This window comes from Lotus japonicus, chromosome 1 (genome assembly GCF_012489685.1).
Source record: "Lotus japonicus ecotype B-129 chromosome 1, LjGifu_v1.2".
In the NCBI taxonomy this organism is placed as follows: domain Eukaryota; kingdom Viridiplantae; phylum Streptophyta; class Magnoliopsida; order Fabales; family Fabaceae; genus Lotus; species Lotus japonicus.
The window spans coordinates 21,519,151-21,590,797 of record NC_080041.1 but is presented as its reverse complement, the minus strand read 5'-3'; the positions used below and the strand labels follow the sequence as shown (position 1 = coordinate 21,590,797).

Here is a 71,647-nt window from a genome sequence, read left to right as displayed (position 1 = left end):
TCGGGGTTGAAAGTCAAATTTTCTAAGAGTAGTCTGATTGGTATTGCGGTTGAGGAGAGGGACTTACAGGTTCTATCTGCAATTTTGAATTTCAAATTGATGAAGCTACCCTTTCTTTATTTGGGATTGCAAGTTGGTGGCAACCCCCGAAGGATTGATTTCTGGAATTCCATTCTTACTAAAATCAGGAAGAGATTATCAAAGTGGAGGAGCAGATCTCTTTCCTTCGGTGGTCGCATTTGTCTGATTAATAGTACACTTTCTTCCATTCCCCTCTTTTACCTCTCTTTTTATAAACTCCCAGTGGGTGTTGAAAATGAATGTAACCGGTTAATGAGAAATTTTTTGTGGGGTGGCTTTGAGGGAGAGCAGTCCAAAATAGCGTGGGTTAAGGTGACCCCATTGCACCATTCTTGTTCTTGATTATTGCTGAGGGACTTAATGGTTTAATGAGACAGGCAGTCGATCTCCATAAATTTAGAGGGTATAGTTTTGGGAGTCAAGCAAATGAGGAGGTTTCCATTCTTCAATTTGCTGATGACACCTTATTTATAGGGGATGCTTCTAGGAAGAATGCATTTACACTGAAATGTATACTTCACTGTTTTGAGTTGGCTTCGGGGTTGAAAGTCAAATTTTCTAAGAGTAGTCTGATTGGTATTGCGGTTGAGGAGAGGGACTTACAGGTTCTATCTGCAATTTTGAATTTCAAATTGATGAAGCTACCCTTTCTTTATTTGGGATTGCAAGTTGGTGGCAACCCCCGAAGGATTGATTTCTGGAATTCCATTCTTACTAAAATCAGGAAGAGATTATCAAAGTGGAGGAGCAGATCTCTTTCCTTCGGTGGTCGCATTTGTCTGATTAATAGTACACTTTCTTCCATTCCCCTCTTTTACCTCTCTTTTTATAAACTCCCAGTGGGTGTTGAAAATGAATGTAACCGGTTAATGAGAAATTTTTTGTGGGGTGGCTTTGAGGGAGAGCAGTCCAAAATAGCGTGGGTTAAGTGGGATACTGTATGTAGACCTAAAGATTTGGGTGGTTTAGGGATAAAACGCTGGGGGGATTTCAATAAAGCATTGCTTGCTAAATGGAGGTGGAGAGTGTGTTCCGGAGATCAAAGCTTATGGGCTCGCATTGTCCGCTCTAAATATAACGTGCTTAATGGGATGCCCAGTGATGCTCCTTTGTCTTCTGCTTCTACTTGGTGGAAAGACCTTTTAAAGACTTGCTTTGAGCCCCCGGCTGGTAATTGGTTTGGTGAGTCTATTGCGAGGAAAATTGGTGATGGCTCTTCGATTCGATTCTGGCAGGATTCCTGGGTTGGTAATGGCCCTCTCGCAGTGCAGTTTGATAGGCTCTTCAGGCTTTCTACCCAACAGCTCTGTATGATATCAGATATGGGACTTTGGGAGGACAATAAGTGGGTTTGGAGCTTGTCTTGGCGCAGGGATCTGCGGGAATGGGAGCAAGCCTGGGTTTCTGAAATCTTAATTGCTGTCAACCAGGTCCCTTTGTGCCGTGATTCTGTGGATAAATGGTTTTGGAAGGATGATGTTTGTGGTGGCTACTCGGTTAGATCAGCATATTCTCTAATCACCGGGACAGCAAGTTTTGATCAGACTCCAGCATTTAAGCATCTATGGAAAATATCTGTCCCTTCAACAGTGAAAGCTTTTATTTGGAAGTTGCTTTGGGGAAGGATTCAAACTAAACAAAACCTTATTCGGAGGGGGATCCAATTAAATGATTCTGATTCAGCATGCCCTTTTTGTGATGACTCACTGGAGGATGTAGAACACCTCATGTTTTGCTGCAGGAAAATTTCACCTATTTGGTACTCAGTTTTCCACTGGCTTGGATTCAATTCTGTTTTACCTTGTGATCCTCAATTGCATTTTCTGCAATTTGTCCATGGCAGTTGGAATATGAAGCAGTGTCGGGCTTGGTGGGCTATTTGGGGGTCAGTGGTTTGGTCCGTGTGGTGTCTGAGAAATAGGGTGGTGTTCTCCAATGAGGTTCCTGATTGGAACAATTTGTTAGGTATTATCCAGTGGAAGGCTTGGCTCTGGCTGTCATCTATGGTAAAGGATTTCAGAAGTTCATTATTTGAATGGATTATGGACCCATGTTCTTGTATTACCCAACTTTAGTGGGATTGGATTTGTGAATTGTCAATTGGTTGGTATGCAATCTGTCTACTGGATCCGTCATTGCCGTAGTGAGAAAGTGACTTGTTTGCTTTGAATTATTTAGGAGCCGGCTGTTTGCTTATTTTCTGCTTTGAATTGGAGGCTACTTGGGTGTGTTGGTGATTTTTTTCTTCTCGGTGGCAGCTTGATTGGAATGGACTTCTAATTTATTATTGGCAATTGGCATGGCTGGTATTTGGTTTTGGGGTGGTTTTAGGTTGGGGTTTATTACTTTTTTTTAAACTTCCTTGGATTTTCCTCTTGACTTTATAAATTGGGTACTCTTTTTCCTTTCTTGGTTTTCCCAAGGGGGTTTTATCCAAGTAAGGTTTTAATGAGGCCCTCTTTATATTGTCTAATCTCAAGGAAGTGGGGGTGGGTAGTATTCGTCTTTGTAGGGCTGTTGTCTTGTATTTTTTCTTTTATCTAGCTTGATGTTTTCTTTTCTGTTTTTCTTGTATTGGGTTGGAGTACCCCTTGTACTCCCATTCAATAAATCTCATTGCTTATCAAAAAAAAAAAAAACAACACTCCACCTCTCTCTTAAATTTTTCTTTCTAACTTCAAAAATTAAAACAGATGAAAATGTTTTTCCAAAGTATCCCACATCCACAGTCATGAGACTAATCCTTGCAAAACTCGTGGGTATGCCTCTCATAACAAATCATTCTCCATACGCACTGCCTAGAAATTGAATTATATATTAGATGTTTAAGGAGGTCAACTATCTAGCAATTTTTTTAAATCCCAACCCAACACTAATAATAAGCTTTGATTTTAAAATTGAACAAAAAACGTCCCCGTAGGATAGCTCAAGTGGTAGGAGCTGGGGGGGACATATGGGTTGGGTATGGGGAGGTCAAGTGATCGATTCTTGTCGGGTGCAATTTAATTTTCCGATCTAAAAAAAATTGAACAAAAACAAAAATATGTTGCCATAAAAATCCAGAAAAGTACAAATATCTTTTCAATTTTGAAAATTTGTTAAATAAAAAAACCTTTAATTTAAAAAGGAAGATGCAATAATTTAAATGATGATTAACTAGTAGTGGATACTAGTTTTAATCTCATTTAAATCATAAGGATTTTCTTATAACGACGTGAATTTTTTTCTTTTACAGGAGGAAAAAGTATAACGACATGAATCTTGTGCTAGTAACTTCTTTTCATGAAAAATTACAAAATAAAAACTCTTTTTTTTGTTACAAATGAAAAACTCTTTTAAATCCCATTTTTTGAAAGAAAATCGATTCAAAAAGTAACAAATCTTCTCAAATCAAGCTTCAAATCCAGAACTATGTATGCATTGAGAGAATGGATCCTCTGCAGCCCAAACTCTCTACATCTCTCTACAGCAGTGTTTTCAACCATTGGATGAAACCAATGTTTCAGATTTGTCTAATAATTAAAGATAATTTAATGAAGTGTTAAAGCCATTGCCACTGTTAGAGGCTAGAGCAGAGGGCAACAACGGATCTCAGATATTACAATACGTACACGACAAGCACCTTTGTCTCCGTCCAGCTTCTGGTCAGCCGTCGGCCACCGCTGTTTTTTCCGTTGGTAACTCGGGTCACACAGCAACCTCCTTTTTTCAACATCAAGTTAATTAGCAGTTTAATTACCACACGGATTGCATACACCAATGACTTTGCCATTTTTTATCTCACAAACATTGTTTGCCCAAAAAAAAAATTGTTTGCCCCCAACAGAGAAGACGATGACACTTATGAGGGGAGGAGCAAACGCTGCAGATGGCTTGCGATGTTCTAAACGGAGAAGTTAGACCCTCAATTTGCTCATTTTTTAATTATTTAATTTTGATAAATTTGAATCGTTAGATTTATCCAATGGTGGACAACACTGTTGTAGAGAGATGTAGAGAGTTTGGGCTGCAGAGGATCCATATCGATGCATTGAGTTCTTTCACGGAGATACGTAAGAGTTGGTATCCAATTTGACACCCAAAAATAAAAAGTGTCTTTGGGATATTTCTAAAAACAAGTTTCAAGCTTACAACTATCAACTATGTATGCGTTGATTTCTTTGTACTTTTGTAAGCTGAAGTAGTAAGAGTTAGGAGACATAAATGATTGAAGGGTGAAGATCCAGGGTACGCAATTTATTTTGATTTTATTGGTGATGTGGTTTTTTTTTTTTTTTGAACGAAGATGTAGTCAAATCTACTTACATAAAAATATTGAAAAATGTATACCCTCATCAGTCAAGCTTATCTAAAAAAAAACCTTCATCAGTCAACAACTCAACCTTTGACCAAATAAAAGTCAACAAATATAACTATAAAAACCAACAACCCAATACATATACCTAGGCCATCATAATATAGGAAGTTTCGATAGAAGACTAAGTCAATATATAACCAGAACATACTTTAGTTTATATTTTTCAAATATGTGATCTAATCTAATCCATGACAAAGAGTATACGCGTTGCATATGCAGTTTCAAGTTTTCAATTTAGACTTTTTTATATGTTCTAACTTCTAAGTTCTAACATGGCGGTTGATACTTGATACAGCAAGACAAGGAAATAAGAAGGGAAACTCATGAAACTCAACACTTAAACAGAACCCTGGTGGCTAAGTTTATCCAAATTTTTTGTTAGGTATCACTGAGCTGATCAATTGTTTCCTACAGAGTTATGCAGAGTTAGTTATGATCATGATATTAGATTTTTTATTTAGATCATGTGGATTAGCATTAATCATAAAATTAATTATCCCTTTCAACCACTTGATGGATATTGCATGCTTTTGTTATGAATAACCTGTGATGGGTTGTGATTCATTCACTTTTCTTGATTGCTCTTCAGGATTTCTAAAGGGGTTTCTTCTTCATTCTCAACTAGAAGAAGGTACGAGGCAGCAATAATGAAGACAAAACAAGAGTTTGAGTGGGTTGAAGCCCAGAATCTTGTCTTGAGTAAGGACCTCATAGGTACCGCAAAACAGCAGCTTCTGTTTCTTGCAGAGATTGATAGGAATCGCTGTCTTTATGATGGCCCTGTTTTACACAGAGCCATTTACAGGTATGTAGATAGATACTCTTACAAAGTTATAACTATAATCCTAGGATGTGTGTAAGTTCACCTTTATTTCAAACAATACCACTATTTGATGAGAAGAAAGTTAGTATGGAAGAGTCAAAGAAGGTGGGATTGATAAATTATTGTGAAAGTTAATAGGATTGATTTGCAATTGCATTTCTTTTTGGTATGAAGAAGTTATTATTAAAGGGAGTAGGAATACTGGGAATGCGTAAGAGTACGCGGTGGGTTGGGCATTGCTTTGGTACCTTCTAAAATCGGAGGGTTTTGGTCTCCTTCATGCTATTTAGGGTTTGCAAATTACAAAAATTAACTGCAGAAGAAACATGGCTTAATAAGACAATAGGTTCAGTCAAAAGGGATCCATAGCCCCTCTACTTTAATTGATTCCAAGAGAAAATCCTATAAAAACACGCCAATTTGTTCACTTCCTGCAAAATTAATTAGTACCACTTATCATTTTTTTATTCCATAAGATTTATTTTATAGTTATTTATTTGTGTTTATGCATGCTTTTGTTGATCAATGTAGGTACAAATTCTGTTGGCTTCCTCTACTAGCCAAAGATGCTGAGTCACCTTTGACAGAAGACCCTTTGCTTGTGCCTCTTGATTGTGAATGGATTTGGCACTGTCATAGGCTTAATCCGGTACACTTCACTTGAGCATTGAAATCAGAAGTCACAATTATTATTTTTTAATTAGTGATTCCATAATTTTTGTAGCAGTTGTGGAATTAACCTTCAATCTCTGTGTACTTATTTGTCAGGTGCGCTACAAGAATGACTGCATGGAACTGTATGGGAGAATACTTGACAATTTGAATGTGGTGTCTTCAATTCAAGGAACCAGCAAAAAAGGAACTGAAAAAATCTGGGAGACAATGTATCCAAGTGAGCCATATGAACTTGATCTGACCAATGACTCAGTGCTTGATTTTGGTGAAAGTTTATTGGGAGCCACTGAAAATACCACCAGCTATGATCTGATTTCAGCTGTCAAAAGACAAACTACTTTGTTCTACCAGGTATTTACTATTTAAGAAATTCAGAATGCCATGTCTTTTTAAGACCTATCTTCAAACTATATCATAAACAAAATTGCTAATGTCAGATTCTTAGAATTTTAATTAGACTTAACTCGATCTAAAAGATAGTTTCAGGGGTGAGAATTGCTCTGCCCTTTATAAGTAAGGCTGGACATTTAGGACATGAAGTTTACCGGACTGGACATCTGTGGATGGTCCATTTACCAGAGTGAGCCAATAAATAGATCTAGGATATGATAGACTCTGATATCATTTTAGAATTGGGTTAGGTCTAACTCTACCTCAAAAGCTAGTTTAGGGGTTAGGACTGCTCTACTCTTTATAAGGACATCTTAATCAGTAATCAATATTAGACCTTAACTTGGAGTAAAACCAATAAAAATATGATTGTATTCATGTCTGCTCTATCAATAAAATGGCTCAAAACCTATGAACTTATGTTTATCCTTTAATTAGTTTAAAACTTAGATAAGTGTTCATCTTGACCTATGTAGAATATCTACATGTGGTAATGTTGGATGCTGATATTATATGACAGGTTTCCAGACCTTACTGGAATGACGATGTGTTTCTAGAAGGAGCCGTGGCCCGATACAAGGGTTTTCTGCACTTGATCAAGAGGAACATAGAGAGGTCTATAAACTGCTTCTGTGTTCCAACTTATGACATTGATCTCATTTGGCACTCTCACCAATTGCACCCTGCTTCTTACTGTGAAGATCTAGTGGCAATTATGGGCAAAGTATTAGAACATGATGACACAGATTCTGATCGGACCAAGGGACAAAAGCTGGATGTTGGCTTTTCTGAAACCACAACACAGTGGGAAGAGACATTTGGTTCAAGATACTGGAAAGCAGGAGCAATGCACAGAGGTCACCCTCCATCTCCTCTTACTGTGGATAAGTACAAAATAGATGCAATGCACAATATTTCAGCTTCATCCAATACAAACCAAAATCTGATTCAGCAGTTTCCACAGAAAATGCTTGTGGAGGTAGTCCCAAATTGTAACTTGTCCCAATGTTCTTTTTTTGGACATCCACAGTTGTATTGTAACTTCTTGAGTTCATGATTCTTGTGCAGGTGATGCTTGAGATTGTTGATGTGAGAGACTTACCAATTGAGAATAAGGGCAAGCTAGTTGTATCCTTCAACAAGAAACAAGAAGATATAATTTTCAATGCCAAGAAACAATTAAGCATTTCATCAGTGTCGAAAAGGAAACAAGTTGCTGTTTTCCAATGTGAAAGTAGTGGAGAGCTGGTCTTTGAACTTATTTACCACCCAAGTTTCAACTTCGGATTAGTGAGGCCGGCGAAAGTATTGGGAAAAACTTCGATCAATTTGGAGGATATGCAAAATGTGGCATCTAAACTGCCAACAGAGATGTGGTTAGATTTGGAATCCACCGTCAAATGGTCAAAACCGATTAGTATCCGCATTGGTTTCTCTTTAACCCCTCCATTTCCAGCACCATATGTGTTGCACATGATTTCCACAAGTCCATTCATGGGACGTTATTTTTCCTTCATGCTTCCCAGAAAGTTCCGGCAAGTAAGCAATTGGACAAATATTGTAGATGATGCTGGCAATGAGGTCATCAACATCCAAACAAGGTAAGATAAACTGAGTTGATTAGCAGTTTAAGAATGTTGAACCAGGGGTTCATGTTTTACCACATGATATATAGATTAAGAAGGTGGTTCTATCACCATCGTGTCGTGACTTGTGAGAATGAGCTTTTCTTACATCCTGCTAGCTACTTCTCATTCCGATAGACCATTCTTAACATAGGAAGGATACATTATTGATATTCCAATTGCACATGTTAGAATTAGGCATTAAGTTTTGATGTTGCCTTTCTGTTTTTGTCCTAATAGGAACTTGGCAAGTGAGAAGATAAGGAACCAAAATATCAATGAAGAAGTGATTGGAAGGACTGCATCTGGTGAAACACATCTTCTTGCAGAGTTAAAGGGAACAATGTGGTCTATCATGAACTCTGGCTGGATGTTACAGATAAAGAAGACCCCTGATGAAGATAAACATTATTTTGAGCTCACAGGCACTCGGAAGGTTTCCTTCCTCTTCATAGTAGACATAGAATTTGTGCAAGAGATGCATCCATTTGAGGTTCAATATTTTATGTTAATCCGAAGTTCTAACTCTTATGTGTTTATGCTCTTTTGCAGGTGATTATTTTTCCAGGTAGGAAATTGGAGTTTGAAACTAGATACTATGGAAATGTAGAGGAAAGCTGCTTCATGACGGCAGTAGAATTCTCTCAGAAAGATCCTTATGGAAAAGCAGTCGCTTTGATGGATTTGGCATATGGATTTCTAGAGGTATTTTATCTTTTGAAAAAAAGGCATTGCATCTTGATCACTTCCACTCAATCAAACTTTACCTGTTTGTGACTGTTCTAAAATTTGATGAACAGATCAGTGAAGAGTGGCTAGTATTGCCTGCGATAGTATCTGCATTTGTTCTCTCCAACTTTCCTGATTACAGCAATCAAAGTGTGAGAGTGAATGAGACTAAAGCTTAAAAAGAAAATAAAAGAAGCTGCGCGCGGAAAATACAAATGTGGAATCTTGACAAATGTTATGTACATATGTTCCTTAACTCTAGAAAGATTCCCAGGAATTCTGCTGGTCCATAAAAGCCACTGTCTCTTCATGGGCTGCAACATTTTTGTATTCAGTTTCAGCTTGACATAGTTGACTGCACCATGTCAGGCTCAGCCTATATGTTAGTTTATTTGAGAACAATTCGAGCTACATGTTGGCGGTGATAGTTTTTTTTTTTCTTTTCTTCCATTTTGGTTTTAAATTTAGTTTAGTGATTTAGAGCAAGCAAGTTGGAATTCTATTGAGCATTTGTGGTACTTCGCTATTGATCTCTTCAGGGTTTGGATACCCTTGATTTGTAAATGCACTTGGGCTTAACCCTTAACCTATTCTTCCTTGACAAGAAACAAAAATTTGATTAGGCTATAATTGCCTACCTTACTCACTTAGTTATCTACCCAAATATTATGATTTCATTTGCCGAAGACGGACGTGGCCAGCCTAATAGGACACCTCCGTCTTGTGCTATTTTGATCATATATTTTGCTATTTTGATCTAACATTACATTCACACCTCATTTTCTGATGCGATATTATTTTCACACATTTTCTCTTTCAATGCTATTGTACGTGTGGGTTGCTCTGAGAATTGTAGAACTGAGGAGGGTTCATCGCGAATTTAAGGCTTATAAGTATGAAATGCTTAGACTTCGGATCTTTCCCTTGTGCCTTCCTTTACTGTCCTTGATGTTTTTTTTCTTTTGGATCTCTGACAAATAGTATGTTAAGGAAAAGAAGAAAATCCGCTATGTTGTTGAACTTCAAGAAGACCTTGATAATTGATATTGATGTCTTTGTACACAGGGAGCCAACGGTTAGCTCTCATAGTGTCATAGTGACAAAAGTTTAATCGCTGAAATGTCTGGTTGCCACAATTGCAATAGAGTGCATCAAATAATTCCTTTCTATCTTTGTTTACTAACTTTCAAGATTCTTTCATGGATGTATAAAATCATTCCTTGCTATTTGACTGAGCAATTATGTTCACTAATCTAATAACAAACGTTTACTTTTATCACTCTAATATAGAATAGTTATCTACATCTCCTGTGTCTGTCTGTGTGTGTATTGGAGTGGTCTTTGAATAGCTTGACTTCATCTCCTATTTCATTGTTCTCAACACCTGTGGGATTTGATGACATGTTAAATATAATTATTCAATGTATTATTTACCCAACAGCTCAAGCTTTTGGGTTAATTGGTTCTTAACATGATATCATAGCCTCTATGACTAAGTTATCAAGAATTCAATCCTTGCATCCCCTAATTCTTCTAGTAAAAAAAAAGAAGTTGAATTTCAGCGCATGCATTGCTCACACTTTAAGCCTAAGTGAACATCTGCGTAAAGAAACGTGTTAGAAATATAATCATTTATGTGTCATTTACTCAACAACATTGAGTTAATTGGTTCTTGACAATTCCATAACTAGAGAAAGAGTTCAGCTTAGGCAAGAGGATTCTCATTTTAGTGCCGTGCCCTGAAGAATCCAGTTTTCAACTAACTTATTATGATCTTCTTTTGATTATTCATTTGTTCTCTCCAACTTTCCCAATTACAGTAATCAAAGTGTAAATTCCCAGGATAGGCCAATCTGTTCCATAAAAGCCACTGACCCTTAATGGGCTGCAACCTTTTGTTTATTCTGTTTCAGCTTGAAACATAATTTATACCCTGTCAGTCTATATATTAGTTTATTTGAGAACAATTGATCTTAGCCTATAATTTACATACTTTACTCACCAAATTATGTGCCCAAAATCCCAAATGGACAAATCTCATTCAGTCAGGATGGCAGTGCCACCCTCATTGTATGACACGTGTACAGTAAAGGGTTTTTTCAAGCCCACCTATGCTTTGTCCCCTATTTTTTTCTTAGTAGCTTAAGAAAGTGTAAATTCCTTTAACACAAAGCACAGTTCAAAACCTGCACTGTGTAATTCTCCTTAACAAAAACTATGAAACTCTGGACATAAAAGCACCAAACACACTCTACAAAAGCTCGTATCCCTATAATGGGTTGGCCATACTATTGCGTAAAAAATGGCAGGCAATGAGACAAACCTTGCGTCAAAAAGCCTGGACAAGCTAGACCCATAAAACAAAGCACAAACAATTGCTAACATACATAGCTGGAACCAAACAACGATTCTGGCAAGCATTAAGGAGGCAAACAATCACTGATGTAAAGCAATATCTACTACCAGTAATTAAAAACTAGTTACACTCTTAACAACAATTCCCAACTAAATCCTTTCAAAATATGCACCTATGCACATGAAACAATGTTCACCCCAAATCCAATATAGAAAAATTATATCCACAATCATCACGCAGACACAGCAGCAAATGAATTCTTAACAACAACCTCCATGCGCCGCAGCCACCTTCAATTCCAGCCATCACCGCCAGGCGCCGCCGTGGCCTGCCGCCGCAAAGCTGACCCCTCAGGCACGTACGTAATCTGCGAGTAGCCACGCTCGGGAACCGGCTGCGGAGTTTGAATGAAATAAATCGGCTGACCCGCCGGTCCAGTCACGGGCCGAACGGCCTGGTACATCCCAGACGGTGTTTGAATGAGGTAAACCGGGCCCGGGTCGGCTCCCGGTCCGGAAAGCACCAACGGGTACCCATTCCCATGAAACTGAACCGGACCGGAATGCACCTGTGCAGTTGCATGTGTGATCAACGGCGCCGCCACGTCATCCTTTTTCCGTTGAACCACCAATTGCTCGTTTTTGCTAAGCTCCTGAATTTCCGTTTCCCTAACTGCCTCGGGCCCACATTCCGTAACCGCCGCCGCGTTATCCGGGAGGTCGGCCGGCTTCGGAGCCACGGGATGCGCGTTATCCAATCCAAACAAAAAATCCGGATTCGCCGCCGGCGGAGGAAGCGGAGGCAGCGGAGCAGGAGGAGGAGAAGCTTCACGATTCTGAACCTGAACGGAGTTCAGAGCTTCGACGAACCACTGCGGTTTCGGTTCGGCGGTGGTGGGAGCGGAGGAGGAGTAAGAGAAGGAAGAGCTGTTGTTGGTGCTGTTGTTGAGGGGGAAGAGGAAGAGGCGCAACCTCGCGGGTCGCGGTGAGGCACGGGAGAGGCGATCGTACTCGACCATCATGTGATCGAGGTCCTCGTCGTTGGTGACGGAGACAAGCGCGTCGAGATCCTCGCCGGGGAGTTGGTACTTGAGGCAGAAATCGGAGGAATTGGTGAGGGAAGTGAGCTTGGCGATGAAGGCGGGGAGCTTGATGAAGCGGTCGACGGCGAGGATCTTGGTGTCGCCGGAGACGTAGGTGAGGTTGTTGTCGTGGGGGCGGGGCTGGATTTTGCCGCCGTAGCTGCACATGAGCTTGACCTTGCATGCGGCGGCGGAGGGAGGAGGAGGTGGGGGTTCGTCGAAGGAGGAGTGGTGGTGGTTGTTGGTGTCATTGTTGGTGGTGGTGTCGATCACATCGGAGCGGGAGCGAGGAGAGGAATCGCGAGAATTGGGGTGGGAAGAGTAGTTGTTGTTGTTGTTCTCCATTGTTGGTGAAATGGAATTGGGGATTTTTGGGAATTAGGGTTTTGATGGAGAATTTTGAGCGGGAGTGGAGTGTGGTTGTTTACTAGAGAGAAAAATGGAAGAGTGGAGAAGAAGAGTGTGGTGTTTGTTTTACTTTTATGAGTGATGAGAGTGAGAGGGGTGGTGGTGGGGTAGTAGCCTAGTAGGCCCAAATTGTGTCAGATCTCAGATACATGCTTGACAGTTTGACAACATTCGATTTTTGGGCTCGTTTGGAGTCAATACAAGGATTAAATTAATAAGGGTGAGATTCCTTTTAGAGCAAAAGATATGTATTCTCGACCAATCAGATTTTAAGGATTTATCTCATTAATTAATGAAATGAAATAAAAAGAGAAATTTTCTCATATTCTTAAAATCTATTGTTTGGCAGTGTGCATAGAAATTAAACTCTTACTTTTATCTTATTTTTGTTTGTTATTCTATATTCTTTCAAAACAATAAATTTTTTTTTGACATACAAAACAATCTTCTATCTTGTGTTGTTTGTTGTTAATATCTTCTATCTTGTGTTCAATAATGATGGGATGATTATATAAGATATACATAAATAAATCTTTTCCAAAAAAAATAAATAAATACATTTAAGGCAACTTATTTTGTTTTTGAAACAAATTTAAGAATTTGCTAGATTTAGGAGAGAACCAATGAGAAGCGTTATTCTTGTAAGTCGGCGACTTCCCCTGCGTGAACAAGATGCTCGACGGCGATGGAAGATAGTTTGCACTGCTTGCGCGATTGTCCTCACTCCCGAGAGCTCTGGCGTCGCATGGGTGCGTATACTTGGCTCAACTTCCAGACTCCGGTGCTCCATGACTGGATCCTTTCTCAAGCTCGTGGTCCGAATGGTGTTAAATTCATAGCCTGTTTGTGGGGGACTTGAAAATGGCTTAACAACATGGTTTTTGAGCATCAACCCTGGTCTTTGGATATTGCTTGGAGAGAGGAATTTGCCATGAGCATGATGCTTTTATCCGTATTGGGTCAGATGAGATGTCTCCTTGCTTGATCACCTGGCAAATGTGTGGAAGAAGCCTCAAGCGGGTTTTATCAAGTTGAATACCTATGGCAGCTTCAAGGATAATAGAATGGGTTTGGGGCGCAATCCTTTGTGATGAACATGCGACCTGGATTTGTGGTGTATCATAGGGTGCTTGGGGTGGTAATGCTTTGGTGGCTGAGGCGCATGGTCTCCTCATGGGTCTCGAGTTGGCTTGGGTGCGTGGACTTAGGAAGCTAGAGATTGAAATCGACTGCGCAGAGCTCCTTAGTGTCCTCGACGATGGGCAAGCTATCCAGTTTCTGCCCTTGCTTGGTGATATTAAGAACATGATCAACCGTGGCTGGGATATTCATCTTCAGCGGTCTCCTCGAGAGTGCAATGGAGCAGCGGACTTTCTTGCCAATCATGGAGGCTCTTGCTTGGTTACAGGTAGAAATTTTTTTGAATCACCCCCGGGTGATCTTGAGTTGATTCTTCTGAGAGATGCGTTAGGCATCCCTTAGTCCCCCCTTCTCTGCTTGTAATTTTCCGAAGGAACGAAAAAAAGAAAGAAGATAAGCAAAATGAGAAACATAGAAGATTAAAACTGTAAATTGATAACCGAAAGAGAAGAGAGAAGATTTTATTTTTATTTTTGAATGAGAGAAGAGAGAAAATTACTTTTGTATAAAATGATATTTTTATCCTTAGCTTATAAATAATAAAATTTAATTCGAAATATAATTTTGGTGTGTTAATTTACAATATATTTGACAAAGATATTTATTATATTATTAAAATATAGTTACTATTATAAATATTTAATATTTAATTTAATATTTTTATTCATTTAATTAACTGAGACATTTATATGTATATATATTATATTAATTTATAATATTTATTTTATATTACTTATCATCATGTAAAATATTTAATATTTTGTAGGTTTCCTTGGTATTTTGGGTTGCTAGGCTGGGCTTTTTGTTTTATTGGGCTGTCCTCTTTTTTTTATTGGGTCTTTACACTCACTTTCAAAAGGATTGTATCTTCTTGCCTCTTTTACAAAAAAAATATAAATATTTGTTTTCAAAAATATAACTTACTCAATCTATGTTTTTATTTTATAATTTTGACCGAAGAAAAAAAGCTCTGCTAGGGTTTCTCTTTGTGCTAGCTGTGCCGCCACCCCCTTGGGGGCTCCTCCCCCTTTGAGGGCTCTCCTTCTCCATTAGGGAGACTCTCCTCCTACTTGGTTAGGTGTTCTCCCACATCAGGTGAGTTTCTACCACATTAGGTGGTTTATTACCCAAATAAGTGGGTTTATTTTGCTTTCTTCTTGCTTTTGGTCATCACCACCACCACCGTCCTCCTCTCATCACCACCACCACTATCCTTCCACTGCCACCATCGTCCTCTTCTCAAACACTACCAGATCTGTGACCACAATCAAACTCGCCGTCAGGGACCAAGGATCCTACCTTTTTCTCCTCCCCTTTCATCAGATCTCCGGCCCTTGGCTTCGCCAGACCAGATCTGCAACCTCCGGCCGTCAGCCACCAGCCACCGTCTGTGATCTCTGCCCGCGGCCGTGGGCCACCGTCCCCCCTTGGTCCTGTTTCGCTGCGCACTCATCTCACTCCCTGGCTTGCCCTCTGCTCTTCTCTGCTCTTGTGGTGGTGCCTCATGAGCACCCTGTGGTGATGAAAGTCTTGAAGCAGATGCAGTTGATCTGCGGTACCGGCAGAGTCGGCCTGGCTAAAAGCGACATAAAAATCATAAGATTAGGTTTTCGCTTTGAGAGTAGCAGATTAAGTTTGGTTAGAGATTAAGTGTGTTTGTTGTGGTTTGTTTAGTCTTTGATCTGTGTAGTTTGGATTTTACTGATCCAAGTGTGTTAGAGCATGCTAGCCTGTTCCGTAATGAGTATGTGTGTGCTATGTTGTATGTGCTCCTTTCTAGGGTTTGATACCCTTTGCTTGTAAGTGTCGTTTGGCTTGGCTTATGCCTTAATCCGATGAACCTTTGACCAAAAAAAAAATCCCATTCAATTTTTTTTTATCATCATATAAATATGTTGTACAGAAAAAGAAAGCATAAATTAAACTACTATAATATTTTTTTTTTTACATCAAAACCGCATATTTGCACATGTATAACAACTTATGATGTTAATTCTCCAAGTCCAAACCGTTAATCCCAATCAACAGTATTTTGTAAAATAGTTTTAGTTTTTAAAAAGGGTTAATGGCCAAATTGGTCCCTGTAGTTGTAGTGACTTTTGATTTTAGTCCCTCCCCGGAAAAAACCTGCCGATATCTCCCTGCAATTGCAAACATTTTGGTTTTAATTCTCACCGGAGGGCGGAGCTCCGGCGAGAATGCCTAGTGGCAGGCTAGAGCTGACGTGGTATTATCCATGTCATTTGACATGGATAATAATTAATAATTATAAATTACAAAAAAAATTAAAAAAACTTTGATCACAATTAAGACCCACAAACCATCATTTACTCCTTTTCCCCAATTGGTCATACAAAAAATCACATTGTCCAGAATCAAGATGGAATATATATCATGCTAACAATTACTTTTAGGTATTCATGTTCTTTTTACTGTAAAAAAAAGGCTTAAATACTCTAAGGGTCCCTGAAATTGTGCCCCGTACGAAAATAAGTCTCTGAAATTTTTTTTTCCGATTCCAGATCCCTGAAATTGTTTTTTTAATCAGAATAAGTCCCTGCTCGTGGTTTAAGCCTATCTGGCATATTTTTTGCTGACTCAATATTTACACGTGGCTTTTTCTTTTATTTTTAAATACACATGGGATAAAAACACTATTAAATTTAAATATAAAAAATTATTTACCTAATTAACCTAAATCTAATTAAACCCACTAATCATAAATCCCTAAATTCCCAAATCTAATATAATCAGAACTCAACCTAAGAGAAGGAAAGGAAAGTCGAAGAAGGAGAAAGAGAAGCAGAGGTAGAAGGTGAAGGAAGGGAGCTTCAGGTTTGAGAACCCCTAGCTTCTTCGCGACGGCGGCCGCCAATATGTGCGGTGGTGGCTCGGTGGTGCCACTGGCCCTTTGTCTCCTGTCTCAATCTCTTCTACTTCGCCTCTTTCGTGTTCTAGTTCGATTCTGGGTTTTTGGGGGTGGGGGTTGGTTCTAGATCGATTTCTGGGTCCTGATCTTTCTAGCTTCATAGAGTTGGGTTATCGCAGCTTTTTCTTCTCACTCTCATTGTGGGTTTTGTTACATTGTTGTTGCTGTTGGTGAAGGTTGTGGGTTGGCTGTGGGTTGATTTTCATGTTGTTGTTGGTGTTCATGTTGGTTGTGGATGAAGGGAGAGAGGGGGCTGGTGTTGTTGGATTGTTGGGTTTCTGGATTAGGGGAGATGCAGGGGGAGAGGGAGAAACTAGATTTCTGGGTTTTTGGGGGTGGGGGTTGGTTTTTGGGATTTTGGTGGTTGGGGGTGGGTTGCGATGAGGTTTTTGCAGTGGGGTTGAGGGTGGGGGTGGATGAATGATGAAGATGAAGAGGTTGAAGGTGATGAAGATGATGAAGATGAAAATTAATTCATGATGAAGATGAATAAGAATTACATAGTGAATAATAATTTGTTTTCTTCTGATTTATTTGTTTGGGATTAGGGATTAGGAATTAATTGATTTAGGGTTTAATTTTAAGATTTATTTGTTAATTATAATTGATTAACACATGTGTAACAAAAGAAAATTAAAAAATCCACATGGAAATGATGATTGTGCAAAATAAGAGCCACATAAGCACATAACATGGGTAGGGACTTATTCTGATTAAAAAAACAATTTCAGGGATCCGGAATCGGAATTTGTTTTTCAGGGACTTATTTTCGTACGGGGCACAATTTCAGGGACCTATAGAGTATTTAAGCCTAAAAAAAAAGGTATTCATGTTGTTCAAAATTCACCAGTTAGTTAACAGAACCCAATTTGATTTTCCATCAAGATGATGGAGCTAGATTTGCCACCCCAACCATTAGATTTCACACCCCTAATTTTCGGATTTTCAAGTTCCGAATTATTTCGGAATCTTAGATTCCGAAATTAATTCGTGATTTTTAGTTCAAAATACATCTAACACCACACTTTTGAGTAAAAAACCACACTTTTGAGTAAAAAAGTGCTTCGGAAACTGAGTTTCCGTAAGTGGGGTGACATTTCTAATGGTTGGGGTGTCAAATCTAATGATCAGATGATGGTCGTTCAGGTAATGGAATAAGAAACTTTTTCGCCCCAGCCTCCACTTCAGTGCCAGAATTCAACGTATCTTCTTGATTTGTTTTCTTTGTTTTTTCCCAAGACAATCTTTCTTCATCTTCAGATCACCTTCATCCTCCACCTCTAGAAACCTGATTTCAGAGCAAATCCCACAACCACCAAAACAACCCAAAACACAACCCACAAAATCCCTAAACTTCCAAAATCCACAAAATCCCCAAAATTGGCGAAACTGGTTGTGCGATAGAGAAAGGCGAGATCAAGAATGAGGGAAGTCATGGGTTCGGTGGCTGAAATGGCAAGGGAAGGCGTGAAGTTGATTCAGCCACCACACCACCTTCTCATCCCTAGCAGCGAAGCAGAAACCCCTCCGTCGTCGATCCCTCTTCGTCATATTGTCCTAGCAGCAGGTCTTCACCGCCGCCGTTGCACACATCGACCATATGAGACTCGCCGTTCTCTGCCACCAACAAGATCTCTGACGCCTCCAATCTCCATCGCGCCAATCTCCTCCACGAATTCCTCTCAGATCTTCCATATTCTTTCTTCCTCCATTTTCTTCATTTTGTTAAGCGAAGCAGATAGGAGTAGATTGAAAGAAGGGAAGGGCATTGGGATTTGGTTTTGCAGTGGTCGCTGGTTGGGGCTTTGGTGGAGTGGGTCGATTGGTTTTTCAGAGTTGAAGGTGGTTGGACGGTGGTTTGATTTCTGAGTTTCTGGGTTTGGATTTGAAGGTTGGGGTTGGAGCTGCGTTGAGGTTTTTGTGGTGGCTGAAGTTGAAGGCGAGGGAAGAGGGATGTGAGGTCTGGGCAGAGATGAGGGTGCTGGGTTTGGGTTGTGTTGATGTTGCCTGGAAAAATGGTTCAAAAGTGGCTGTGTGGGTTGATTTCTGGGTTTGATATGGTGAAGATGTAGATTACCTGGGGTGAGGGATTGGGGGAGGAGGTTCCATGAATTTTTGGACAATTTCTGAGTGATTTAGTTGAGTGATTAAGGTTTTTTTACTTTGGTTTTTAATTAATAATTTTTAATTAATTAATTTATTAATTATATATTTGAAAATTAAAATTTATTTAAAAATGACATGGATAATACCACGTCAGCTCTAGCCCGCCACTAGGCATGCTCGTCGGAGCTCCGCCCTCCAGTGAGGATTAAAACTAAAATGTTTGCAACTGCAGGAAGATATCGGCAAGTTTTTTTCGGGGAGGGACTAAAATCAAAAGTCACTATAACTACAGGGACCAATTTGACCATTAACCCTTTTAAAAACAACAACCAAAAAATATAAACTGTTTCAAAATATTGCTCTTATTTTCAAATTTTAAAATTAAAATCCTAAAACATCTAAATTTTATTATTATTTCTAGTTTTCAACTTACATACCTTTCTTCTTTACAAAACTTATCGTTCAAATTGTTTCTAATTTTGTTCTTCTTGAAAAACAACTTTAGAAAATTCAATGAACAGATCATGGAAGAGTGGCTAGTATTGCCTGCGATAATATTAATCAAAGTGTGAAGTGAGTGGGACTATAGCACTATAAAATGAAGCTACAGAAAAGATATAAGGAATAATATTGGCTGATGTTACTCTGGAAAATTCCCAAGAGAGGCCACTGTTCCATAAAAGGCACTGACCCTTTATTGGCTGCAACATTCAGCTTGACACATAATTTATACCTTGTTAGTCTATATATTAGTCTATTTGAGAACAATTTATTCTAGCCTATAATTCACGGATAATTATTTGTCCACACTTCATCTTTGAGGTGGAAAGAGGTGGAGGATGAGAGAGATAGGAAGAAAAGAAAAAATAAGAGAGAGAAAGTATAAGATATGATAGATGATAAGAGGAGAGAGATAGAAATAAAAATAGGTGAAAATGAAGTGTATAACATATGAGGTGTGTATATATCATTACTCAATAATTCACCTACCTTACTCCCCAAATCATGTACCCAAAATCCCAAATGGCCAAAAGGGCCACCCTCATTGTATGACTATGACATGTATAAACTACAAGGGTTTTTGCGAGCATATCTTTGCTTGGTCCCCTTTCTTTCTTAGTAGCTTATGAAAGTGTAAAGTCCATTTATTAATTCCACAAACATACAACTTCAAAACTTGCACTTAATTAAATTGGGTTGTGATATTTTCACATGTTATTAAATATTTGTCATGAGCTTTCAGCTATGGTCAATATCTCGTCATATAGTTGGAAAATTCCGCTTAAGAACATTAGTTCACACTAAATCATATCTTACAATTCAATTAAATCTCCCTTTTTTCCTTGTATTTTCTCCTTGCTTATTTATTATGACATATTATCTCAAAAGTGTTGGACAATTGGAGTGAAATTGTATGAACATAAATAAATAATTGTATTCCTTATTGTAATTTCACATAAAGGAGCAAACAGGCTCTACAAAATGTCGTGTATGTGACAAATTAACCTTGTCTCAAAAAGCCAGGACAAGCTATACCGGCAATAATAATGTATAATGTATACAAAGGTAAAACAGAACAGCACAAACAATTGCTGATCGATCAATAACATAGATTGAAATAAACCGGCTGACCCTCCGGTCCAATCACGGGCTGATAGGCCTGGTACATCCCACACGGTGTTTGAATGAGGTAAACCGGATCCGGGTCAGTTCTCGGCGTAGTTGCATGTGTGATCGACGGCGCCGCCGCATCATCGTTTTTCCGGTGAAGCAACTGCTCGCTCCATTCCTGAATCTGTTGCTCCCTAACTGCTTCGTTCCCACATTCCGAAACTGCCGCCGCATCATCCAATCCAAACAGAAAATCTGGATTTGCCGACGGCGGCGGAGGAAGCGGAGCGGGAGGAGCAGAAGCTTCCTCGAACCGCTGCTTCAATTTCAATTCGGTGGTGGTGGTAGAAGGAGCAGAAGAGGAGCAAGAACAGGAAGAAGCGCCGTCGCTGTTGTTGTTGTTGAAGGGGAAGAGGAAGAGCCTCAATCTCGCGGGTTTTGGTGAAGTGCGGCGAGAGAGGCGATCGTACTCGACCATCATGTGATGGAGGTCCTCGTCGTTGATGACGGAGACAAGGTTGTCGAGATCATCGTCGGGGAGTTGGTACTTGACGGAGAAGTCAGTTCCGCCGGTGAGGGAAGTGAGCTTGGCGACCAAGGCGGAGAGCTTGATGAAGCGCTCGACGCAGAGGATTTTGTGTTCACCTTCGACGTAGGTGATGAGGTTGTCGTGGTGGCGGGGGTGGAATTTGCCGCCGTAGCTGCACATGAGTGTGACCTTGCAGGCGGAGGGAGGAGGTTTGTAGAAGGAGGAGTGGTGGTTGTTCTCCATTGTGATGACGGAGAATTCGGGAATCATGGTTTGGACTTTGGAGCCAACTCAAAAGAATGGTAAAATAACAGAGTGTGGAGGGTTGGATACTTTTATAGTTTTACCTTACGTTATTCACTTACTCTATCTTCTATCTCAAGTTTGCTATGATTTTTGGCCTTTTTGGTAAAAGAGTTCGTTAATGATAGGATAAGATAGTTATATAAGATATAACTAACTAACTAAATAAATAAAATCATTTCAAGCGAAATTTGGAGTCGAAAGAATGAATGGTAAAATAACAGAGGGTGGGGCTTGGATACTTTTATGAGTTTTATCTTACGTTAGTAAATTTCAAAAAATCTTACGTTAGTTAATCTATCTTCTATCTAGAGTTTGTTAATGATTTATCTTGAGTTTGTTAATGGTTTTTTTTTATACAAGCGTTTGTTAATGGTAGGATAAGATAGTGATATAAGATAAAAATAAATAAAGTCATTTCAAAAAATCTGGGGCGCCAAAATCTTTAATCCCGAGATATTAAATATTTTATCTTTTATCTTACATATTTAACCCTTTAGAAAATTATATAAGATATAAATTTATCTCTATGGCTTTCAAAAACAAATGAATAAATAATATTGTGTCATTTTCAAAAAAAAAACACTATTGTGTCAAATCTCAGATACATGCATGGCGATGGCAGTTTGACACACAACATTTGATTTTCGGGCTCGTTTGGAGTCAATAGAAGGATTAAATAAGGGTAGGATAATGATAGGATAAATATCTTTTATCTTGTTTTGTTATTCTATCTTATATCTTGTGTTGTTTGTTGTGAAGATTTTTTATCTTCTATTTTGTGTTCAATAATGATAGGATAATTATATATAAGATATTCGAATCATGGATGAGACATTTGAAGGAATTTTCTAACTTACTAACAACTAACCACTAACATTTTCCTATCTAAAAAAAATGTATAAGATATAAATAAATATATCTATTTAAAAATAAAATAAATAGATTTGATTTAGAAGAGAAAGTAAGAAAGAGAGAAGAGAGAGAGCAAAGAAGATAAGTAGAAAGAAAAAAATGAGAAATTTAGTAGATTATGTAAGTTGTTTAGTATAATAGAGAGATGATATATTTATATATGAAGGGATGAGAGTAAGTGAGTGACATGATATGTGACAGGATATACAAAGAGATAAGAAGGAAAAATAAAATAAAAATGAGGTAATGAGGTACAAGAGAAATTGAATTGTAAATGAATCATTATTGATATATAAATAAATAAATAAGACTATTTCATCGGAAAGATAAATTGCTCCTGCCAGGAATCGATCCCTGAACCTCCCCCTACCCAACCAATATGTCTTCCTTGGTGCACCCCAATTATGACACTCCAATGCAGATGCTTGCAGTGTTTGGTTTTCCGGAGGGTCGGAACAAAGTCCACACTTGGAGTTTAGTTCAATCTCATTTTCCTTAGGAGAGGGAGGTACCATGGATCTGCTTTGGTGACTTCAATGACATCTTGTCCCCGACTGATAAGTTGGAGGGGACCCCCCAAATCTTGATCATCTCCAGGTAGCAATGTCGACTTGTACTAATTGTGGTCTTCATGATGTTGATTTTTCAAGTTACAAGTTCACGTGGTCTAATATGATATCACAATCGGATACAATTGAGGAGAGATTGAATTATGCTTTGGTTAATGATGCTTGGGATGCTTTGTGGCCAGTTTCGGCTGTCACCTATTTGCCCAGGTACGGTGCTGATCATAATCCTTTGCTGATTGCTTGTGGTTCTAAGGGCATGCGGAAAGAGTTGCGGCGTACAAATATGTTTCGTTTTGAGGAATTGTGGCTCCAAGATGAGGAGTGTATGAAAGTTGTGACTGAGGCATGGGGTGGGGGATCCTCTTTATCCTCAAAGCTGAGTATGGTGGGCTCTTCCCTGACGGAGTGGGGGCGTGAAAAGTTTGGGGATATCCTAAAAAAGATTTCAGATACTGAGGCCCTTCTTCAACAGCTTCAAAGACAGGTTCAAACGGCACAAGTTGTGCAACAATCCAAATAAGTAGAAGGAGTGCTTGATGGTTTACTTACAGCAAGAGATTTGGTGGAGCCAGAGGTCCAGGGTGAATTGGTTGAGGCATGGCGATAAAAATACCAGGTTCTTTCACCAGAAGGCTACGCAGAGAAGGAAAAGGAACATGATTGAGAAAATCAGGGATGATGGAGGCAGAGAGTTTGTGGATGACCCAAATATAGGTAGAGTTCTTGGTGATTATTTTTCTAAGTTATTTTCTAGTTCCTCTCCTACGGGTGTACAGGAAGTTGCGGCCTTAGTGGCAAACAAAGTCTCCCGGACGCACTTAGAAGTGTTGGCTGATCCTTTCACGCGTGAGGAGGTTGAGGAGGCTCTTTTTCAGATGCATCTGACTAAGGCGCGAGGTGTGGATGGTTTTCCTGCTCTGTTTTATTAGAGACATTGGAATCTTATTGGAGATGATGTTGCTAATTTTATCTTACAGGTCATTCATGGAAACATTTCACCAGGTACTCTAAATGACAGTCTTTTGGTTTTAATTCCAAAGGTTAAGAAGCCTGATCATGCTATGCAGTTTAGGCCAATTAGCACGTGTAATGTTTTGTATAAGATTATAACAAAAACAATTGCAAATAGATTGAAAATTATTTTGCCTGATTTGATATGTAACACTCAAAGTGCTTTTGTTCCAGGTCGTCTGAATTACAGACAATGCCCTCATGGCATTTGAGTGCTTTCATTACATGAAGAAGAAAATTACTGACCGGAATGACATGATGGCTTTGAAACTTGATACGTCAAAAGCCTATGACCGAGTTGAATGGTCTTTTATGAGCTGTGTGCTCCAGCAGATGGGTTTCCCAATGTTTTGGGTGAATTTGATTATGGATTGAGTATCATCTGTTCAATTTTCAATTATGCTAAATGGTAACCCTAAGCCATCTTTTGTGCCTCACAGAGGCTTAAGGCAGGGAGATCCCCTCTCCCCTTATTTGTTCATCCTTTGTGGTGAGGTTTTTTCTGCTCTGATTCAGAAAGAGATTGTTGCAGGTTCTCTGCATGGTATTAAGATAGCCCAAAAGGCACATGTTATCTCTCATATTTGCTTTTTGCAGACGATAGTATCTTGTTCGCCAGAGCCACGATTGAGGAGGCAGAATGTATGTCTGACATTCTAACAACTTATGAAAGGGCTTCGGGATAAGTTATTAATCTTGACAAGTCGATGCTCTCTGTTAGCCGAAATGTGCCAGATAATAGTTTCCATGAGCTTAAACAGCTATTGCGAGTAAAGGCAATGGAGAGAGTTTTGATAAGTATTTGGGAATTCCCACTATCATTGGTAAGTCGAAATCTCAAATATTTAATTTTGTTAAAGATAGAGTTTGGAAAAAGCTTAAGGGTTGGGAAAGAGAGGTTCCTCTCCCGTGCCAGACGAGAGGTTCTGATCAAATCCGTAGCTCAGGCGATTCCATCTTATGTTATGTCATGTTTTCTGCCTGATAAATTATGTGCATAGATTGATGGGATGATAACTCGTTTCTTTTGGGGAGGTGATGCTTCCCGTAAAGGTCTTCATTGGACAAAGTGGAGCAATTTTTGCAGGCACAAGTGTGATGGGGGTCTTGGTTTCCGTGACTTCAAGACGTTTAATTTGTCTCTAGTGGCCAAAAATTAGTGGAGAATTTAATCAATGCCAGATTCACTTTTTGCTCAGGTGTTTAAAGCTGTCTATTTTCCAAGAAGCGGTATTTGGGATGCAAAACGAGGTTTTAGACCAAGTTATGCATGGACAAGCATTATGCGAGTTGGCGATGGCAAAAGTATTCACATTTGGAAAGATGATTGGCTTCCGGGTGGAGCACCATTATTATTTCGTGATGATTTAGTGGAAGAATGGAGGATTAGCAAAGTTTCTGGTTTATTGCACTACCCTCAAGGAGGTTCGAAACAAGACCTTATTGAAATGGTGTTTGCTCCAGCTACTGCTCAACGTATTCTTGTTGTCCCTGTGCTTATTTTTCCAATAGAGGATTCTCTATTTTGGCCTTCCAATACACATGGGAACTATACCAGCAAATCTGGTTATCACTTTGTTCAAGTTGTGAACCAACAAGGCCAATCCTCATCCTCACGTGGCCCTAGTTTGCACCCAAAGTTGTGGAAAAATTTCTGGAAATCCAAGGCATTGCCCCGCTGCAAAGACTTATCTTGGAGAGCAATCAATGACATTCTGCCTGTCTGTTACAGCCTGCGTGTTCGAGGGGTTAAGGTGGATGTTTTGTGCCCATTTTATGGAATGAAAGCAGAGACGGTGGACCACGTTTTGCTGCATTGGGCTGCGGTCCAGCTACTTTGGTTTGCATCGCCGCTAGCCTTGAGAGTAGATGCTTTTGCTGCTTTCAATGATTTAGTGTGTGCGGTTCTTTCTACAACTGAGGAGGACGTGATTGCAGCGTTTCAGACTTGGTTATATGCTCTATGGGAGGCAAGGAATGCAAGCATCTTCAACGGCAGGCCGGTCTCCATTGAAGCTTTGCTGCAGCGGTTTGGCAGATTATCCGAGGAGCCACCAGCAGTGACAGTAGGTCCTCCTCGTGTCCAAGCTCTTCTAGCTTATACTTGGGTTCGTCCACGACAAGGCACCATTAAGGTGAATGTTGATGCATCATTTCATGATGGGGGAGGGACAAGTTTTGGTATGGTTACTCGTAATTCAAGAGGGGAGGTGCTGGCTGCAGCGGCATCCCAACCAACTTACGCTCTTTCGGCGGTGCTCGTAAAGGCTCAAGGTCTTAGGTGGTCCATGAAGATGGCGACATAGTTGGGTTTCATGAATGTTTGCTTTGAGACGGATAGCCTTCAGTTATTCCAAGCATGGAAGAGTCCAACACATGGCGTTTCTTATTTATTTTCTATTTTAGGGGATTGTCGTAATTTTGTTTCACATTTTACTGTTGTTTCGGTTTCTTTTGTTCGTTGTTCTGGGAACTTTGTTGCGAATTACCTTGCTAAGCATGCTTCTTATTTTCCGGGGGTTATCTGAATTGAGGAGGTGCCTAATGAGGTGATCCCTTTTGTTGGAACATGTTGGCATGCATTTTGTCAAAACAACCGATTGTCGAAGCAGATGTCGTGGCATCTGATTCCGTGAAGCTAGGGCATCAGTCCTCAGTTTGTGTTTCTGTTGTGGGCCCTCTGAAGATTTATTGAAGATATGTTTTTGAGTTACTTGAGGAGCAAGTAGCTATTCCAGAAGGGTTTTATTTGTTGGGTTGTTATTTGTTGAAACAATCTTTGTTAAAAGATTGGTTTCTATCTTTACTTGTGCAATAAGAAACCGAATCTATCAAGATTGCATTTTGAATTGCTGTTACTGCAATCTGTTTCTTCAGCCCGTGTCGACTCTGAAGCCCATGCTACCGCTGCTGAAGTCTATAAAAGGATGAAGACCTAAAACATGAAGACGACGGAAGCTGATAGAGAGAGATAGAGTGTTTTAGGATTTGTTATTGTGCTTTGTCCTTTGTTAATTGTGAATCCTCTTTGCTCACTGATTCTATAAAGCAAGGAAGGGTTTTGTGTTGTTTGATTGCATTCAAACTCAGATTGTTCATTGTGTTCACCAATCACTGTGGCAGTGATTGAGAGAAAGTGAGAGGGGCTCTCATACTTAGGTTGAGATTCTAAGTAGAAATACACTGGATCGATTAGGAAGTGAACTATGAATTGAGTTGTTCATGAGTGTCTGTAATTCCTGAATCTTGAGATAGTGGATTTCCTTTCTTTGGGTGCAAACCCTCCAGACGTAGGTGAAAGTTTTTCACTGAACTGGGTTAACAATTACTGTGTGTTATTGTTTCTGTTCATAAGTTTTGCGGTTGTCGAACCTCTTGTCCCAGCATCGTGCAGAACAATCGTATCAGAGGGAACCTGATTTACAATTGGCATCAGAGCAGGCACCCTGTTCTGGTTGGGTGAGCTCCAGGGAGTTTTATTCAAGTTCTCATGGATAACAAGGAGAGAGGATCAGTCAATAGGCCACCCATTTTGGATGGTACTAACTATGACTACTGGAAGGTTCGCATGACAGCCTTTCTCAAATCAATTGACAACAAGACTTGGAAAGCTATTGTCAAGGGTTGGAAGCACCCCACTAAGGCTGAGGTTGAAGGCACCTCTACTACTGTTGTGGAAAAACCTGAAGAAGAATGGACCAGTGTTGAAGATGAAGCTGCTCTTGGAAATTCAAAGGCTCTAAATGCTATCTTTAATGGAGTTGACAAGAATATGTTTAGGCTGATCAATACGTGTACTGTGGAAAAGGATGCTTGGGAAATTCTGAAAACTGCACATGAAGGAACTACTCGAGTAAGGATGTCAAGGCTTCAGATGCTTACTACTCAATTTGAAAATTTGATGATGACTGAAGAAAAGACTATTTCAGAATTTCACATGCGTGTCCGTGACTTGTCTAATGCTTCATTTGCTTTGGGAGAACCTATGTCAGATGAGAAGCTTGTAAGGAAGATCTTGAGATCTCTTCCTCAGAAGTTTGCTATGAAAGTCACTGCAATTGAGGAGGCTCAAGACATTGAGAACATGAAGGTTGATGAACTTATTGGCTCTTTACAGACATTTGAGTTGAAACTGAGTGGAAAATCTGAGAAGAAGAATAAGAGTATTGCTTTTGTGTCGAACACTGATGAAGGTGATGATGAAGACTGTGAGGGTGAAAATCTTTCTGAGGCTCTGGCCATGCTAGCAAAAAAATTCAACAGAGCATTGAGAAAGATTGACAAAAGAACCAGGCCTAATGTTCAGGACATGAAGTTCGATAACAAACCCAAGTTTTCTAATTCACAGAGAAAGACCAAAGAAGAAGAAAGATCTGGTCAGAATAAAGGAGTGCAGTGTCATGAATGTGAAGGATATGGCCATATCAGGTCTGAATGCGCCACCTATCTAAAGAAGCAGAAGAAAGGTATGATGGTAACTTGGTCAGATGAAGACACTGAAGATGAGGAGGAGATATCTGCAAACAAAGTCAATGCTTTCTTTGGAACCATCTATGAGTCTGATACAAGTGATGAGGACATTACAGATGAGGAACTGACTGAGACTTACAAGCTGCTGCACATCAAGTGGGAAGAAGCATGTAAACTTGTGAGAGAAAAGCAAAGTGAGATAGAACAACTTGTCTCTCAGAATGAAAGGCTGAAAGAGCTCAGCACAAAGCTGAAGGAAGATCTGGAGGAATGGCAAAGTAAGTTTAATAATGTTGATGTTATGGAAAAGGCTAATCTAGTGTTGATTAATGCATGACTTCAAGAGGAAGTGGCAACTCTGACAAGAAAGCTTGAAGCTACTCACAAATCTGTTAGAATGTTGAACAGTGGTTCTGACATGCTTGATGAAATTCTGAAAGAAACTAGCAAGCAAGGAGGGAGTTTGAAGGGAATTGGCTTTGACTATAGAACAACAAACAAAGAAAATCAGAAAGGTTCAAAGAAATTTGTGTCTGCTGCAAAACAAACTGAATTCAAGAAGCCCAGAAATTATCAGTTGCCAGATTCATTGCCTCGACATGTACCTCTGCATGTGAAACCCCAGCTTAAGCTTGACAAAACTGTACCTTGGAAGTGTCACTACTGTGGTAAGAATGGTCATATAAAGCCCTACTGTTACAGGTTATATGGTTATCCTCAGATGCACGATAAAAAGCCTGTTCAGATGAGGAAGCAATGGAAGCCCAAGGGTGAAGTCAGATGTCAGGTAGCCTACACGTCTTTCAGAGCATCATCAAAGGAAGATTGGTATTTTGATAGTGGCTGCTCAAAGCACATGACAGGAAACAAGAGCTTCTTGCAAGACATCAGAAGTCACTCCACCAACTATGTTACTTTTGGAGATGGAGCTAAAGGAAAGATCAAGGGAGTAGGAAAGCTTGTTAGCACAGAATCCCCTAACTTGAACAATGTGTTACTTGTAAATGGTTTAACAGCAATCAGCATAAGTCAACTGTGTGATCAAGGATATGATGTGAAGTTCAATAAGATAGAATGTGTTGTAACCACTGATGATGAGAGAGTTGTGATGAGAGGAGTCAGATCAAAAGACAACTGTTATATGTGGACATCAGAAGAAAAAGCTCATGTTTCCAGATGTTTGTTAACTAAAGAAGATGAGGTGAATGTATGACATCAAAGACTAGGACATCTCAACTACAGGAGCATGCAAAAGATTATTGCAGATGAAGCAATAAGGGGATTGCCCAATTTGAGCTTGGGAGAAGGAAAGCTATGTGGAGAATGTCAGATTGGTAAGCAAACCAAGGTGCCACACAAGATGCTCCAGCATCAGACCACGACAAAGGTTCTGGAATTGCTTCATATGGATCTCATGGGTCCCATGCAGGTTGAAAGCTTGGGAGGAAAAACGTATGTGTTTGTCTGTGTAGATGATTTTTCAAGGTATACATGGGTTGAATTTATGAGAGAAAAATCAGAGACTTTTGAAATATTCAAGAATCTATGTATGAGACTTCAGAATGAGAAGGACTGTGTGATTGTTAGAATCAGAAGTGATCATGGAAGGGAGTTTGAGAATTCAAAATTCTTGGAGTTCTGTGGAACAGAAGGTATTAGCCATGAATTTTCTGCCCCCATCACTCCACAACAGAATGGAATTGTTGAAAGGAAAAATAGAACTCTCCAGGAATCAGCTAGAGTAATGTTACATGCTAAGAAGATTCCACACCAGTTCTGGGCTGAAGCTATGAGTACTGCCTGTTACATACATAACAGAGTCACCAACAGGGCAGGGACATCCTCTACACAGTATGAGCTATGGAAAGGTAGAAAGCCGTCTGTAAAATACTTTCACATATTTGGAAGTAAATGTTATATCCTTGCAGATCGTGATCCTAAGAGGAAGCTTGATCCTAGAAGTGATGAAGGAATTTTCATGGGGTATTCTATGAACAGCAAAGCTTATAGAGTTTTTAAATCTCGCACAAGGACCATGATGGAATCTGTGAATGTGACTGTGGATGATGAACCAAGCAAGAAGGAAGAAGCAGTTTTGAATGAAGATGATGATGGTGCTGATGTTCCAGCCGATGCTCTAGCAACCGCCCTCGACAATGAGTCAGAAACAAGTGCTGATGAAAAGGAAGACAAAGATATCACATCAAACAAAGCTCCATCAATCAGGGTTCAGAAGAATCATCCTCAAGAAAACATTATTGGTAATCTTCAAGAAGGGGTGACTACCAGATCCAGAAGTATAATTGCTCACAGTTGTTTCATCTCCAAGATAGAACCCAAGAATGTCAATGAAGCTCTCACTGATGAATACTGGATAAATGCTATGCAAGAGGAGCTAGAGCAGTTCAGGAGAAATGAAGTGTGGGAGTTCGTGCCTAGACCTGAAGAAGTAAACATCATTGGCACTAAGTGGATCTTCAAGAACAAATCAGATGAAACGGGAACAGTCACAAGGAATAAAGCAAGGCTAGTTGCTCAAGGATATACTCAGATAGAAGGAGTTGATTTTGATGAAACCTTTGCTCCAGTAGCTAGACTGGAATCTATAAGACTCTTGTTAGGTGTTGCTTGTCTCTTGAAGTTCAGACTCTATCAGATGGATGTGAAGAATGCTTTTCTGAATGGCTATTTGAGTGAAGAAGTTTATGTTGAACAACCTAAAGGATTTACAGATCCACATCATCCAGATCATGTGTACAAGTTGAGGAAGGCCTTGTATGGCTTGAAGCAAGCACCTAGGGCTTGGTATGAAAGGTTAACTGAATTCCTTGTAAGCAATGGTTACAGTAAGGGTGGAATTGATAAAACTCTGTTTGTGAAGAATGACAAAGGTAAGCTCATGATAGCACAGATTTATGTGGATGACATTGTATTTGGAGGAATGTCAAACTCAATGGTGGAGCATTTCGTCCGACAAATGAAATCTGAATTTGAGATGAGCCTAGTTGGTGAATTGAATTATTTTCTAGGACTACAAGTGAAACAAATGGAGGATTCTATGTTCATATCACAGAGTAAGTATGCTAAAGGGTTAGTCAAGAAGTTTGGCCTTGAAAAGGCTGGTCACAAGAGAACTCCTGCTGCTACACACATCAAACTTTCCAAGGATGAGCAGGGGGAAGATGTTGATCAAAGTCTCTATAGAAGTATGATTGGAAGCTTGTTCTATCTCACTGCTAGCAGACCAGACATCACATTTGCTGTCGGAGTTTGTGCTAGATATCAAGCAGCTCCTAAAGCAACTCATTGTCTACAGCTGAAACAGAATATATTGCAGCAGGAAGTAGTTGTACACAACTCATGTGGATGAAGCAAATGCTGAAGGAGTGTGATGTTGAACAGGATGTCATGACATTGTACTGCGACAATCTCAGTGCAATTAATATTTCTAAGAATCCCATACAACATAGCAGGACCAAGCATATTGACATTAGACATCATTTTATTAGAGACTTGGTGGAGGATAAAGTTGTTAATTTGGATCATGTTACAACTGACAAGCAATTGGCTGATATTTTCACAAAACCCCTTGATGCAATCACTTTTGAAAAATTTAGAGGAAGTCTAGGGATTTGTCTTTCTGATGCGTAGCAATTAGCGTGCCCCAGTGTGTTAACGGCTAGTTTCTTCTTGGTCATCATTAACTGCCGTTGTGACATCAGCAGAGAGAACGTTACTTCATGGTTCACTTATCCTATAACTACCTCCAACGGACAAATTGTGTTATCTCAACCGCTTGTGCATCTATCTTCTTCAAGACTTATCATCTCTCATTTGCAATTCTGTTTCGTTGATCTGTGCTCTGTTTGTGTTTGCTCTCGATTCATCATGTCTCAAAGTTCAAGAAAGAAGGAATCTGTCAAGGCCAAGATTGAAAGAACTGCTAAAGGAGTTAAGTGTATAGGTTTGAAGAGTGATTCTTCTCAACCATCTTCTGTGTCCAAGAAAGCTCCCAAGAAGATGAGATCAAGAAACCCAACGTGTAAGGTCTACAAATCACAGGTCAAGAACAACAAACCCAGAAATGTTCCTATCCTTGAAGAAGTTACTGATGAAGAGAAAATCAATGATGAAGATTCTCCTGTGAAATCGCCCCCTGATGTTGAGACATCTGGGTCTAAGGAAAGTTCTGCTCAAGAAAATCCTGGAAAGGATTCCACTTCTCATGAAGATTCAGGCGATGCTACCCAGCCTGATATCTCTGTTTCATCCTCTTCGAAGGATGCTGATCCAAAGAATGGTAACTCTGAGGGTATCAATTCTGAAGAGCCAATCCAGGCTCCAGCCTCTGTTCAGAACATCTCTGATGATGATTCTGATGATGTTCCTCTAACTGAGTCCTTTGCTGATAGTGTTGCTGCGAGGATGAAGAAAAAAAAGAAGGGTTTATTCTCCTGAAGTCACTCCTACTCCATCAAAGAAATCCAAGTCTTCACCTATAACCTACAAGTCACGACAGGCCAGTGTGAAGAGTAAGGGAAAGCAAAAGGAAGACAAGACTCCAAATGAGAAGAAGAAGAGGAAGATTCCAGTTGAAGTTGAAGACTCTGAGTCAGATGTTGAAGTCGATGTCCAGGATATTCGATCTTCTGAGAAAAAGAAGTTTTCTGGTAAGCATATTCCTCAGAATGTTCCTGCTGTCCCTATTGATAGAGTGTCTTTTCACTTAGAAGAGAATGTTCAGAAGTGGAAGTTTGTTTGCAAGAGGAGAATGGCCAAGGAAAGGGAAGTTGGCTCTGATGTTCTTGAATGCAGAGATGTTATTTTACTAATTGAGAAAGCAGGTCTGATGAAGACTATTCAGAATGTTGGAAAGTGCTATGAGAAGCTTGTGAGAGAGTTCTTGGTGAATCTCTCTGTTGATGTTGGACTTCCTGATAGTGCAGAATTCAGGAAAGTCTATGTGAGGGCTGAGTGTGTTGTGTTCTCACCTGCTGTGATCAATCAAGCACTTGGCAGAAGTGCTATTGAATTTGTTGATGAAGAAGTGTCCATGGATGATGTGGCCAAGGAACTTACTGCTGGTTATGTGAAGAAGTGGCCTAGCAAGAAGTTGTTGTCTACTGGAAATCTCAGTGTGAAGTATGCTATCCTTAACAGGATTGGTGCTGTGAATTGGGTTCCTACTCAGCATACCTCTGGTGTTTCTGCAACGCTTTCCAAATTGATCTATAGGATTGGCAAGCCTATTGCTTTTGACTTTGGAACTTTTGTGTTTGAGCAGACATTGAAGCATGCTGATACTTGTGCTGTGAAGCTGCCTGTTTCATTTCCTTCACTTCTTACTGAGATCATTCTAAAGCAGCATCCTCAGATACTTAAGCTGCAAAAAGAAGAACGCCAAGGTGGTGAGCAAAGTACTACTGCTACAACTGCTCAGGATGTGAGCAATGAAGAGGAGGAAGGATCTGATGAGAGTAAAGAGGAGAGTGCAGAAGGATCCGGAGAGGAGTCTAGTTCTGAAGACTAGATTGTTATGATCTTTTGCAATTTTCTTTTGTTTTTGGATGTATTTGTGCACCCTTTGCAAATTTGGGCTAAAAAGGGGGAGTAGTAGTTTGAAGTTTGAAGTAACTATCTGCTATGGTTTGAGATGTTTTGTACGACTGCTGTGAAGACCTATGTCACTATTGTGAGGTTGCTTTGCTTCTGTGAAGATTATGTGTGTTTTGCTAGTGTTAGCTTTGTTATGAAGACAAGTTCAAGACATGGCCTTGTTTGTTTCAAGTTGCATCTTCTGGTTTTATGTGGCTAGATTAGCTTAGCTTTATGAGGATAGCTTATGTGCTGCTAGCTTCTGATTGTAGTATTTCTGATACGCTGATGTTCAAGCTGATCTATTTTGGTGTCATTATGTGCTAAGGCCTGTTTGTACTTCTGGTTGTGTGCATTTTTGCTGCTAAGTGCTTTGTTCCAACTATGCTAAGTTGTTGGTATGGATGCATCATGTGAGGGGGAGCAATGTTTAAGGGGGAGAATTGATTCTCTAGTTTTTATCCTCTCTGGTTGTGTGTTGTTTTAGACAAAATTTGACAAAGGGGGAGATTGTTGGAACATGTTGTCATGCATTTTGTCAAAACAACCGATTGTCGAAGCAGATGCCGTGGCATCTGATTTCGTGAAGCTAGGGAATCAGTCCTCAGTTTGTGTTTATGTTGTGGGCCCTCTGAAGATTTACTGAAGATATGTTTTTGAGTTACTTGAGGAGCAAGTAGCTATTCCAGAAGGGTTTTATTTGTTGGGTTGTTATTTGTTGAAACAATCTTTGTTAAAAGATTGGTTTCTATCTTTACTTGTGCAATAAGAAACCGAATCTATCAAGATTGCGTTTTGAATTGTTGTTACTGCAATCTATTTCTTCAGCCCGTGCCGACTCTGAAGCCCATGCTACCGCTGCTGAAGTCTATAAAAGGATGAAGACCTAAAACATGAAGACGACAGAAGCTGATAGAGAGAGATCAAGTGTTTTAGGATTTGTTATTGTGCTTTGTCCTTTGTTAATTGTGAATCCTCTTTGCTCACTGATTCTATAAAGCAAGGAAGGGTTCTGTGTTGTTTGATTGCATTCAAACTCAGATTGTTCATTGTGTTCACCAATCACTGTGGCAGTGATTGAGAGAAAGTGAGAGGTGTTAAGTTCAAACGTGTTACAACGTGTTTCAATCTTATTTTGATCCTAACAATTTTTATAAATACTTTTCTCTACTAAAATCTAATTCCAGATGTTAATGACATTTTTCAGGAAATATATATTATAAGGTCGCATGCTTCAACGAATATGTCTAAGCCTTATAAGGAAAAAGAAGTTTACGCAAGATATGACTGCATCGTCCAGTAAACAAGGAAGACACTTATTCTGTATCGTTTCATGCCACGTCATACCTCATAATTTCAGAAGAAGCCTTTGAGCGGGAAAGTCAAAATTGTATCTCAACTATTTGCCCCATGCTTTAGTCAGAAGGAAACTAATCTGGTCACGTGCAAACTGATTTACCTTTGAAGAGAGAAGTCTCGATGACCAATGAAGAGGAAAAAGGACAACACGTCAACATCACTTTTCCAAAATGTCTCTCTTCTGCAAAGTAGCCCAAAGCTATCACCACCTACTAGCTGACAAAGTACACCTTTTTGGCTAAAGGATAGCTTTGAACAGCAGCATGCATTTAATGAAGCTACCAACCGGAGATTTGAATCAATGGTTAGATGACACTCACAACGGCTACAAACAATGGCCAGATTTTGTGTCTCAACGGCTACACAACTAGCAAGATCATATATAAAGGACATATCTGAAGATTGAAAAAAAAAGAAGAAGAGAAAAATTTATTGCAAGAAAAGAAAGAACTCAGAGCAGTTACTCAAAACATTCTTCAAAGCATTAAAAGCTCACAGCAGATTTCCTAAGAGTCAAATCCGATCTCATACCTCTGCTAAATCAAGAGAGAATACCAAACCTTAAAAGAGTCAAACCTCTTCTCTTACTTCTCTCTTAGATTCCGAACTCTTGTGTGTTCCAACGTCCTTTCAGAACCCAAAACACTTGAGAGTTCTAGTGCCATAAATTGTCTACACCAACTCTTTTGAGAAGAGATTTCTTGTAGAGCCAAACAATCTTGTTGATTGTAGGAGGAGTCCTGTACAATACTTGGAGAAGTCCGTGATAATACTAGGAGGAGTCCTGTACAATACTTGGAGAAGTCCGTGATAATACTTGGAGAAGTCCTGTCTAATACTTGTATTGGAGAAGTCCTTGATACTTGCTAGTGAAAATCTTGGTGGTGGCCAAGTACTGGACGTAGCCCAATCGTTTAGGGTGAACTAGTATAAATTCCTGTGTGCTGATCGTTCTGCTTTATTTACTTACTTCCGCTGCACTAAACAGTTTTTGAAAAGTCACCAGAACAATTTTCTTAAGAACTTATCTTCTTTTCATAAACTAAAGTTTTAACAAGTAATTTTTAAGAACACAATTCAAACCCCCCCTTTCTTGTGTTACTTATTTACATATCAAGAGGGGCTCTCATACTTAGGTTGAGACACTGGGTAGATTAGGAAGTGAACTATGAACTGAGTTGTTCATGAGTGTCTGTAATTCCTGAATCTTGAGATAGTGGATTTCCTTTCTTTGGGTGCAAACCCTCCAGACGTAGGTGAAAGTTTTTCACTGAACTGGGTTAACAATTACTGTGTGTTATTGTTTCTGTTCTTAAGTTTTGCGGTTATCGAACCTCTTGTCCCAGCATCGTGCAGGACAATCGTATCAGAGGGAACCTGAATTACACCTTTCGTTGATGCCGATGTATTAGCTTCTATGCCTCATTGAATCAGTTTCTTTCATAAAAAAAACATACATGTAATGGCAGCAATGTATATCATATAAGATTACACACGTAGCAATGGCGAACGACCTTGTGTTAGCCGTATTCTCAGTTAACATTAAAATATGAAATAGGGACTAAAACCAAAGTCGTTTAAAAAGGTATGACCCAAAGTTTTTCCATCCGACCCAAAAGACTAAAAGACCCAATATTATATCCATCGGCTCAAAGGACTTACACCTTAGTGAGAACCATAAGAGCATATTAGATGACTTAGCCGAGGAACAACTCGTCCCAATTAAGGCCATTGGTCTCATGACAACCCAATAAATAGAGAGTAAGCAAGTGGCCAATAGCCACCTTGCATTCAAAGAAGCTTCCTATAGACTCGAAAAGACAACGATGGCATAATCTAAGCATATAAGTATAGGTGTAGTCGTTCATTTACATAACTATTTTCTCATTATGCAATTCTACAAGTTATTCTTTGATTTTGGGATCCTCTCACTACTCTCTCACTGACTTGACTGTCATAGTGTCTTCTACACGTACACTCCCCGCTTTGATCACGTAACTCCGCCACACTAGCAAAGCCAAACAAGGCCACACATCACCACCGAATATGAGGATGCAAGGTATACACGATGTTATCTGAATCTTCAACGAATCTAATTGCGACGAGTGTCTTTGGAATTTCTTGACCTATAACAAATTGTATATCAATACAATGTGTGACTACTGCTCTATAAGCCCTACACCTACCAACTTAGAGACCTTCAAGCAACGACCAAAAAAGTCCAGCTCATAATCTAAATTAGTGTTGTCAAATAAATCATTATTTGCATCGGCTAGGACAAACTAAAGTTGATAAATGAGCATCTCCCGTGGGGCCAACGCAAATTATGAACTATTAGTATCAACTTTTTTTTTTGATAAGCCAAGAAATATATTGAAAAGAAGTATAAGGGGTATTTCAAACCAATACAAAGAGGAAGAAAAATGTAAGGCCCAAGTTTTAAAGCTTTGGATAAGTGAATAAAATAAAAGAGTTTATTTGATTAAGATAAATTTGTGAAGGAAAAAGGTTCAGGAAAAGTCCAGGAATTTATCGAAAAACCGATAGGAGTTATTGCACGATTAACCTACGCCTAATCCTAGGTCAAAGGTATTAGTGAATAGTTAATTTATACTTTAGGACGCGATGGAAACTAATTCCAAAAATCTTCAGAGAAATGTTAGAATTTCTCTTATTCGTCTATAAACAAGTATTTCGATGCGAAACCCTGGAACGTACGAACGTCAAATTCCAATTCTCGGAAGTTTGCCGAAACGGAATCCCTGATAGTTCAAAAACCCTAAAATCGACGGACGATGAAGACTTTTTCTATTCGGAGCTTCAAATGAAGATTCCACCCGCGATCGCCTATTTCTCTCGTTATTTCTAATCTTTCTTCAGAAGGAAGTTTTCTCATCCGACATCCACTGCAAAAAGTAACTTATCGGGTAAAATAGTTTTACACCGACTTTGCGTTAGTCACCTAAAATACAAGGAAACCTCTGTTGAGTTTTGGAATTCTGTCGCCAAAACCTATCTTAGAACTCACGGAGAATGAAGCCGGAAAAATATGAATCATTCTTATATTTTTATTTTAACTCTATGAGTTAAATCCTCCGGTATCTAAACTAATCTGTACCGGTTTACAAAATATCTTCTCAAAATATCTCCCTAAAATATCTATTCGTTCTTATCCAGTATTTGATAAATATCTATTCATTCTTATCCAATCTTTGATAAATATCTATTCGTTCTTATCCAATCTTTGATAAATATCTATTCGTTCTTATCCAATCTTTGATAAATATCTATTCGTTCTTATCCAATTTATGATAAATATCTATTCAACCTTATCCGATCCTTGATAAATATCTACTCATCCTTATCTAATCTCTACAAAATATCTTTACAAAATATCTTTACCAAAATATCTTCTCAAAAATATCTATCCATCCTTATCCATCCACCAATGCATCCTTATCCAAACTTTGCAAAATATCTCCATTTCCTTCACTATATATAGGTTATAAGCTAGAAAATGAAAATTTTGCAAAACTCACCCATTTCTTTCCCCAAAACCGCGGCCAAGAGAGGAGAAGAGGAGGAAGTTGATCTTCGCGAATTCTTGCCCGTTTGCTTCACCGATCGTTGCTAATCGAAGACCTTGAGGTAGGTAAACTATATCTCTCTTCTGATCGTCGTTTCTGTCGACTTCTCCTAAGTCTTTATGTGTCCAAAGTTTTGAGGTTTTTGGAAAATTGTCCAAATAGCTTGATTTCTTTGTCTAAACATCTTCCCTACGTGCTCAGGAGCACTTCCGTCGGATTAGTTTTTTCGTAATGTCGCCGGAATTCCGCCGGAATCAATTCTACCTCAAATACCCATTTTGGGGCAAAGTCTCAATCTTTTAGCTTAGAACTCTCGACTTGGCTTAGTGCTAGTAGGATTAGTTGTCATAAACGTCGTTGTTGACGTCTCCATCCAATTTGTTTTTCAAAAATCCAGTTTTGAAATTCTGAGTTTAAAATAATGACCAAACTACCCCTATGTCAGTTTTCGATCCGAAAATTTTTCCGAGCTTAGAACCGTCTTAGTTACGGCTTATGTTAACCTAGGAACCAAGTTTGATCGAAGAAAAATCGACCCTCCCAATTAAAGGAAGTGGCCGAGAGCTATATCAAGGGGGGGGGGGAAGAATCCGATTTTTCGAAAACTTGTCTTAACGCGTTAGATTGTCGTACCACGAAGTTTGTAGTGTACCGTGTAACCCTAGGACTCTTTGATTGCTGAGTTTCTGACTCTTGGTGTTGATTTCTGTGAATTTTGCTTAAGGTTCTTTTGAGGAGGTTCCTGGAGAACAGGAGAAGAGCGTGAAAGACACTTTGAGGAGGAAGCTGGAAGACCCACCGGTGAGGGCTACTCTCTGAATTACTAGCTAATGCTTTAGGTGTCGACGAATTCGACTTGATTTATGTGTTATACACTTAATTGCTAATTGCCTGAAATGATTTCTGAGGCTTCGGCCGATCTTGTTGAGTACTTGATGCCATGATATTGTGTGCTAAATGATTCACATGTTATGTGCTAAATGGTTAATCTAGGATGTGTTGGAATATGCTGTTTATGTTTATTGATTGAGCTGATTTATTTATGTTACTCCACTTATATCTGTTATGCTTCAGAGTGAGGATAACGGGCATGTCATGCCGATTTTATTTTTGAGATTTTGGGAAAGTTTGATGGGACGGACCAAGGTTCGTACCCTATTATTGCTTTATGGATCGAGACCTTCTCAAAGGAAAATGAGCTTGAAAATGTTATTGGAAAAACCCCATTTGAACTCACGTAAGAACTTGGGTTGTTCTGTCTAAGGCAAGAAGGGCTTTTAATGAGGCATTGTGCCCGGCCAGCTTACCTGGGAACTTCTCGGGCCATTACTTGGGTGATGATGGACCTTTTGCTTTGAGACCATCTCCAGGGAATCATTGGAATTATGGGATCTTTGAAACTAATAGGATTAGAGACGAAACTTAAACAATTTCATAATGAATCTCCATAATGTATTAAACAACCTCAAAACCCTTAATATAATGATAAAAGACTCAGACAATAGTTTAGGGCTTGAACATAAGTGTTTTGAAAATGAGAAGTGTCGGCAAATCCAAGATTAGGAGAAACTCATAAGTTTCCAAGTACATTCGTACTCTTTCGCTCGATGAGCAGTTTATTGTTTGGCTATCTAAAGTTTAGCCGGAGACTATAAGTTTCCAAGTACTTCGGTACCTTTTCGCTCGATGAGCAGTTTATTGATTGGCTATCTAAAGTTTAGCCGGGAACCATGAGTTCCCAAGTACATTCTTCTTCTTTTGATTAATTCATTTTGTCGCAGAATCGACATTTGCCTTAGGGTAGGCTTTTTAGAGACATTAAGTTAGTTAGAACACGTGGCGACGTGTCGAGTGAGGTCGGAGACGTTGTTTGGCTAATCACTTGCATTCATGCACTCATTTTGAGGTTAATACACGGCGGATTACCGGACCTCGGTGGATTCCAAAATGGTCATAAGACCCGGATTTCCATATTTAGGACACTACGGTGGTCCTTAGTAGCAGACGGAATGGCAGACCTACGGGTTCACTGCTGATCTGACTACTTTTGTGTGGTGTAAGAGGCGCCCGAGCGGAATGGTCCCACTTTGGCCGGTGTTAGGGCTGACTCGATGGTGTCCATCCTTCTTCCGGAATGCATTTTGTTACCCAGCATTGCATTTCATGCATCATACATGCTGACTTAGTTGCTGAGTGTGATTGGTACCTGTTTATCCTACTTGAGGCATGCTAATTGTTATTATGATCTTTATATTCATTGTGATATATGCAACCCTAGGATGTTATCCCTACACGTATAAGCCTGAGAGGCTAAATAATTATTACCCTATATATCTGGTTTTATTATTTATATAATTCTTTGGAGTTGACCCTCGCGTCTTCTGTGTGTGTTTGGGCGGACTACGCCATTGTCAGTTGAGTATGGCGGACTGGTACGAGACGGTCGTCCCTTCGGGGGGGACCAGGTTTGAGATGTTGGACCAAGACACCCCAAGCTCATGGGTGGTCGACCCCGCCGGCCACCGAGCTATCTATTCAGGGCGAATAATGTAGGATCGCATTGACCGGATGCCAAGCCTGACGCACGGAGTCTGGAGGCACTACACTATCAGCTTCAACTTGCCACCGGGTGTACACTGCGGACCTGGACTGGGGGTTGCCACCACCACCGTCGCCTTCGAACGACGAGTACCCCTCGGAGGAGGTGCCTGTGGGAGGGACTTCTTCAGGCACTAGTTCACCCACTGTCGCGGCTGCTATAGACTTGGGATCGGGTGCAGAACCCGCTCGACCAGCTGTGGAGACCGATGCAGTCATCGACATAGTCGTCTTGGATTTAGATTCAGACGACGACCTTGGGGATGCATAGTTGGGATTAGTGTAGGAGTAGCGTCTTGGCTCTGATGTTCAGTCTTTCGTTTTGGGCAGGGTAGGTCCCCGACCTTTAGCTTTTCTTGTGGTTCTCTTTACGGAAATCACAGAGAGTTGGTTGGACTAGGGGGTCTTGTTTTAGGCCATCTGGGCTGACTTATTCTCATTTTGAGGGTTTGTGTTGCAGACACTTAACCTTTTCTTTTGGATTGTACCTTTTTCCTTCGGGCGTTACTCTATTTTGCTGTCCGTCACTGGAGGGTTACTCGTGACGTGGTTTACTACTTACAGCGGGGGCTGTAACTATTATTGTATATTAGTTTTGTTATCTTCTGTTGTCAAGCTCTATTTCTTTCAGTTTTAATTTTGTATTATCGAGAAAAATAAATATTCACGTTTTTCCGCATTAAGTATTTCTTTTGGTTACGAAAGTGACGCCACCGAAATCGGGGTGTTACAAAAAAGAGAAACGAAAAGCAAAATTACAACTCAAAAGGCACTAATGAAAAACCCCAAAGGAGACTAGACTAATAAAAAAATTTCTCATTAAAACCATACTAGGAAAATCCCCTTGGAAAAAACCTAGTGAAGGAAAAAAAGTACATAGTTTAAAAAGCCTTAACAACACCTCCAAGGGGACTAAGCAAACAACCCAAAAAACCTCAACCAAAATAGCACACCTACAATCAATACATATGTATTCAATAGTCCTCATACATAGCCAAAACTATACTACACGAGCTCCACTAATCTAACAACCTCTATTGTATATCCCCTGAAAAATAATCCAAGTCTGCCAAAGCCAAAAACCAATCTGGACCCAATAATAGGAAGCAATACGCTGCAAAATACTAGATGGAAACCATCAGAAGTAGAGGAGAACCCGAAAAAGAATTATGCAAGCAATAATTGAATCAGATTCCAATAAGAGATATAGAAACACATGCTTGGCTCCATGTAAGTCTTGTATAAAAAACCAACGAATTCCAACACCCCCTCCAACAAAACTTAACCAGTAAGATCATAAAACCAGTCAACAACAATAAATAAGAAGAAGAGGTCACCCTTCACAGACCCAACAAGCAGTGCAAAGGATTCAAAGTCTACTCGAAAAGCGAATATTGGAAGCCCGAGAACTTCGCTTTAAGCCAGCTTCAGGACTTAAATTGGATCATATCAAACACTGCAGAGGCTTCAAAGAGACTATTTTTTAAAAATAACATAATTCCGCCCTTGCCAAATAAACACAATATCTGCTACCCAAACCACCCATCCCCTTTCTTCTAAGGTTTAGAGAGCCACTCCCACCCAGATGTTGAAGAAAATGATCATGACTATCATTAGGATGGACTGAGAACACGTCAAACCACTCAGAAATTTTTTACCACATTCTCCAAACAACTTGACATGAGAAGAACAAGTGATCAGTACTTTCCTCAGCCAAAGAACACAATGAACAAGCATTTGCAATGACAACATCTCGTCGATTCAGATTCACCTTGGTTTGGACCCTATTAATAAGCACTTTCCAGGTCAATGTAATCGCATTCAAAGGAGCCTTGATGGACCACATCAGCCTAAAAATATTATCCCTTTGAGCATTCTCACACCCGTGAAGAAACTCATAAGCAGACTTGACTGAATAAATTCCATGTTTATCTGGTATCCACTTCCAAGAATCAGACCTCCCCATTGAGGGCACAAAACAACTTAACATTTGCCTCATATCTACTAAAAGTTGTTCTTGTACCAGGTCCAAAGGGGACACCCAAGAGAAGCTCCACACCCAACCAGAATCACACCACTCACCCATCTCTAGAATTTTATGATTCTGTTGAGCAGACACTTGAAATAAAGGTCTGAAAACTCGACACAGAGGCGCATCCTCGATCCAAGTATCAGGCCAGAATTTAACCTTTCCCCCATCCCCAATCTTCCTGCGAATTCCATCATCATACCACTTACCCTCCCCCTTCCAAAGCACAAGGAATGAAGGTCTTTCCAACAAATCGAAGAGACACAAGGCACTTCATCTCCATATTTCACATATAATAACCTACACCAGAAAATCTCACTCTCCAGGGACAACCTCCACCTCCATTTCCCTATTAAAGCTTTATTGAAATTTTCCAAGTCCCTTACATCAAGCCCCCCCCCCCTCTTCAATAGGCCTACAAACATTATCCCAACTGACTCAAGCAATTTTATTTTCACCCTCAACACCAACCATGAAAGGGAAAAATTTATGCTGGCTGACTGCCTGCTTCATAAGCCCATTTAATCCTTCCGCAATAATTAGGAAAAGGAAAGGCGCCAAAGGATCCCCTTGCTTAGGCCCTTCCTCATACTCAATTCCTCTGTAGGACTCCCAATGATGAGAACAGAAACCCAGGAAGACTCAAGGCAGCCCCTTATCCACTGAACCCACTTAGCTGGAAAGCCCATCCTTCGAAGCATGTAGAACAGAATGTCCCATTTAACAGAGTCATATGCTTTCTCAAAATCAACCTTAAAGAAAAATCAACTTTCTTTTCTAACTAGAGTTTTTACCCGCGCAATGCACAAAAAAGTTTGCTATTGTATTTGAGACATCAATCAATACTTTGATTACAAAAATGTTGAGATACTAAGAATGAATGTACGTACAATCATAATAAGAATGTAGATATTTCAAATTATTTGCTGCTCTTGAAATTTTATGATGTATTTTCATGTAAAGTGTTCCCCCGCTAGAACTTTTACCTTGTAATTTCTATCTTGTAATTTAAACAAAAAAATAAAGAATATATATTTATTAATTGTTTTCTAATTTTCGTACAGCATATTTTTATTCTTAAATTATCATAATTTTATGGTTATTTACTCCTAAATTCATTTAAAACGTTTAGTAAAATGTTACTCTATGGGAGCTTATTACCATGAATTGTAAACATAAATAAGTATGGACTATATATACATGTTATGGTCCTATTTTTTTTCAAGTCAACTTCATATCATTAAAACTCAAAATAGAGAACTACAATATTCGAGAATCAAGTTGTCAAACAATTTGCACTGAAGGACATTCTCACTAGTTACAATAAGAATAAAAGATACACCCTTCAATCGCATGCTTCTTAGAAACCAGCTCCCATGAGAAACCTAGGAACTCTAGAACTCCTTCAATCCAAGCTCTCATCTTTGTCTCCCTCTCTCACTCTTGTATAGGCAACCCAAATGCACCAATGACCAAGCCCAATCCCATTATTGTCTCATGGCAACCTAGATGCACCAAACTAGGTCGGAGAGAAGAGGAAGAGACTGAGAGACATTCGGACTGGAAGCTATGCTTGGTCACACAATAATGTAAAATGGGCCCGATTAAATATGTTTACGAAAAAAACCCCCCTTTTCTTCTTCTTCCTTCTCAGTCTTCATTCTGCAGTGGCAGTCGTAGATTCAGCTGAAATCTCCGTCTGAGTGGTGGCGGTTATGGCGGCGCTGAACAACACGAAGGATGTTTCCCAAGTCACCTCTATGGCTTTAAACCCTCCAAAATCCCAACGTGGACTAAACAAGCCAAAGTGCAAACAGTGTGGCAAAGTTGCTCGCTCTAGGTCAGTCATTCCCTTCTCTATTTTCCATCCCTTTCTTCTTCCTTTTTTTCTGAAAATCAACTGCATTTTTCACAATTATCAAGTCATGCTAGATGTATATATTACATCTGTTTCTTTCTGTGGAGTTTTGATGAGTTTAATCAATATTGAAGGTGCCCATATGAACAATGCATGTCATATTCATGGTATGCTATCATTTCAAACACCATGCTTCGATTGCTCTCTTAACATTCATTTTTATTTTTCTACTTAAATCTTTTAAACCACTCTCTTGTATTGCATTTTACTTTGGATCTATGCTTCTTGGTTTGATAAACTCATTTTATATATATCTCATGCTTTGGCTATATACTTAAAGATGTAATAAACTCCGATCACTAGGAAACACACAAGTGTGTGAGAAGTAGAGTTTGCTCATAAGTCATAACATAATTAAGCATGTGAGAAAAGTGCTTATTAGGGTCGGCTTTAGTCATCAAATATCCCAGCTTCAAGCATAAGCTTTAATTTACCGACTTCAACTGCCCCAACTTGTATACTTAAGTTATTTGTATCTCACAGTCCCATCCGTGTTATTAAGTATTTGCCATGACAGTTTTTTAGCTTTCCGCTACAGTCAATATCTCGTCATATAGTCGCAATATTCCGCTTAACAACACTAGTTCACACTCATTAGTCATTAATCATCTCTTACAATTCATTTAAATCTCTTTTCTTTTTTTTTTCCAATTTTCTCCTCATTTATATCATATCACATATTATCTCTAAAGTGTTGGATAGTTGGAGTGATATCTTATATAATTCCTATCATTATCGAACACAAGATATAGGAGAAAGAAAATCTTCACAACAAACAACACAAGATAAAGATACAATAGCAAAATAAGATTAAATATCATACCCCTATTTAATCCTTCTATTAACTCCAAATGAGCCCGAAAATCAAATCTTGTGTGCCAAATTGTCAAGCATGTATCTGAGATTCATTTTTAAAAGCCAAAGAGATTTATTTATATCTTATATAATTATCTAAAGGGTTAAAAATGTAAGATAAAAGATAAGATATCTAATATCTCGGGCACTAAAGATTTTGGTCCACGTTTACTAATTTTTTTTTTGAAACTCACGTTTACTAAATTAGAAAAGAAAAAAATGATTTTGGCCCCTGATTTTTTGAAATGATTTTATTTAGTTATTTATATCTTATATAACTGATATAACTAACTATCTTATCCTATCATTAACGAACTCTTTTACCAAAAAATCATTAACAAACTTAAGATAGAAGATAGAATAAGTGAATAACGTAAAGATAAAACTATAAAATTAACGTATCCAACCCTCCACACTCTGTTATTTTACCATTCTTTTGAGTTGACTACAAAGTCCAAACCATGATTCCCAAATTCTCCGTCATCACAATGGAGAACAACCACCACTCCTCCTTCTACAAACCTCCTCCCTCCGCCTGCAAGGTCACACTCATGTGCAGCTACGGCGGCAAATTCCACCCCCGCCACCACGACAACCTCATCACCTACGTCGAAGGTGAACACAAAATCCTCTGCGTCGAGCGCTTCATCAAGCTCTCCGCCTTGGTCGCCAAGCTCACTTCCCTCACCGGCGGAACTGACTTCTCCGTCAAGTACCAACTCCCCGACGATGATCTCGACAACCTTGTCTCCGTCATCAACGACGAGGACCTCCATCACATGATGGTCGAGTACGATCGCCTCTCTCGCCGCACTTCACCAAAACCCGCGAGATTGAGGCTCTTCCTCTTCCCCCTCAACAACAACTACAACAGCGACAGCGCTTCTTCCTGTTCTTGCTCCTCTTCTGCTCCTTCCACCGCCACCACTGAACTGAAGCAGCGGTTCGAGGAAGCTTCTGCTCCTCCCGCTCCGCTTCCTCCGCCGCCGTCGGCGAATCCAGATTTTCTGTTTGGGTTGGATGATGCGGCGGCAGTTTCGGAATGTGGGAACGAAGCAGTTAGGGAGCAACAGATTCAGGAATGGAGCGAGCAGTTGCTTCACCGGAAAAACGATGATGCGGCGGCGCCGTTGATCACACATGCAACTACGCCGAGAACTGACCCGGGTCCGGTTTACCTCATTCAAACACCGTGTGGGATCCGGTATAGCTTGTCCTGGCTTTTTGAGACAAGGTTAATTTGTCCCATACATGACATTTTGTAGAGCCTGTTTGCTCCTTTATGTGAAATTACAATATGGAATACAATTTTGTTCATACATTTTCACACTACAAGAATTTTGCATATTAGCCTCCAAATGTAACTAGTATTTTTTCACCCAGTAAAATAGAGGTTAACTAACTTGATTTTTACTTCTAGGCTTCAGACGTCGTTAAAATACACTTAAAAATAGTTAATCTTTTAAGAAACGAAAAAACTTTTCTTTTTCCCAACTCACCCTCTCGCGACTCACCCTCTCGCTTTCGCTCTCGCTCTCGTGTTCCCCCTTCTCTCTCGCACCTTCAGATCTCGTTCATGGAGGTTCCTTCTCTGTCGCTCATGGAGGTACGGTGGTTCCTTCTCTCTCATTCTCATCTTCGGTGCCTTGTTCTCACTTCTCTCTCGTCGTTCTCGTTCTCTGTCGTGCTGAATTTTAGGTTTTTCAATTTAGGATCAGAAGAATTTCGTTCATATACATTTTCTTTTGATTTTTGTCAATTAGGTTCTCTTTTGGTTTTGAATCTCTTTTTCTGTTTAGTTTTGTTCAATTATTGTGATAATTCAGTAGTAGAGGCAAAGAGAGAGGGATAAGCATAGGATATAGACATAGTGTTTGATTTTGTAGTCTTGATACCAAGGAGTCAGCCATAGGATATTGAATTTGTGCTTTTATATGATAGTTCCTATCTTAGGCCTTAGCCATAGGATATAGAACTTTTCATGCAGGTTATTGGGATATTATCTAGAGGCATGGACAATTGGGGACATGTAATGCTGGTAGCGTAAATTATGATGTCTCTTGCCTCTGTTCATATGGCTTTTGTTGGAATGTAAGTTGCAGATGAATTTCTTCTATTTATTATAGTGCTGGATTTTAGACTGTTCTTGTTTGTTCTACTGATTAATGTGTCTTTGGATCTGCAGTGCACCGAGGAGGCGCATCGTCCAGTGGACTGTGGCACCGTAGCAAAGTGGATTTTGAAAAACAGTGCAGAGTCTGAAAACATGAACTGGTACGGATTTCTGGAAGGATTTTGCACATACTGATTTCTTTTAGTACTTGAAGGAATATGGCGTTCTCAGGAATGACAGTTATCTTGTACTTAAAATAGACACTGAAAAGGGAGAGTATTTAAGGCCTGAAAAGAAGAGTTATCCAGATTTTCATTTTTGAATCAAATTACATGTTGGTCAACATTACTTCATTGGTCGGAATGAAAGATATAAAACATGGAACACTTATGTGCTTAGTGTTTGGACTTTGTTCATAATTTACTAGATCAATCCATAATCCATGGGGCTATTAGATCAATAGCAGGATACTTACTTTTGGTTCCACCCTTATTGATAGGCACAAACATGAGAAGAAAAAGTGAGAATGGAACCTCCTTTTTTTTTGTTTTTGTCTGTCTCTGTTCGCTTGTGTACTATAAAGTTTAAATGGATATGTATGCAATTTCATAATGTATTTTGATTATAGATATGTGCTGAAGAAGATTTGCCTTACCCACCAAACTGAGTGCTCTAGAAGTGCTCCATAGGTTGGTGCTTTAAATATTTATTCAATTAGGTGACTAACTGATTATCTTCTCTCCCATTCTCATTGGGAGAGGAGTAGTACTCATTGGGAGTTATTTAACTGGGATTGTTTATGCAATATCTTTTGTTTATGCAGGATGAGCTTCAGCTCTTAGCTAGGCAGCATATGGACATCCTTGAGACACTGCCGGAATGAAGGTATCATGATCCTTGCTCTATTGCAGGTTACTACTGATGTGTGTGATATCTGTTGCAGCTTTTCATTAGCAAGTTCTTAGAGCGCAGAAGATATGAAAATGGTGATGCAAGAGATGCCTCATGTCAAAAAAAGAAGTAGAAAGTCCTTAAGATGTTCTTGTTTCCTGTATATATATATTTTCTAGAATTGCTTGGAGCGAACCTGGATTGAACTACTTATGCTTCAAGTTATTTTGAATTATTTGGTTATTAACTACTAAAAGCATTCATAATGATTTGTTGTGTTGTATATGTACTTGTTAGTTTGGTTAGCTTCTATTAATTTATACAAACATAGTAATGATAAATAAAACTAAAAAAATATTAAGTTGCATTACTTAAAAAAAAATAGTTGCTATAGATTATATTAAAAATATTATCATCAATAGAATGAGTATGAAACTATTGTAAATCAGCTGTCAATTAAATTACTTAATAGCTACGTGTTAGCTGCGAAATTGCTAACAACATTTTCCTGCCAATCAGCTAGGAAATAGCTGTAAATTTTGGTAGTTAAAAACCAGTAAAATGGAAAACATTGAAATATATGGCTTGACTTTAACCCGTAAATAGCTAGGAAAGTTTTCTAATTTGCCTCCACTTAACTGGAAAAATATTTGGAGGCTAATCAGCCACTCAAATCAGGCTACCAAATATCTGGTAGCGAAACGCTAGTTTTTCCCTAGCTAAACGTGTTTTGCTAAGAATTTGCTACGAAATGTTTGGAGGCTAATCTCCGAATTTCTTGTTGTGGATATAAATAAATAAATCTCTTAAAAAATAAAATAAATAGATTTGATTTAGTAAAGAGAGAAAGAAAGAGAGAGAGAAGAGAGAGCAAAGAAGATAAGTAGAAAGAGAGAAGAAAGAAGATTACTTTTACTTAAATGACTTTTTTACCCTGATCTTATAAATAATAAAATTTAGTTTGAAATATACTTTTCGTTTGTTAAATTTAAAATATATTTAATAAAGCTATTAATTTAATTTATAAAAATATAGTTATTAATGTTATATTTCATTTATTTAATTAACTGAGACATTTATATATATATATATATTATGAATATATTTTTATAAATATTTTATATTAATATAAAGTACTTATTTTATATTATTTGTCATCATGTAAAATATTTAGTATTTAATATTTTTTTAGGTTCCCTTGGTATTTTGGGTGTTAGTGGTGTTTTTGTTTCAAGGTCTTGTGGTTGCTAGGCTGGGCTTTTTGTTTCTTTGGGTTGTCCTCCATTTTATGAGTTATGCTCACTTGCAAAAAGATTGTATATTCTTGCTCTTTTATAAATATTTGTTTTCAAAAATATATTCTACAGCAAAAGAAAAGAGAAAAAATTTGAATAATGCAAAAAACAAATACAAAAAAGGTATTTACACATATTGGTTGAATTTGGACATGCTAGAACACTTGACGGAATTTGCGGAGACTACCATCAACAAGACCATCTCTATCGACATAATCATCTATGTAAATGTAGTAGTAGGATCCTGATGAAAATGAACTCATATAATGAAGCCATCTCTGGAGCTCGTTGTATGATTCTTCTTAGTTGCCAAACAACTTTGCAAGTGCCTTTTGTTTCGTTGTCCATGCTTTCTTGTATGACACTTGGTAGTTAAGTTCCCTGCTGATTCTCACCAGTATGGCAACAAAGGGGACAAATGAATGACACCTACCATGCCTATAACATAGAAGTGATATTAGGAGTTAATATTCCTTTTAAGAGTAAGGATATGTAAGAGAATATGACGTCGAAAGTCATCTTGGGTAGTCTTGAGAAGTCATTGAATTGACGCACGTATTAGGGCTGTCCCACCTAGATATAACCCATTTATCGAATTTTTTTTTGTCTACATGTGCTTTCATCCTCCAATGGCTTCCATCCTCATAACTTTGATAGTAAGAAGTAAAATAAGTTGGATTGGATCCGCCCACCATATAGGTTTGATGACGTTTGAAAGAGTAGTACTTAAAGGCCATCTTGATATCTTCATTGCTCTCAAAACGTAAACCTACATATAATTCTTCACTTATCTACCACGAGCCAGGCGCATCAAGATCAGGATTTTTTTTTGTCTCCTGGTATGGGTGATGCCAATTAATATATGAGTAGTGTGGAGCAGAAGTCCAAAATGGCATCGTGTTTGGAACAACTGAATAGAAAAAATATTATTGAAGTCATACACGGTTATTCAGCAATGCATATGGTAAGTTGGTTGTACATACCATGCACCTTAGAATAAATAGGGGGAAGAGTTGCGGTCTGATGTTAACCCTCTTGATTTGTGTCTGATGAGTCTCCATTGGCGCCTTTGAGCCTTCTTTCATCTTCGTTGTCGTTAGGTTCAGAAAACATGATGTCTGGATTGTCAAGATGGTGACGGTAGACATCATCATCATCATCCAAATTAATTGTGTCACCCAAATGAACGTTCTCTGGTTCTGCTACATGAATCTCAATTTGTGTAATGCCCTCGCCCTTCAACGTAGGATGAGTGCTCATCAGATTGGTTGAAACTGGTACTGATGAACTTCCTGCCTCATCAATTTGAACCTACAGCTCCAACATGGTCACGACTGATTGCTGAGTAAATACGTCAATCATGACTCTCACGTCTTCAGAATCAACTACCTCAAGACTCATCAGACTGAACTAGATTAGATGAAGACAAATACTTGAAGGCCACAAATGAGATAACTTGGTTACTTCGAAGCTTCAATTTCTCATGAATTCTTTTCTTTAAGTTGTTGAATGTGATGCTGCGTTTTAGATGCATTGTCCTCTTCAGGCCATCAAACATCGTACTTTCACTGTCCTGATAAGCTCTACCGTTGTAATAGGCATAAGCAATTTGATTCATCTTGAAGATTTGAGAAGGAGCTCCACAGGGTTTTTTTTTCGAGACTAAGTTTGATTTTTTTAGTGTTATGATAATGAGTTCACAACATGTTTTTGTAAGCTTTGAAACCCATTAAATTCATTCTAGTTAGGTGCATTCTTTACTGTCCCCCAAACAAGGCATTCGCTTGAATTGATGCGAATTCAATGAATTCGCTTCCTTCCATGGTCATTCATTATTGTCCTGCCCCTACATCCTATCATGTCGTCATGACATGGAATTCACTTTAGAGATGGCAGGAAAACCCATACTCGTGGGGACCGACCCGAACCCAACCCGAAATTTTGGGCGAAACCCGATTTCTTTGGGTTTGGGTTTCACTTAAATTTTAAAACTTGTTTTGGTTCGGGTGTAGGATTGATTAAACCCTCACCCAAACCCAAATTCAAACCCGAAGTCTTATGCATGTAATTATCAGTCCTTACCCGTGCGATGCACGGGGGATATTCAATTTTTAGCGTTGTGTTTTTTTATAAAAATTTGTGCTTTTTCAAAGATATATATTTTATTGATTTTTTTAGTATATCGGAAAGATAAATTGATCTAAGAATCAAATGATGAGATCTTATAGTTATTGCCTAGTATTATGACCCGTCACCCGTGTGATGCACGGGAGATGTTCATTTTTGTTTATCACGTGATTTGTTAAAAAATTGTTATTTTTATTATGTTTATTAAAAAATAATTTATGAATTTAAATAACAAAATTAATTTTAAATATAGGAAAACATGAATATGTAAGTTTTTATTCTGTCCCGCATGATTTTCTTGAAATAAAAGAAAATAATTAGAGAAAAATATTTGAAGTTTTAAATTTTAATAACTTTTTTCTTTTATTCACAATTTGGCAGAAACCAACCCATATTTACAATGACAGTGCACAAACCTTTAATCGTTATTTTAGTTATTGAAATTTCTATTGCTATTTTTTATTTCATTATATAACACATTCAACGTAGTTTTTTTCAACTTAGGGCTCCCTCAATAATGCCATACTTACCTAGGGCTCCCTCAATAATAGAGTTATTAGTCAGAGAAATTCTTTGCTTGTTCAACTTTCCATATCCTCTCTGTTGGTTCAACTTTCCATGCCTGAACTCTTCAGATTTGGACTCAACTATGCATTATGCAGCATTTTCATTGTTGATTTGTTAACTTAAAGAAAAACACCATTAAAAGTCTGTCTCAATCTCAAAAGCTGCAAAATCCTCTTTGTCTTAGGATGCACGACATTAATACTAACGATGCGAATAATAAATAAGAGAGAGCTTAGCATTAGGATCAACATCAAATCAACCTTTCATCTTTTCCCCGCATTTCAATCGAATCAATTCCCTTTCCTGCTCATTGCACTCCTTCACACACTACTTAGTCCTATTGTAGATCATCTTACGACTCTCGCTCTTTTCTTCTCAGCAGCTTCAAGCTCCTGCTTTTTCACCAAGGCACGTCCCTCTTCCCTCTTTCACTTCTTCAAAGCAATGTCCTACATGCAAAGAGAATTTGATCAATTATAGTAAAGAAGAGCTTACTTAGAATAAGTGGCCCTTGACTGACTGAAAGCTAAAATAATTTATACACTTGATGCCGCTATTAAGTCACCTTAAACTTCTCTTAAGGTCTTCAGAACTTACTCTTGAATTACATAAGGCTCTATTCCTAGTTTGCTTTCATCAAACATGGTTCCTTAATGCATAATAACTCATGACAATTCATTTTTATAACTGTGAAACCTTCATTTTCTGATAAGAAGTGACTTTATTTCTAATCGTAACTCTCATTTAAGTGGTTAAATTAGGTAATCAAAACAGAAGCCGCAATGATTAAATATCAATACAATTTTTAACGAAAGAAGAGGAAAAAGATGATTTTCTTAATTCTTAAAGATATATGTAATTATGAGTCTCAAACTTACAATAAAAAGAATGTCCAAGTAGTATGCAATATTTTGAATTTCTTATTAGGTAAGATTGGGAATATGATAAAGATTATTTTTCTTGACCACATGCTCACCACGCTTTCCCTTTTTTCTTTCAAGTTACCTTCTGGATTTTTTATCTCGCCCAGAGCCTAATCTTTCCCTTTGGGGTTCGCCAGTTATTCGTAGATAGATTGCACTGTTTCTGTGATTTCACCTTTCATACCATCATTTGATATGTTCATTTGATAAAATTGATCTCACACATATCTTTGCTCATGAGTGGCCAAATTGGTTATTTGGACCATTTCCTAACTTTGAAGGCCTGATCAAGTCTAGAGAGAAGAAAGTTGAATAAAAAAAACTGAAATAATTGGTATACTCTTAACTTTTTCCTAATGCATCCTTTCATCAAATTAAGTATCAATAACTACCAACATTCAGGGCAAAATCATAGAAGACAAAAGAAGGGGACTTGTGACTTGTAAGTCCCACACTAAAGGAGTTGCTGACAATCAAGAAAAACTAAATGCAAATATTCCAAGAGAGACTACAACTTACCCTAACCAATACATGGTCTGGGAAGCCGTCAGCTGCTGCAAGGATGCCACTGCAATTTTAAAGGCACCAATTTTAAATTAATTAATGCAGGGTTCTAGAAAATAAATATACATTTTTTTTAACACATTATATACTTAGTAAAAGGATAACTGAAAGATAACAACTCAAAATGGTATTCAAATTTTAACAGAAAGTAAAGTACCAAAATAACTTTGGGGGAATTTAATAAATTTTAGAGTCATAACAGTCTTTAGTTGTAACCTACCTTTCTCAAATAGGTATACTTCTCTCCTTTATGATATTGAACTTCTAGTGTATCATCCACCTCATCTGATTATTTATTTCTATTGCAGGAGACATATAGCACTCAATATGTAAAAAAAATTCCTTTTGAAGTAAACAAATTTCATAAGAACATGCACACAACTGGAGAAAAGATAAAAACTATGTTTAAGTGCCTACCTTGGGTCTGTATCCAAGCACCAACATACTTCTGACCTCAAATTGGTCATTTAGTATTTTTTCTAATTGTAGAATCTGGCACAAAGATAATTGTAAGACAAAATAGAGGTAGCTATCAGGTAGAAATATGCCAAGCCAGTAGAAGAAGGCAAAAAGCTGAAGCATGAATAAAAGAAACACTGATTGAACCACTGCAAAAAATATGCTAGCAGAATAGTGTTGAGAAGGTTTTGGTGTTGTACCTCTTACAATGGCAAAGTGTCTAAATTCTAATTAGAGTAAGCTCGCACAGACCAAGAAAACTACTTTTGATTTTCCTCCTCTTAAAGAAAAAGCTTGTATCAGCAAAGGGATCATAATTAAGAGATAAAAAAAATTCAAGGAAAAACTAAATAGTAATAAACCAAATAGATTGATTCAAAATCATGACCAAAGTTTATCAATGGATTGTTAATTAGATAGATACCTGTATTATCCTTTTTCATGAGCGAGGGAGGGAAAATACATGACAGTAACTTACATGATCTAAAAGCTCTAAAATCTTGCAACAACTCCAAAGTTTTAACACGCATAATATATTTTTCAAGCCAATACAATCTGAAGCTTACATCTTGTAATCCATTGACTAAGAAATAGCATGGTAACAAAATGAACTTGTACTCACCGGCGGCTGAAACCGGGATAAAGGCGGAAGCCGAGATAATTGCAGTGTTACGAACGAAAACCTAAAAATTGCAGCAATCAAACATAAATATGTCTACGACAAAGATAGGGGCACAAACAACCCAACCTGTACACACCACCGGCGGAAGGAGGTGAAAGGAGGAGTGGTGAACCCATGTGCAACGGAACCTGCAACACAACAAACTGAACGAATGATGGAGAGGAGGAGAGTTTAAAGACGAACACATGAGTCGATTGGCAGGTGAATGATCGAAGAAACCCAAAAGACGACCGTTCTGAATTCTGATGGTCGATTGGCAACTGAATGGTCTAAGACTTGAAGACAGACACACGAATTATGATTTCACTTGGCTTTCTATCGCCTATCAAATAAAAAAAAGACTTGGCTTTCTATCAAAGAATCAACGGCCAATATCAAACTAAAGACTAAACTGGTCAAGATTGATTCTCTATTCAGTAAATTACAGAAATATCCATACAAAAAATTTCAACCATGTTTAATAATATATAAAATATCAATTTTGTCCTTAAGACTGCATAAACTCTGCTTTTATAGAGTTTATAGATATATATATATATATATATATGTAAGATCAAGTTTTGATCTAGTAGTACAACTCTATGTTTTGATGATTACATGTTAATTATTATGTATGAACAATTATGGTACTCTAACGTTGTTTTTCTGAGTGTTCAAATGACAGGCCGAGACTCAGGTCCTATCTCACATGATTCAGAAGCACAATGCTCAAAGAGTAACCTCTGCAACGCTTTCACACGTACTATGTTCAATCTGAACAGTAGATCAAGCTTCAGAAGATCTGAAGATCATAAAGCTCTGATATGGATTCAGCTCACTAGAAGCTCTGAAGGATCAGAAGCTCTGAAGAATCAGACGCTCTGAAGGATCAGACGCTCTGAAGGATTAGAAGCTGAGTAGTGAAGATTCTGAAGTCCAAGAGTAAGCTGGCTCTGAAGACCAAGTACTTCTCCTCTGAGTCCAGAAGCAGAAGGTACAAAGGTCAGAGGATCCAAGGTTCCCTCTGACTCTGATCATCAAGCTTCACAAGTTCCAAGATGAAGTATCACTCTGATCAGAAGTCAACAGAACCTGACGACCTTACCTAACTGATTCAGCCACAACAGAACCTGTAAATCCCAGATCTGCCCTCCAACGGTAGCATCTCCATGCAACGTTCAAACCCTAATCCTTGGAGTATATAAAGAGGCTGAAGATTGAAAGATGCCGCCGAAGAAACTTGTTCACGCGCAAGCAATATTCAAATATCTTCTTAGCAATCTTTCTTCAAATAGAACTAAGTGTGTTTACTATTAGGTTTCTAAGAAGCATCTATTTGTAAACCCAAAACCTTCAAACAGTTGTTTGATTTTCCTTTAGGAGATCAAGGTTGATCGGGTCCTAGAGAAGACTAAGAGAGTGAATCTTAGTGATAGCTAAGTCAGTGTATTGTTAGTCACTTTGCAGGTAGCAAGTGCTATTGTAACAAAACTCTGATTAGTGGATTGCCTTCATTCTAAGAAAGAAGAAATCACCTTAACGGGTGGACTGGATTAGCTTGAGGGATTTATCAAGTGAACCAGGATAAAATCATTTGTGTGCTCTCCTAAACTCTTATCTCAGCACTTTTATTCTTGGTGGTTGAAGAGATTTATTTAAATCTTAAGTGGGTCGAGTTTTTAGTTGTAAAACGCTATTCAAACCCCCCTTCTATCGTTTTTCATACCTTCAGATGAAAATGAGGTATTCGCTTCTTTCTCAACCTCTGAACTTAAATGTGCTTTGTCTGATATCATGGATAAATATAACTCTCTCTTGACTAAGCATAAAAGGTTGAAAAAGGAATTTTCTACTGTTTCTAAAACTTCTACTGAACATGAGAAAATTATTTCTGAGCTGAAAGAAAATAATCAAGCTTTAGTTAACTCTAACTCTGTGCTCAAAAACCAGATTATCAAGTTAGAAGAAGTTGTTGTATGTGATGCCTATGATATAAAGAATGAATCTAAATATGAAAAAATTCTTTCAAAGATTCCTAGCTAAAAGCGTAGATAGAAGCTTGATGGCTTCAATGATCTATGGCGTTAGTAGAAATGGAATGAGTGGCATTGGCTATTCTAGACCAAGTAGAAATGAGCCTCCTATGCCTAAGGCCAAACCTCTGCATGAACATTTTGTACCCTCTAGTACCATTTTGACTGAATCATTGCCTGCTAAAGTTGCTAAACCTTATCGTAAAAAGGGAACTCCTTCTGTGCTTAAATATCATGCTCAAATCCCTTTATATTATCATGTTGAGAAACCCAAGGTCATCAGAACCTCTGGGGTAACTAACAAGAAAGGACCCAGAAAATGGGTACCTAAGGATAAGATTATCTATGTTGCAGATATCTTTGATCGCTCCACTGAAACACCAATCATGGTATCTGGACTGTGGATGCTCGCGTCACATGACGGGAGAAAGGCGTATGTTCCAAGAGCTAAAACTTAAGCCTGGAGGCGAAGTTGGCTTTGGAGGAAATGAGAAGGGTAAAATTGTTGGTTCTGGTACTATTGGTGTTGATAATAGTCCATGCATTGATAATGTTCTGTTGGTAGATGGCTTAAATCATAACTTATTGTCTATAAGTCAATTAGCTGACAAGGTTTATGATATAATCTTTAATCAAAAGTCTTGCAGGGCTGTAAGTCAGATCGATGACTCTATTCTGTTTAACAGCAAGAGGAGGAACATCACTTATAAGATCAGACTATCTGAGTTGGAAACTCAGAAAGTAAAGTTCCTTCTGTCTGTTAATGAAGAGCAATGGGTATGACATAGACGGTTAGGGCATGCCAGTATGAGAAAGATTTCTCAGCTGAGTAAGCTTGACCTTGTCAGGGGCTTACCCACTCTGAAGTTCTCTTCACATGCTCTTTGTGAAGCATGTTAGAAAGGCAAATTTACAAAAGTATCATTCAAGGCAAAGAATGTTGTTTCCACCTCAAGGCCGTTGGAACTTCTGCATATCGACCTTTTTGGACCAGTGAAAACTGAGTTTATAGGTGGTAAAAGATATGGGATGGTCATTGTTGATGACTATAGCCGTTGGACATGGGTAAAATTTCTGTCCCGCAAGGATGAGTCTCATTCTGTGTTCTCTACCTTCATTGCCCAAGTGCAAAACTAGAAGGCTTGCAAAATTATGCGTGTCAAAAGTGATCATGGTGGAGAGTTTGAGAATGACAAGTTTGAGAGTCTGTTTGATTCCTATGGAATTGCACATGATTTCTCTTGTCCTAGAACTCCTCAACAAAATGGGGTTGTTGAGAGGAAGAATAGAACTCTTCAAGAGATGGCTAGAACCATGCTTCAAGAAACTGACATGGCAAAGCACTTCTGGGCTGAGGCAGTAAACACAACATGTTACATTCAGAATAGGATCTCTATCAGACCAATTATGAATAAGACTCCTTGTGAATTGTGGAAGAAAGTAAAACCCAACATTTCTTACTTTCATCCTTTTGGTTGTGTTTGCTATGCTCTGAATACTAAGGATAGATTACATAAGTTTGATTCTAAATCTTCTAAATGTTTATTATTTGGTCACTCTGAACGTTCTAAAGGATTTATAATTTATAATACTGAAGCTAAAACAATTAAATAATCTATTCATGTTAGATTTGATGATAAGCTTGACTCTGATCAGTCAAAGATAGTTGAAAAGTTTGCAGATATGAGTATTAATGTTTCTGACAAAGGCAAAGCTCCAGAGGAAGCTGAGCCATAGGAAGACTCTCTAGAGGAAGTCGGTCCCTCTAACTCACAGCCTCAGAGGAAGAGCATAATTGTTGCCTCTCACCCTAAGGAGTTGATTTTGGGAAACAAAGATGAACCAGTCAAAACCAGATCAGCATTCAGACCCTCTGAAGAGACTCTACTTAGTCTGAAGGGATTGGTATCCTTAATTGAACCAAAATCAATTGATGAAGCTCTTCAAGACAAAGACTGGATTCTGGCAATGGAAGAAGAATTGAATCAATTCTCCAAGAATGATGTTTGGAACCTTGTCAAGAAACCTCAAGGTGCTCACATCATTGGAACCAAATGGGTTTTCGGAAACATTTGCTCCAGTAGCAAGATTGGAAGCAATCAGACTGCTGATCTCATTCTCAGTGAATCACAACATAATTCTTTATCAGATGGATGTTAAGAGTGTCTTCCTGAATGGATACATCTCAGAGGAAGTGTTTGTGCACCAACCTCCTGGTTTTGAAGATGAGAAGAACCCTGACCATGTTTTCAAATTGAAGAAATCTCTCTATGGTCTGAAGCAAGCTCCCAGAGCATGGTATGAGAAACTCAGCTCATTCCTTCTGGAAAATGAGTTTGTAAGGGGTAAAGTAGATACAACTCTCTTTTGCAAAACTTACAAAGATGATATCTTAATTGTGCAAATTTATGTTGATGATATTATATTTGGATCTGCTAATCCATCTCTTTGCAAAGAATTTTCTGAGATGATGCAGGCTGAATTTGAAATGAGTATGATGGGAGAACTCAAGTACTTTCTGGGAATACAAGTTGATCAAAAACTAGAAGCTACTTACATCCATCAGAGCAAGTACACAAAAGAACTTCTGAAGAAGTTCAATTTGACAGAATCAATAACTGCTAAGACTCCTATGCATCCTACATGCATTCTGGAGAAAGAAGATGCCAGTGGAAAAGTATGTCAGAAGCTCTATCGTGGAATGATAGGTTCACTTCTATACTTAACTGCATTTAGGCCAGATATTCTGTTTAGTGTACACTTATGTGCTCGATTCCAATCAGATCCTAGAGAAATCACTTAACTCCTGTTAAGAGAATTCTCAGATATCTGAAAGGTACCGCTAACCTTGGCTTGATGTATAAGAAAACATCAGAGTATAAGCTTTCAAGTTATTGTGATGCTGATTATGCTGGAGATAGAATTGAAAGAAAGAGTACTTCTGGAAATTGTCAATTTCTGGGAAGTAACTTAGTCTCATGGGCAAGCAAGAGGCAGTCTACTATTGCACTATCTACTTCAGAGGTAGAATATATCTCAGCAGTTATTTGCAGCACTCAGATGCTCTGGATGAAACATCAGCTAGAGGATTATCAAATCCTTGAGAGCAACATTCCAATTTATTGTGATAACACTGTTGCAATCTCACTCAGTAAGAATCCAATCTTACACTTAAGGGCAAATCATATTGAGGTAAAGTATCACTTTATTAGAGATTATGTTCAGAAGGGCGTACTTCTTCTGAAGTTTATTGATACTGACCATCAATGGGCAGATATCTTTACAAAGCCCTCATCAGAAGATGTCTAGTTCATAAGGTAACTCAGTCAGAAGATAAGTACCCATTGGTGCTTACTCTGAGACGAGACAGTAAGCGTGTGTCAGTTACCTTGATACATCGTTCCTTGTGCCCGTGCTGACAATCTGTTGTAATGAGTGTTGATGTGCTTTTTTCTCCACCGTGTGATTTGTGTATTAACTGTTCATAATGATGTTCTTAATTTTTAACCGTTGATTTTACTTTTGCTTTTACAATCAACAACGGTTACTTTCTAAAACCACTACGCACACACGTTCTCCACCATTCACGTCTTTTTCTTCTCTCTCCTGTTTGCAAAACCCTCATCCTCTTCGATTCTCTCTCGCTTTCACTCATCTCTCTTCTACCCAAACTCCTACTTCCAACAATGGCGAATTTTGAAAGAGCTGACTCCGGTGAAAGGTCTGATTCCGCCGATGGAAGAGTATTTCCTAGAATGGTTGTGGGTCTTCCAACAGGGCAAGTGGGTCCTGTTCTGCGTCCTAGATCGACGGAGGGTGCTCAAGCACAAGTCCAAGACGCAGAAGATGTTGTTCCCCTATCTCAGAGAAGATGTGCAGTTACATGCGTTTTCCCTCCAGAAGATCTCCAAGTTCTTGCTAAATGGAGATTTGACCTCGACAACATTGCTGATAATGGGGTCGATCTTAGTCCTGAAGTTCAAGCTCAAGGCTGGGAAGGGTATTTCCAAAGACTCCATGGTCCAGTTTATGATAAACTCGTGAAGGAATTTTGGAAGCACGCTGACTGCAATGAGCATCAAGTGGTGTCATTTGTTCTGGGAAAGAGGATCATAATTTATGAGAAGTCGTTTGTAAGGCTTATGGGTGCAGAGACAAGCAATGGCTACAGATTCCAGGTGCAGGAATCAAAAGTCAAACCAAGCACCAAAGAGAAGGTCAACATGGCTCTTTACTCTACATGGAAGCCAGGAAAAAGTGACTGCAAGACCAAGGATCTTCATCCTGATTTTAGAATCTGGCACAAGATTCTGCTAAACTGCATAAATCAAAGGCCTAATGGAAGCTCTCCAGATTACATCATCTTCACCCAGAAGGTGTTGCTCTTCTTTATCAAGGAGCACCGCAAAGTCTGTCTGCCCTACTTTCTCTTCTCCTATTTGAAGGAGTGCATCAAGAAGTCAAGAACTACTGCTTCACCCAAGTCTGCAATCAAATACATACCGTTTGGCAGACTGCTTTCTGACTTCTTCATAGAGAGCAAACTGATAAAGGCTCTGCAAAAATTAGGATGCACTGAAGACTTGACAACAATTACTGGGGATGTCTTCACTCCTACATCCATGAAGAGAATGAGCCTGATAGAAACAAAGGCTGAAGTTAAAATTGCTGATCCAAGACCAAGAAGAAGAACCCATCTGAAGGACTACCCCCTCTGGTCCAAGGCCGATGACCCAGAGGCAATCAGAATCTACCTTGATGATCTGAAGCAGCAAGGCTATGAGATTGATGTGGATGAATTCTTCAAGAATCTTCAAGATCCTCCAGACTTTGAGTTTCCCAGGAAGAGGAAGACTAAGAGAAAGCAAGTTGAAGCATATGAGTAGAAGGATCCCTCTTATGGTGATGATGATGATGATAATGCACCACCGCCTCAGAAGAAGGCCAAGAAGGTCAGGATTGCAACTCAAGTCACTCATCTGCAACCAACTCAGGAGCCTGCTAGAACTGCACCTTCTACCAGAATCACAAGATCTGCAGCTAGAGCTTCAAGTAAGTTTGTTGTTCTTTCATATGATGATTTAAATTTGCTTGATGCAATTCATGATGAAACCAATCCTGAACTCACACCAATTAATCAACCAACTTCTCATCCCTCACCCCCTAGGGCCTCATTCTTCCAACCTTCCATTGAGGAAGAACCCCTCTGGAAAATGCTCCAAGCTGACAAACCCTCTGCTTCCACCTCACCCATTATTCTTCCATACAATCCACAACCCTCTGAACCAATAATTTCTGAGACACAAGCTCAAGAGATACCAAACCCTGAAAATCCAACTCTGAGCCTCAACCCTCTGATCACTCAGATGAGGAACACTCTGAAAGAGAAGATCTCTCTCCTTGTCCCACTATTTCTGATCGTACCAATTTTCTTTTTTCTTCTCCTTCCAATAAATCTGAAGCTTCTCGCCGATTCTTTCAACTTGTCAGAGAAAGAGTTTTAGAAATTCCTGAACATTTTCTAAATGTTCCAAGTCCAAACCGCTCCTCTGGACCCAGGCCAGAACCTCTGGTTGTTCCGGATTCCTCAATCCAAGCGGTCCCTCTGGCTTCAATGCCTCCTCCACCACCTCCTCCTCATTCTCCTCTTCCAGAGAATGATGAGTCAGTATCAAACCATTCCCCAGACAAATCACCAAACCCTGAGACTGAAACTGTAAGACCCAAGTTTTTAAGCTTAGAATGAGTGGAAGAGATTTCCATTTACGATTAGGTTTGACGTATCGTGAAGGGAAACCTGAACAAGAGTTTATCGAATGGAATAAATTTGCGAAGGAGAAAGTTCAGGAAAAGTCTAAGGGTTGCATCAAAGTCGATAAAAGTTATAGCACGACCGTTATACGCTTAAACCTAGGACAGAAACCCTAGTAAATAGCTAGTTTTCACTTATAGGCACGACGGAAACTAATTCCAAAAATCTTCAGAGAAATGTTAGAACTTCTCTTATTCCTTATATAACAAGCGTTTCGAGGCGAAACTCTAGGATCTACGAACGTCCGATTCCAATCATCGGAAGTTTGCCGAAACCAAAACCCTGATAGTTCAAAAACCCTAGAATCAACCGACAATGAAGACTTTTTCTATTCAGAGCTTCAAATGAAGATTCTACACGCGCACACCCATTTCTCTTGATGATTTCAATCTTTCTTCAGAAGGAAGCTTTCTATTCCGACATCCGATGCAAAAAGTAACTTATCGGGTAAAATAGTTTTACACCGACTTTGCATTAGTCGCCTAAAATACAAGGAGACCTCATTTTAGTTTTGGAATTCTTTCGCCAAAACCTATCTTAGAATTCACGGAGAATGAAACCGGAAAAATCAGATTCGCGAAACTTTCATTTTCCCGCGTTTTGCCAACCTCTATATATAGCCAAGAAATGAGAAAATATCACAAATCTTACCCATTTTCTCTCCAAGGGCCGCGAGTTTGCTAAGTGGAGGAGGAGAAGAGATTTTGTTCATTTTTTGCTTGATCGTTGATCCAACAGTTGCTACTTCAAGGTACCGAGGTATAGTCGCTAATCCTTACCTCTGATCGTCTTTTCCATAGCTTTTCTCTTGACTTTTCTGAGTTCAAAGTTTTGAGGTTTTTGGAAAATTGTCCAAATAGCTTGATTTCTCTGTCTAAACATCTTCCCTACGTGCCCAAGAGCACTTCTGTCGGATTAGTTTTTCCGTAATGTCGCCGAAATTCCGCCGGAATCAATTTTTGCATCAAATACCCATTTTGGGGCAAAGCTTCGTCCTTTGGGCTGAAAACTATCGCCTTAGCTTAGTGCTAGTAGGATTAGTTGTCATAAACGTCGTTGGTGACGTCCCCATCCAATTTGCTTTTCGAAATTTCAGTTTTGAATTTCTGAGCTAAAAATATTGACCAAAATACCCCTGCGACAGTTTTCGATCCGATAATTTTTCCGAGTTTAGAATACCCTTAGTTACGACTAATGATAGCATAGGAACCAAGTTTGATCGAAGAAAAATCGAGCCACCTAATTACCTAAAGTGGCCGAGCACCCTAAGGGGGGAGGGGGAAAATTTATTTTTCAAAAACTTGTCCTTTCGCGCTAGATTATCGTACCTCGGAGTATGTACTACTTCGTGTAACCTTAGTGAGTATTGATAGCTTAGTTTCCGATAGATTTTGATAGAATTTTGTGGTTTTACTCTAAAGGTTCTTTTGAGGATTTCTCTGAAGAACAAGGAGCTGGTTGTGAAGGAACTTTCGAGGATAACCCTGGAGAATCTGCAGGTGAGGGCTACTCACTGAATCTTTAGTTTATGCTTAGGGTCGATGCTTTCGACATTGATTTACTGTTTATGCACTTGTTTGTGGTTGATTGGAAAAAATGTTTTCTGAGGCTTCGGCTGACAATGTAGATGATTCATCTACTGACTGTTTTTGAGATTGAATTACATGCTATGCGCTATGTGGGTAATCTAGGATGTGTGGTGCATGCTTTATATGCTAAGTGCTACGTGTTTATTCTGAGATGTATCGATATATGACATGGTTGTTGACTGTGATGATTTAATTATGACTTTCGCTGATATCTGTGTTTCTGAGTAGTGAGAATAGCGGGCAGGTCATGCCGATTTTATTTTGAGAGTTTTGAGAAAGTTTGATAGGACGAATGAGATTCGGGCCTTGTTATGGTGTTTCAGGGCTCGAGACATTCTCTGGAGTCATTTTGGGGATTAGGAGATCCCGAGAACTTATAAGATTTGTGATAAGACTAAAAGGATATTATTTTGTAAAGAAAACTCATAAGACATTAAACAACCTCTAAATCTTTAAGTAATGATATTAAACTCGAAAGGAAGCTTAGGATGCAAATCTTAGTTTTGGAAAACGAGAAGTGTCGTCGGATCCAAGTGTTGAGGAGATTGGTGAGTTTTGAGTACGTTGATACTCCTTCGCTCTTTGAGCAGTTTGTATAGCCATCCAAGGGATGAGCCGAGAAGCTTCACTGAGGCGTGAGACCTTGTGAAAGCGAGAATCTTCACTGAGGCGTGAGACCTCGTGGAAAGCATGGATCTTCACTGAGGCGTGAGACCTCGTGAATAGCATGGAACTTCACTGAAGCGTGAGACTTTGTGCAAGTGTGTAAATTCACTAGGGCGTGAGACCCCGTGAAAGCATAAAACTTCACCGAAGCGTGAGACTTTGTGAATGTGTGAGACTCCACTGAAGCGTGAGACTTCGTGAGAGCATTGATGACCCGAAGAGTTATCGTGAGTGTTCGCACTCATTTTATGATTATTGTATTTTGTCGCAGAATCGATTGTTACCTTAGGGTAAGCTTTTAGAGACATTAATTTAGCTAGAACACGTGGCGACGTGTCGAGTGAGGTCGGAGACGTTGTTTGGCTAATCACATTGCATTCATGCACACATAGGAGGTTAATACACGGCGTGATTACCGGACCTCGGTGGATTCCAAAATGGTCATAAGACCCGGATTTCCGCGAAAGAGCGTTTGTAGACGACTCTTAGTAGCAGACCGAAATGGCAGACCTTCGGGTTTACTGCTGATCTGACTACCGTTGTTGTTGGAGTAAGAGGCACGCGGGCAGAAATGGTCCCACCGTTGCTGGTGCTAGGATTGATCCGTTTGATGCCCATCCGTTCCGGAATGCATTTGGTTAACTGGGTTAACCGGCATCTGCATATCATGCAACATGCATACTAACTTAGTTGCTGAGTGTGATTGTTACTCGTTAATCCTATTTGGAACATGTTAATTGTTATTACTGTCATTTATGTTCATTATGGAATATGAAACCCTAGGATTCTATCTCTAGTTATAAGCCTAAGTGGCTATTATCTTAATTGTATCTATTGGTGATATTACTTACATAATTCTTTGGAGTTGACCCTCGCGTCTTCTGTGTGTGCTTTGGCGGACTACGCCCTTTGTCAGATGTCCATGGTGGACTAGTTCATGATGGTTCACCCTTCGGGGGGAACTAGGGTTGGGATGCTGGAACAGGAGCGCATCGCGGTCACGAGAGGAGGACGGATGGTGTACATAGACTGGGTCATTCTGGATTTCGAATTCGGACAACGATCATGCTAACATGTAGGTGTTAGTGCTGGTGTGAGCTCCTCGAGATGGGATTAGTGTAGGAGTAAAGTCTTAGCTCTGACCGTCATTGTTTTCTTTGGGGACAGGGTAGTTTCCCGCCGATAGATTTTTGTGTGATTTCTCTACGGAAATCACAGAGAGTTGGTTGGACTAGGGGGTCTTGTTTTAGGCCGTTTGGGCTGACTTATTCTTATTTTGAGGGATAGTGTTGCAGACACTTGACCTTTCTTTTGGATTGTACCTTTTGCCTTCGGGCGTTACCCTTTTCTACTTTCCGTCACTAGAGGTTACTCGTGACGAGGTTGCTACTTACAGCGGGGGCTGTAATTTATATTGTATATTAGTTCTGTTGTCTTTCGCACTTGCGTTTATATTATCGACGAAAAAAAAATATTCACGTTTTCCGCATTAAGTTTCTTTTTTGTTACTAAAGTGACGCCACCGAAATCGGGGTGTTACAGAAACCTCTCATCAAAACCCTGAGACCAATATATGTGCACATCAGACTCTGCAGATTGGTTCTCCCTCTGAGGTTGCTAGTAGAAATCACTCTTCATCACCTGAACCAAACCTCTCTCTTGTTCCCTACACCTACTCTGGACCAAACACCCTCCTTGATTGCATCAACTCATTTAATCATGAAGCATCTTTAAGGGTTCGCAATGTGCATGGTCGCACTGACCTAAGTGAGCATCCAGACATGGTTGTTGAGGACTGGGATCATCTGTGTTCTTGGATGGTTGATCAAGTTCCAGTGACGGTGGGGTTTCTAAATGCTGAAAAGCATAAGTGTGTTGAAGCTGTCAATCAACGCCTCAGAAGACGAAAAGCTTTGAATGAACAGCTGATGAGAGAACAACTCTATACTGCTATTGAAGAAACCAGAAAGAAGAAAGAACAAGAAGAAGAGGCTGCAAGAGTTGAAGCAGAACAACGTGAAACTGCAAGATTGGAAGCTCTGGAACAAGCTGCTAAATTACAAGCTGAAGCTGAGGCACTCAGAAATCAAGCACTGAGAATTGTTCCAGTTACTGATGTTGCCTCCACATATGGTCAAGTTCCTCACTCTGATCAAGCTGCAACGTCTGCTCAACCTCAGTCAGATTCAAGAATTGATCTTATTGAACAGAGACTTGATTCTCATGAAGTTCTTCATCGGAGTCTGAAAGAGATGTGCACAGAGCTTCTAAGAAGGACACCTAAACCCTAGCTTTAGGAACTCTCTTTTCTTCTGTTTTTCTTTACTATGTTTATTTGTTCTCTAGAACTATGTTCCTTTATCTATTTTCTGTTTATTTAATTATCGTTTTCAATATGTGTTGCATAATACCTGTTTACCATAAAATTAATTTTCACTCATACACATTAACCAACAAACAAGCTTTTTATTATTAATAAGAAACTTCATACAATGCATTACTACAATTAAAAGGGAGGATTTTTCCTCAACTTTCTACATTGCCTACGCATCGCTGCTTTCTCAAGCTCCAGACGATGCTGCTTATGCTCTAAGAGGACTAAGCTCTGGCGCAACTCAAGCTATGACTTGGATTCAGAATGAGCACCATAAATCATTCACCTCAGGATAAGTTTATTTCTATTCTCTAAACTCTAAGTGAATTCAGTTTATTGTTTAAGAATTGTTCATCAAAATACTGAAGGTGTGAAAAACGACTAGAAGGGGGGGTTGAATAGCGTTTTCAATATAAAAACTTTCCCCTTAAGATTTAAAGTAAATCTTTTCGGTTTCTCTACGATAGATGGTGCAGCGGATAAAGATAGAGAGAAGAGAGAAGCACACAAGTATTTTATCCTGGTTCACTTGATAAATCCCTCAAGCTAATCCAGTCCACCGGTTAAGGTGATTTCTTCCTTCTTAGAATGAAGGCAATCCACTAATAAGATAATTGTTACAACTGCACTTGAAACCTACAAGTGACTAACAATACACTGACTTAGCTCACACTAAGATTCACTCTCTTAGTCTTCTCTAGGATCCGATCAACCTTGATCTCCTAAAGGAATCACCACTAAGATTCACTCTCTTAGTCTTCTTAAGGATACTGACCTACCCGGTCCCTTAAGGAAAATCAAACAACTGTTTGAGGTTGGTGTTTACAAATGTTTGCTTCTAAATAAGCTGAGTGTAAACCAAATAAGAACAGATGAAGAAAGAGAGGCTTGAATCTTTTCTTGTATTGCAGCTCTTGGTTTCTCTCTCTTCGCTTTCTTCTTTTTCTTCAGCCTTTTATAGTCCAAGGTGCAAAGGATATTTCTGTTGAGAGAATATGACCGTTGGAGGGCATTTCTGGAACTTCCAGAACCTGCTGTGGCTGAACCTTGGTAGGTAGGCTTTTCAGAATAGTACACTGCTCTTGTACTTCTTGATAGAGACATTTGCCTTTAACCAATGACTTCTGATCAGAGGAATACTTCGTGTTGGAACTTGTGAAGCTTGGTGATCAGAGTCAGAGGGATGCTTGGATCCTCTGACCTTCGTAACTTCTGCTTCTGGACCTTCAGAGCTTCTGGACCTTCAGAGCTTCTGGACCTTCAGAGCCTCTGGTCTTCAGATCTTCTGATCCTCAGATCTTCTGATCCTCTGATCTTCTGATCCTCTGATCTTCAGATCTTCTGATCTTCAGATCCTCTAATCCTCAGATCCTCTGATCTTCAGATCTTCTGATCTTCAGATCTTCTGATCCTCAGATCCTCTGATCTTTAGATCTTCTGATCTTCAGAACTTCTGACGAATATATCTTCTGGTGTCAGAATCAGAACCTGTTTGTCAAAACACTCAAGACAAACATTAGAGTATCATAGTTGTTCATCCACAAATAAATACTTGTTATCATCAAAACATAGAGTTGTACCACATGACCAAATCTTGATCTTACAAATACTTGGTTTTGTCATCATCAAAAAGGGGGAGATTGTAAGATCAAGTTTTGATCTAGTAGTACAACTCTATGTTTTGATGATTACATGTTAATTATTATGTATGAACAATTATGGTACTCTAACGTTGTTTTTCTGAGTGTTCAAATGACAGGCCGAGACTCTGGTCCTATCTCACATGATTCAGAAGCACAATGCTCAAAGAGTAACCTCTGCAACGCTTTCGCACGTACTATGTTCAATCTGAACAGTAGATCAAGCTTCAGAAGATCTAAAGATCATAAAGCTCTGATATGGATTTAGCTCACTAGAAGCTCTGAAGGATCAGAAGCTCTGAAGAATCAGACGCTCTGAAGGATCAAACGCTCTAAAGGATCAGAAGCTGAGTAGTGAAGATTCTGAAGTCCAAGAGTAAGCTGGCTCTGAAGACCAAGTACTTCTCCTCTGAGTCCAGAAGTAGAAGGTACAAAGGTCAGAGGATCCAAGCTTCCCTCTGACTCTGATCATCAAGCTTCACAAGTTCCAAGATGAAGCATCACTCTGATTAGAAGTCAGCAAGGATAAATGTCATGTCGCTATCCAAAGTACAAAAGAAATTGTACCATTCCTGACGACCTTACCTAACTGATTCAGCCACAGCAGAACCTGGAAATCCTAGATCTGCCCTCCAACGGTAGCATCTCCATGCAACGTTCAAACCCTAATCCTTTGAGTATATAAAGAGGCTGAAGATTGAAAGATGCCGCCGAAGAAACTTGTTCACGCGCAAGCAATATTCAAATATCTTATTAGCAATCTTTCTTCAAATAGAACTAAGTGTGTTTACTATTAGCTTTCTAAGAAGCATCTATTTGTAAACCCAAAACCTTCAAACAGTTGTTTGATTTTCCTTTAGGAGATCAAGGTTGATCGGATCCTAGAGAAGACTAAGAGAGTGAATCTTAGTGATAGCTAAGTCAGTGTATTGTTAGTCACTTTGCAGGTAGCAAGTGCAGTTGTAACAAAACTCTGATTAGTGGATTGCCTTCATTCTAAGAAGGAAGAAATCACCTTAACGGGTGGACTGGATCAGCTTGAGGGATTTATCAAGTGAATCAGGAAAAAATCATTTGTGTGCTCGCCTAAACTCTTATCTTAGCACTTTTATTCTTGGTGGTTGAAGAGATTTATTTAAATCTTAAGTGGGCCGAGTTTTTAGTTGTAAAACGCTATTCAAACACCCATTTCTATCGTTTTTCATACCTTTTATATATATATATATATATATATATATATATATTATGAAAGTTACTAGGTAGGATTTTCTTTAACGTAAACAAAACTCCGTTCTCAACTATATATGTATAATTGGAAGGATATTGAAGAATAAAGTTTAATTAGACATTTAGAATTGAAATGTTAATAAATCGATGAAGTATGTTGTTTATTAGCGTATGTTCATGAACTATATTTTTCTCTTAGTGTTAGAAAGATGATGAGGTTTAATCAGCTTATGTTCATGTTGTTTCTTATGTACATGTTGTTTCTGGGTCGGGTTTTAGTTTTTTTGCGGGTTCAGTGCTCACATCGGGTTTTGAGTTTGGGTTCGGATAACTCGAAATCTAGAGGTTTGGGTTCAACTTTTGCACTCATATTGCGTTTGAGTTTGGGTTTGGTGTGGGAAAGGTCAAACCCACTCCCATAGGGCCCGTTGCTAACCCTAGGCCCAGGCGAATTCATTGCTTTGTCTTGTCAAAGTTGCGGGCTAGGCCCACCCCCTAGGAAGTGTTGAATTCGCTACACATGGGGCAAATTTCTCTTGGGATTCGCATTGACCTCCTCGCCACATAATCTCCATTTGCCCAAATTCACACCATTTAAATACCATTTTTTACTCCTTTTTTGTAAATATTTTATTTTGCATCATTTAAAATTTTTTC

The 71,647-nt window shown here is 39.0% G+C and overlaps 5 protein-coding genes, 1 long non-coding RNA gene and 1 pseudogene across 7 annotated transcripts; 4 read left to right on the top strand and 3 right to left on the bottom strand.

The window, feature by feature from the left end:
- The first annotated feature begins 4,622 nt into the window (after positions 1-4,622).
- LOC130734117 (glycine-rich domain-containing protein 1-like) lies at positions 4,623-9,326 on the top strand. Of its 2 annotated transcripts, none has more exons than XM_057586421.1 (9): positions 4,623-4,820; positions 5,028-5,243; positions 5,793-5,910; positions 6,030-6,287; positions 6,847-7,305; positions 7,395-7,927; positions 8,192-8,387; positions 8,504-8,656; positions 8,752-9,326. In XM_057586421.1, exons 2-9 carry the CDS (start codon positions 5,086-5,088, stop codon positions 8,857-8,859), a joined length of 1,983 nt encoding a protein of 660 aa, XP_057442404.1. In that variant the 5' UTR covers positions 4,623-4,820; positions 5,028-5,085; the 3' UTR covers positions 8,860-9,326. The 2 variants fall into 2 exon arrangements, with proteins under 2 accessions (XP_057442404.1, XP_057442405.1); XM_057586422.1 differs by having other exon boundaries at positions 4,623-4,863.
- Positions 9,327-11,038: 1,712 nt separating this feature from the next.
- Positions 11,039-12,604, bottom strand: LOC130734116 (uncharacterized). Its single transcript, XM_057586420.1, has one exon. The coding sequence runs from the start codon at positions 12,460-12,462 to the stop codon at positions 11,329-11,331; it is 1,134 nt and encodes a 377-aa protein (XP_057442403.1). The 5' UTR covers positions 12,463-12,604; the 3' UTR covers positions 11,039-11,328.
- A 7,696-nt stretch (positions 12,605-20,300) lies between these two features.
- LOC130729968 (uncharacterized) lies at positions 20,301-21,083 on the bottom strand. The gene has a single exon (XM_057581827.1). The coding sequence runs from the start codon at positions 21,081-21,083 to the stop codon at positions 20,301-20,303; it is 783 nt and encodes a 260-aa protein (XP_057437810.1).
- A 3,730-nt stretch (positions 21,084-24,813) lies between these two features.
- On the top strand, positions 24,814-25,944 carry LOC130729959 (uncharacterized). The gene has a single exon (XM_057581816.1). The coding sequence runs from the start codon at positions 24,814-24,816 to the stop codon at positions 25,942-25,944; it is 1,131 nt and encodes a 376-aa protein (XP_057437799.1).
- A 20,566-nt stretch (positions 25,945-46,510) lies between these two features.
- LOC130729950 (uncharacterized) lies at positions 46,511-47,314 on the top strand. Its single transcript, XM_057581808.1, has one exon. It carries the CDS (start codon positions 46,511-46,513, stop codon positions 47,312-47,314), a length of 804 nt encoding a protein of 267 aa, XP_057437791.1.
- A 188-nt stretch (positions 47,315-47,502) lies between these two features.
- Positions 47,503-49,322, top strand: LOC130731707 (uncharacterized). The gene is made up of 5 exons (XR_009016787.1): positions 47,503-47,655; positions 47,991-48,140; positions 48,235-48,323; positions 48,791-48,851; positions 48,986-49,322. It is a non-coding gene; the product is annotated as an uncharacterized LOC130731707 (long non-coding RNA).
- Positions 49,323-52,970: 3,648 nt separating this feature from the next.
- On the bottom strand, positions 52,971-54,996 carry LOC130729919 (60S ribosomal protein L7-2-like; annotated as a pseudogene).
- Positions 54,997-71,647: the final 16,651 nt, after the last annotated feature.

Bases quoted from the DNA above. Each gene is read 5' to 3' on its own strand.
- LOC130734117 (XM_057586421.1), top strand. From the start codon at position 5,086: ATGAAGACAAAACAAGAGTTTGAGTGGGTTGAAGCCCAGAATCTTGTC. The intron at 6,288-6,846 runs GTATTTACTATT...ATTATATGACAG, and splicing joins AAACTACTTTGTTCTACCAG to GTTTCCAGACCTTACTGGAA. The intron at 8,388-8,503 runs GTTTCCTTCCTC...GCTCTTTTGCAG, and splicing joins AGCTCACAGGCACTCGGAAG to GTGATTATTTTTCCAGGTAG.
- LOC130734116 (XM_057586420.1), bottom strand. From the start codon at position 12,462: ATGGAGAACAACAACAACAACTACTCTTCCCACCCCAATTCTCGCGAT.
- LOC130729968 (XM_057581827.1), bottom strand. From the start codon at position 21,083: ATGGAGAACAACCACCACTCCTCCTTCTACAAACCTCCTCCCTCCGCC.
- LOC130729959 (XM_057581816.1), top strand. From the start codon at position 24,814: ATGCCAGATTCACTTTTTGCTCAGGTGTTTAAAGCTGTCTATTTTCCA.
- LOC130729950 (XM_057581808.1), top strand. From the start codon at position 46,511: ATGATTCCCAAATTCTCCGTCATCACAATGGAGAACAACCACCACTCC.